Source organism: Anarrhichthys ocellatus, unplaced genomic scaffold (assembly GCF_004355925.1).
Source record: "Anarrhichthys ocellatus isolate YVR2014 unplaced genomic scaffold, GSC_Weel_1.0 scaffold1, whole genome shotgun sequence".
In the NCBI taxonomy this organism is placed as follows: Eukaryota; Metazoa; Chordata; class Actinopteri; order Perciformes; family Anarhichadidae; genus Anarrhichthys; species Anarrhichthys ocellatus.
The window spans coordinates 8,463,947-8,520,784 of NW_022280031.1; the positions used below are offsets into that span (position 1 = coordinate 8,463,947).

At 40.3% G+C, this 56,838-nt stretch overlaps 5 protein-coding genes across 9 annotated transcripts in view; 2 read left to right on the forward strand and 3 right to left on the reverse strand.

Annotated features, from left to right (window-relative positions):
* Window positions 1-7,025: 7,025 nt before the first annotated feature.
* On the reverse strand, window positions 7,026-20,639 carry LOC116386710 (SPRY domain-containing protein 3-like). 4 transcript variants are annotated; one of them, XM_031853185.1, is made up of 11 exons: window positions 20,551-20,639; window positions 18,896-19,042; window positions 18,654-18,729; window positions 15,290-15,414; window positions 14,794-14,926; window positions 14,447-14,623; window positions 11,725-11,874; window positions 9,642-9,699; window positions 9,324-9,443; window positions 9,112-9,233; window positions 7,026-9,017 (listed from the first exon to the last, which is right to left on the reverse strand). In XM_031853185.1, exons 2-11 carry the CDS (start codon window positions 19,021-19,023, stop codon window positions 8,883-8,885), a joined length of 1,224 nt encoding a protein of 407 aa, XP_031709045.1. In that variant the 5' UTR covers window positions 19,024-19,042; window positions 20,551-20,639; the 3' UTR covers window positions 7,026-8,882. The 4 variants fall into 4 exon arrangements, with proteins under 4 accessions (XP_031709045.1, XP_031709036.1, XP_031709020.1 ...); XM_031853176.1 differs by having other exon boundaries at window positions 9,118-9,233; window positions 14,435-14,623; XM_031853160.1 differs by having other exon boundaries at window positions 14,435-14,623.
* A 1,498-nt stretch (window positions 20,640-22,137) lies between these two features.
* On the forward strand, window positions 22,138-24,571 carry LOC116385651 (insulin-like growth factor-binding protein 3). The gene is made up of 4 exons (XM_031851308.1): window positions 22,138-22,717; window positions 23,242-23,270; window positions 23,371-23,490; window positions 23,595-24,571. The coding sequence occupies exons 1-4, from the start codon at window positions 22,402-22,404 to the stop codon at window positions 23,697-23,699; spliced, it is 570 nt and encodes a 189-aa protein (XP_031707168.1). The 5' UTR covers window positions 22,138-22,401; the 3' UTR covers window positions 23,700-24,571.
* A 1,135-nt stretch (window positions 24,572-25,706) lies between these two features.
* On the forward strand, window positions 25,707-33,962 carry LOC116383437 (phosphatidylinositol 5-phosphate 4-kinase type-2 gamma-like). The gene is made up of 10 exons (XM_031847281.1): window positions 25,707-25,865; window positions 25,960-26,057; window positions 27,164-27,260; window positions 28,565-28,714; window positions 30,169-30,315; window positions 30,587-30,625; window positions 32,623-32,736; window positions 32,808-33,057; window positions 33,210-33,313; window positions 33,480-33,962. Exons 1-10 carry the CDS (start codon window positions 25,716-25,718, stop codon window positions 33,558-33,560), a joined length of 1,230 nt encoding a protein of 409 aa, XP_031703141.1. The 5' UTR covers window positions 25,707-25,715; the 3' UTR covers window positions 33,561-33,962.
* A 1,754-nt stretch (window positions 33,963-35,716) lies between these two features.
* LOC116383428 (arf-GAP with GTPase, ANK repeat and PH domain-containing protein 1-like) lies at window positions 35,717-52,533 on the reverse strand. 2 transcript variants are annotated; one of them, XM_031847266.1, is made up of 20 exons: window positions 51,659-52,533; window positions 49,895-51,125; window positions 45,122-45,180; window positions 44,944-45,031; window positions 44,645-44,730; window positions 44,386-44,527; window positions 44,180-44,314; window positions 43,957-44,078; window positions 43,584-43,745; window positions 42,919-43,002; window positions 42,551-42,655; window positions 42,302-42,461; window positions 41,585-41,665; window positions 41,294-41,431; window positions 40,997-41,056; window positions 40,584-40,735; window positions 39,523-39,613; window positions 38,400-38,622; window positions 37,871-38,174; window positions 35,717-37,419 (listed from the first exon to the last, which is right to left on the reverse strand). In XM_031847266.1, the coding sequence occupies exons 2-20, from the start codon at window positions 51,039-51,041 to the stop codon at window positions 37,129-37,131; spliced, it is 3,630 nt and encodes a 1,209-aa protein (XP_031703126.1). In that variant the 5' UTR covers window positions 51,042-51,125; window positions 51,659-52,533; the 3' UTR covers window positions 35,717-37,128. The 2 variants fall into 2 exon arrangements, with proteins under 2 accessions (XP_031703126.1, XP_031703117.1); XM_031847257.1 differs by having other exon boundaries at window positions 41,537-41,665; window positions 51,659-52,532.
* Window positions 52,534-54,332: 1,799 nt separating this feature from the next.
* Window positions 54,333-56,838, reverse strand: part of cdk4 (cyclin dependent kinase 4) — an 11,458-nt gene continuing 8,952 nt past the window's right edge. The window contains exons 6-8 of the mRNA XM_031852493.1: window positions 56,428-56,478; window positions 56,209-56,344; window positions 54,333-55,125 (exon numbers count right to left, since the gene is read on the reverse strand). Coding sequence (XP_031708353.1) covers window positions 55,036-55,125; window positions 56,209-56,344; window positions 56,428-56,478 — 277 coding nt within the window. The 3' untranslated portion in view covers window positions 54,333-55,035. The remainder of the gene's footprint in view (window positions 55,126-56,208; window positions 56,345-56,427; window positions 56,479-56,838) is intronic.

Below are 56,838 nucleotides of genomic sequence, written 5' to 3' on the forward strand. Positions count from 1 at the left end.
GTGTGTGTGTGTGTGTGTGTGTGTGTGTGTGTGTGTGTGTATGTGTGCGTAAGGGGGAGGAGCGAGGGAACAGCTCAGCGACGTATGACGTAGATGGGACGTGGTGATGTCTCTCATGCGCGAGACTCAAAATGGCGGATAGCCAACAGGAGACCCGGCGTCTAGTGCCGGTAGCCGTTTAGCACGTAGCTAGATTAGCTCAAAGCTATATGTGTGTGTGTGTGTGTGTGTGTGTGTGTGTGTGTGTGTGTGTGTGTGTGTGTGTTAGTAAAAGAGAAGGGAAAGGAACAAAACAAAATGAAATAAAACAAAAGATTAAGATCCTCTGCGCCGCGCGGGAGTACGGAAGATTGCTCTCTCAGCCAGGGGAGCAAGAACCGCGACTCTTTGTCTCAGCCGGCGGTTTTGACCTCCTGAACTGATGAGAAGCAACTTCGACCTCACTGCGGCTGTCTCGACACGAATCACGGTAGCATAGAATACACGGTAACTTCTACACGACACTAGCAATTTCAGGGATCGTCAGTGTTGGTGATCATAAAGCATATACCACGTTATACAAATGAACAGTACTTTAAGCACACAAACAAGATAAAATAAACATAAATGAACTCTCTCCAACTCTGCCCAGACTCTATTTTGCCTTACGGTACGATGCGATCGTGTTGATTGAGGGGGGGTTCTTCTGAGGGGTTCTTCTGAGCTTCGATGGGCCGCGGCAGGTGTTCTCTCGGTAGGAGAGAATCGCTGTCGTCTGGATCAGGGATTTTCGCGTCCTTATGGCCGGAGCAGACGAGGCGCTTGGAGTCAACAGAGTGGAAGTTCTCTCTCTCTTTCTGAAGAAGTCTTGCTTCTTCACTTCTGCAGGAATAAACGGGTTCGCTTCGTGGATACGAACGAAGATAAAATAGACAGTTTGGTGAATTCGGCCAGCGAATATAAACTGTTAGACCTAGGATTTGATTAAAAAGAAGAACAACGTTGCATGTGTGCCTCCTGCTACCCCGGAGGGATCGATGGAAAAATCATTGAGGTGGGGGTTGCAGGTAGTTTTGTAGAACAGTGGCTGAACCACAGGGGTCCTGAGGTGTCTTGGCTCTCGGCCAATTAGATTGCAGCGCTGCTTTCAGGTACCTTCAGGAACGCATAGTTTTTGGGGGGAGGAAACTCACACCCCAATGTGAATTTCTTCAGAGCTGGGGGTTTGGTGCTCAAACTACAATCAGGATGAAACCTTTGCTTGCAAAAGGGAAGGCCTGACTCTCTTTGTTCCACACCACATGTCGAAGCCATATAGTCAGATCCCAACATCAGGCTGGGATCATCTGGGGCCAGACAACTATCTCCAGGCCAGACATCGGCAGTCCTACTGATTGGGGGTGGACACAGAAAGGAGAGAAATGGCAGGTATGTTGGTCGACGTTACCCCCCATCGCAGCCAGTTGTCAGGAACTGGCCAAGTGTTCCTGTAAGAAAAGTTGCCATGGGAGGTGCAAGTGCTTTCAGTTGGGACTTCCATGTACAGCACTCTGCAGCTGCATATGTGAGCAGTAGCAGTTGGAAGATGAATGTGCCCGATGACCGTACCTTTGTGCGGAGTTACTGCAGACATTCAGATCGAAATGATACCCCCTGAACAGTGACATTAACATTAATGCACCTAAATTTGGTGCTACATATTAGTTTGAGGCTAAGTCCTCAGCAATTGTAAGTAAAATTGCATTTAAAGAACTGAAAAACGATAAAAACTAAAAAAAATGTTCATGTTACAATTGGTTATAATCACTTTATGGCAACTGCAAAATTGTTGATTTTCATATCAGTTCAATATCTAGTGCTGTAAGATAATTTGTTTCCGTCCAGATTGACTAGTCCAGCAATGTTTCATATGTTATGTATATTTATAATCTCCATAAAGAATCTCAACTACTTTCCAACGGTGCTGATATATCCTAGCAACTAGTCTTATAATGTTGTACATGTGAATTTAGCTGCTTTGATTTTGTGTTTAGAATAATATTGTAGATCTTATATGAAAATGTAGCATCTTTTACAATGTTTAAAATGTGAAGTACAGTTGTTTCATTCATTGAAAGAGTTACAACTTTTTTACCGTCCATGCTGACTAGACTAGTCTGGGAATGTGCTATAAGTTAAACATTTATCTTTAATATCAAATGTATTACTGTTAGATGAATTAAGTGTCCACTGCCATACAGTTTGTTTTGTCCAGTTTGATATCATATTCTTGTAATGTTCAATTTGAACATAGTTGAAGGAAATGATTTTAATAAAAGAGTTGAATTATTAATTGACACTTATATTCGTTAATGTTTCCACTAAATGTCCAATTACATCAGCACATTCATTATTCTAGTGTTATAGTTGTGGGTAATTGTTAAAGCATCTTTTATTACCTACAAATAGACACCAAGATCATTCAAATTGGGGAAATACAAAGTTTTATTAAGAAAACAAATTATTGGGAGGCCCAATTAGCGGCCAGTTAGATGTCAGCAGTAAGTTCAAGGCTGCTCTTGAAAAGGCCAAGCAGGAGCTGAAAAATGGACGTCTACAATGGCAAGAGGAGAAGTCTTCCCTCAAAGCATGCCACCAAAAAAACTGTGACCACTTCCACTCCCGGGTGCAGGTCATCGCTTCCATTCGAGCACAACAGCAGGAAGTAGCAAAGCAGACTCTGGAAAAAGCCCAGTCTTTCTATCAAGCTCAGATGGACGAACAGAGAGTGGACACAAACAGGATCGCAGCAGCTCTGAAAGAAACACAGGACCTGCTGGAGACTGAGCGTCTCCGTTTCCAGGAACAGTCATCCCTCACGGCACACCTGGAAAAAACCTGCAGGGACCTCGATCATGCCCAGCTGAAGAACATAGCTACTCCTCAAACATTGGAGGAGGAAGCTACGCAGATGGTCAAAAGAAACCAGGCGGCCAAAGCCCTGCTGGTGGAGCAGACAATGGAGATAAACAGGATCAAAGCAGCCCAGAAAAAGACAGAAGATCTGTTAGGAGCTGAGTGTTATCTTCGGCATCACGAGAAGTACATCCTTCAGGAGACCAAAGAAGATCTTCAGAACCAAATCACCAACATGAAGAAGAAAAAATGGTTCAAACTCTTCTAATGCCTGGCTCCCTATTGTCAAAACATCAGATATAATAGTAAAACACTGACGGGGTACATTTTACTGCAAGGGTACTTCTACTTTTGGTACTCTTAAGTACATCTTGCTGATTATAACATACTTGACTAAGGTTTTGAATGCAGGACTTTTACTCGTCGTGGATTGTTTCATCAGTATGGTATTAGTACTTTTACTGTAGTGAAGGATCTGAATAATTTTTCCTCCACTAATTACTTGTAAGTGAGTTTGGCAAACAGTTAATATACAAACAGTGGTTCTTAACCCTGGGGCCAGGGTTAGGAACCACTGTTTGTATATTAACTGACTTACTTGGCAAACAGTAAGTCCTTACTTGGTAAACAGTTAATATACAAACAGTGGTTCCTAACCCTGGGTCCAGATCTTTGACCGGATTAAGGATCTGGAGCCAGGGTTAAGAACCACTGTTTGTATATTAACTGTTTGCCAAGTAAGTTCCCAAATTTAAATCACTTACAAGTAATTAGTGGATGAAAAATTATTCAGATCCTTCACTGCAGTAAAAGTATTAATACCATACTGATGAAACAATCCACGACGAGTAAAAGTCCTGCATTCAAAACTTTAGTCAAGTATGTTATAATCAGCAAGATGTACTTAAAGTACCAAAAGTAGAAGTACCAGTGCAGTAAATAACCCCATGCCCCTAACCCCATGCCCCTAACCCCACACCCCTAACCCCACACCCCTAACCCCACGCCCCTAACCCCACGCCCCTAAACCCATGCCCCTAACCCCACGCCCCTGTCACAGCACCTTTCAAACACAGCTGCAATTCAAGGTTTTATGGTAAGGAAATGCATTAGAAAGGTTAATATATCCAGCATCCAGCAGCAGAAGTGAGCAGAGGGCTGTAAAGACCCGCTGACGACATCAACTGTCTGAAGAGACCTAAACCCCGCCCACTCTGCTGCACAGAGCGCCAACGCTTGTATAGTATTAATTATCGTTAATATTATTTATTTATTCAGATGCATCGATACCGAAACATATTTATGATATCAGTCCAAAACTGACTCAAATAGCTGAATCAGCTATCGGTGACGACATGTAGATCCGGTATTGGATACCAATATTTAAATAAACAACAATTCAGTACATTTTTATCTATGTATTTATTTGTCTAATTTTGTTTTTCAAAGTTAGAAAAGCACTATTTAAGTCAAGCCTGATTTTGCCTTAGACATAAAATAATGATCATAGGAACTTGTATATTTCATGTATTTATTTATTACTGTTTATTTATACATTTATGTGTTTATATACGTACATTTATAAACTACTGTATATATATATACATACAATTGTGAATCAATTAGTATAGTGGTTGATCTGCTGTTCAGAGGCAGTTTATAGAATAACAGCGGCAATGAATTAAAATCACTGGCAGTCAGAAGTGAGATTTGAACCCACGCCTCCATACAAACAAACACATACTAACTTTACACAGGTTCAGGTGGTTGTATGTGCATGCCTACTAATCCTCAGATGAGGTGAGTGAAGGTAGGTGACTTTGGACCTATTTGACTTTACAAAGCGGGTCATCTCGTGGTCTTCAAACTGTGCTCCCTTTTAAAATCAGGTCCCACCATCATTTGTCTTCGGATCCACGATATAGGTAAAGCCAATTTACGTCAACGTTCTGAAAGAGTTTTTACAAACACTTTATCTTGCGTTGGTTTGGTGCACATGTTACACACTCAATGATGATGATGTCCATTCAGTTTTCCAGACTAATTTATTGTCCTGTGAATACAACAACACAGTCTCAGATGAATATCTGCTTCTGTGATCTCGTGTCCTTTCTGGTCTAGCTCGCTTATTTTAGACAAGAATTACAGCGCCAGTCAAACCAAACCCCGCTACTGCCCCCTATTGGCGAAAATGAGTATCGCCCTGCAGCTACTTCAGGTGAAAGTAGGTGAGTTTAAAAAAGTCACACAAAGCGTTTTAAATTCTAATAACCAGAAAATAATAGTGAGGGGGGAAAGGTAATGACACAATACAATAACAACTGTGCAAATAATTGTAGCCACTAAATTGTACAGGGTGCCACACATGCATGTGAATCACAGAGTAATTACACAGTTAAACCGTCATAATGTGAATTCAAGTTTCAATGACGAGCGTTATCGACCGTTACTCAGGCAAAATATGCGATCGAGATGTCGGCATTAATGCTTTCTATTTGCCAATCCCTGATATTGCTACAACATGTTGGAATAGGTAACGTAACGTTAGCAGCACCGGAGCTAACCGCTAATGTATGGAGGTTTCATTGAGTTACATTATATGAGGAGATCAAGTAATGCTTTCAGTAAAAATCAGTACTGACAAAAGGTAAGTTATAACGTTATCATGATGTGTTCAAATGCATCTTGTATATTATAGTTTTTGGCGAGAAAAGATGAAAGAGTTATCACATGTGTAATTTCCGAACACTACCTCTAAGCAGCTGATAATGCATAAATAATACTACTAATGCCAAGTTTTTTTTGTCACTAAAAATACAAATGCAAATAACCACTAAAGATTGGCTATACAAAAGAAGAAGGATACCATTAAGAATTTGTGGCCGTTTACTTTGACTTTGGGTTGACTGGTTGAAATGGTTTTTCATGATGGTGGTGAAAAAACAAATCTGGAGCCAATTGGGTATCACCTGCTATAACTAAACAACAACAAAGTCTGCATCGGCAGATACGGCTCAATTTCCGCCCAAATAGCCTATATTGCTACATGTGTAGTATTTAAGTTTTTATTTTATTTGATGTATGTTTTTCGACGTTTCCTCGTGGCCCCGTCGCAAATGCTTTGCAGCCACGGTTTTCGACTCCAGATATGCAAAGTGTATACCCACTTACACACAGATTTCTTGCTTTATGTAATTAGTTAGAGGCAGCGCATACTATTGAACTTCAAGAACCACTATTGTATGTCCTTAAATTTGAATAGTTGAATAGAATGTCTGTAACATCAAGCCCAAAACACGCTGTAAATTATATGCTTCTCTGAACAGCTTTTAAATATAATCACTTAAAAAAAAATACTAATAACTATAAAGCCTGCTATATGAAATTATCAAGGTTTAAACCTTAAAAAGTCATAATTTGAACCATGTTTAGGGGATTTGGGGATTGAAATATTCAGTCTGCTTTTTATAAAACATCTAAGATGATCATATTACCAATTAAATTCAAGAGACAGCACTGAATGTAATTCTTTATAATTAAATTTGACACGACAGGAAAGGTCGAAGCAGGGTGTAAATATTCTTTATTTTTTTTTAAATCAATTTTGGCATGTTTACCTGATTGATTCAAATGAAAAGAGACAGGGGGCACACACGAAAAGACAACATGAAAAAAACATAGGATCTACACAAGGGCTGGATTGAGAGGGACTTCCTTCATGATTAACTACACTAAAGATACAGGAGGGTTACATTGAAAAGTGTGTGGTAGACGGACAAAAGCAGAAGGAGACCATGGAAAGTGGAAAAAAACAAACGAGTACACCCTGTCTACAGTACAGGCTGATATGATGATGTGCAGAGTGTTTGCTCGGCACACAAATAGCAGCAGTTGAGCATCACATGAACATTAAGTCTTTACATCTTGTCTGCTGACCAGGGGGGGTGGGGGCACTTAATGGATGCAATAATTCCTTATTCAATTGAATTTCCAAGCAAGATTCAGAGGCCAGCATGGATCCAATGAGGTGTTTTCAGATCTTTTCAGTGACCTGCAGAGTTCATAGACATGTGGCGCCTTCAGGATGAGGTGTAGAAGGAGGTTTTCAGTGTGAATGTGGTTCCACAAACATGAGTCAACATGAACCAACGTCCATTTCCAAAACCTACATGGATCATTTATTAAGGGTCCAGACTGGACACGTTCACACAGGCACTTTGTTCATTAGGTCAAATGTTTAACAGCAGGCTAAGCCTGAAGAAGTCCTTACATCTGTTGATGTCAGATTTAATATGAAATGGAAACTATATGATAATGTAAAGTAAATAAATCCTCTAAAAGTTGCAGTAACAATTAACAACCTATTGTGGTATTTTTATGAGTAATTCAGAACTAGTATCACAGAAATCTGCAGAAGCACCTCCTTTATCGCTACAATCTTTGTAAAAGGAGGTGTTTTGAGTACAATTTGGTGTCACAATATGAAAACAATCATTTACTATTGACAGTGGAGTCAGTATTCTACTTTAACAGTATTCAATGTCAAAAACAGATTCATTCTGACCAAAAACAAAAAACGAATTACAGATTTTTAGCAATCGATGGTTGACTTTAACATACAGCGAAATCACAGCAATAACCATAGAAAAGACAAGGTACTTAATTTAGATTTTCAAATACACCTGAGAGCAGCAAATAATAGTTACAGTATGGCTTCATTTTCAAGATATTGAACTAGTGGAAAATGTACTTCTTTACCATGTTATGTCCTTAATTAGTCTTTTCCTGACAGGCTTTGAGTTGCTCTTCATAGTTTTTCCATTTTGAGACACTTTGGTGTCCACTTCATCCAAAACACCCTGTGATCTACAGACAATACACTCAACATCGTGACTTCTAATGTGTCTTTTTGTATCAAAAAGGCTCCACTAAGTTTGGCATTATTTGGGTTTGTTTGTGTGTCTATTAGGAAATCTGAAATATGTGCTCGGAGAACACGTTTATTGTATATGGATGTATATTTTACTTATATAAACTATATACACCAAATATCTCTATACTGGAAAAACAAAATCAAAGCGATGAAATCAAAGCGATGATCAAAGCGTATGACATGATTTGGGTTTACCTGTCGCATCTTTTAGACACAAATGTTTCTCTAAAAAGCTTTGGAGTGACTACGACCTACATGTTTGTCATGACAGTACATCGTCTACCATTCAGTCAAAATCATACCTGAATAAAAAAAAGACAACAGCTCATCATAAATGATTGACTTGGAAGCTTGCTTTTTAAAACATCTTACACCAACGTAACAGTTAAATGTTTTAGATTTAACCTCAACAAGTCGTTCTTACACTTAACTATCACATAACTCCTAATGCATGTGGCTTGCACAAACCAAGCACTCATACTCGTACAGAACGGCACTCGTAAAGCAGCTCATTTTACGGACATTGCTCCACAGAGTAAACTCACGGTTCATTCAGTGCGCCACTTCTTTTATTGGAGGATTTTCTGAGCATTCTTTTTCAGACTACCACTCTCACTCACCACTGAGTGTCAGTAGCACACCGCCGTTAGCAAGACGTGCAGCAGGCTGTGAGAGGACTGCTACATATTTACTGCTGATGAAAGGGTCCATGTGTAGGCTGGGGTCTGCTCTGATTGGATTTTTACATTCATTATTCTGGTGAGACGCTTTTCTTTTGGTATTTTATGTTAGTTTACACTCTGTGTGATGAAATTATCAAAAATAGTGTGTCACCAACACAAACCTCTGGTTTATTGCTTTTCTGTAAAACCATTTCATTATAAAGTACGTCTTTGAGGCACGCATGTTATATTAACATAAATTAATTTGATCATTCTTACAGCATGAGTCTCAGTCACCTTCTACACTGGAGTGACTTTTCAAGTAACATCTTGGAGCCTGTTGATGTGGAGGTAATATTTGTTATCTGATCTCCAAAGATATAGTAGAGCTCCACCATTCCTCCGTTCTCTGCTCAGCCGCTAAGGGGGTGCAGGTCCACTCTGACCTTCTCCCCAGTGCTCATCATGCCAATCGTGGGGTACCAGCCTCCTACAGGTAAGGCCACGTCCCTCCGGCCCACAACCTTTCCATTTCTGGTGAAGAACACCTGCTCAAACACAAAAGGGGACAGCAAGAAGACAATGTATGTAAGTGAGGAAGACTCCCTGGTATTATATTCCAAGAATTTGACAGCATCTCACCGTGACCTTCCTCCCTTCCAAATCTTCTCCCTCATCCTCCTCATCTTCATTGTTTGCATACAAGTCATTCTGAACCTCGCTGGGTTTGGGAATCACATCGAGGTCCCAGTCGTCCACATCATCTGAAAGAACCCGGACACAGAAATAGAAAGACTATTAGAGGTTGTACATGATGAGGCACAGTGCTTTGGAAACAATATGAAGATGATCACCTCCACCATCGAGGCTGTAGTCACGCGGGAACATGATCCCGCAGCCCATGATGTCCCCTTCAAAGCAGCGTGGTCCAAACGCGTCCCCGACCCCACTGCCCTGGAACAACTTTCCGTCATCTACACAGAACAACAGGGACGTTGATCAGAGCTGTATGTCACATGCACGAGAGAGTGCGATACAATTAAGACACGAGATGACGTCTGTTTCTAAAATGGCAAACAATAATAATAAAATACAAATCAGTACTTTCTTCCATGGCCAGAAACACGGGTGACAATTTGGTGCCATTACCATCATGATCAGCCAACTCTCACCTGCATGATATGCTATAGATCCTCTGCTCCAACCTGGATGTCTGTTTTTGGGGTAGTCCTGTGAGACAGAAGAGAAAGTGACATCTTGTGATTGGATATCAACTAGTCTCATTAATGTCTCCATCCATTTTATGACCAGCCGAATCAACGACGCTGGTATTGTTTTCACTTTGTGAGTCTGTGTGTGTCGTCACGGCAAAATGTGGTGGAGCAGGAACTTCAACAGAAGAGGTTTTGAGTACTTTGCCAAGTGTTTAATGTCTGTGGACGGATTTTGTCACCGTGATAGCGTCCGTCTAAGACACAGTTATAAAACATTTGCAGGTCTGTAGCTGAGGCCGGGTTTGAAGATGGTTTGTGGTCCGAGCAAGGACGCTGGAATTATGTGAATATTTATGATCAACAGTTAATTGAGAGTATTTACAGTGATTTGTAACTGGAATTTGTTCAGGGGCCAGGTCTATTTACAGTGCAACTCCATTCCAAATGTTCTCAGTGTTTCTGGATGATGGGGAGCATTAGTTAAGAAGTCTGCTCACTGTACTTGTTTATTCCCATATTTTCTATCTAGCTTTGGGCATCCTAAAGTGTTATTTCTACAAATATGGTGTGATGGACAAACATCTAAATTAACATCATCTTTCACCAAGCAATGCGACTCTGATGAGCTAAATCACCTCTAGACTACAGCGGCTTTCTACGAAGGGAGGGATTCCTGAAAGAAAAGAGATTCACTTTACAGTGAAGTTGTAAATTCTAAGTAGAAATCATTTAAGCCCCTGTAAGCAGAGGACTGATGTAGTGATGGGCACAGCAACAGATGGGAAAGGCAGATAAAGCAAAAGAAGATTGAAGAAAAAACACAGAATTAAAGAGACAATGAGACTTTCCCCCAAAGCAACACAAGAGAAAAGGAATGCACCGAAAACAATTGATTCTTCATCCAATATAAGCAACTAGAAACTGTAAAGCATGTGTTACCCAGAGACAGAGAGAGACACCTTTGTTTTGATTTCTGTAGCGAGAGGTAACGCTTCCCATCAGACGACTGGAGATGACGGGGCATGGTACAAAACCTCAGGAATGACCGTTTAATGGATTTATGATGCTTCGGAACCGCAGACACACATCGAGAAAAACAATTCCAGGAAAACAACCAGCAAAATGACAGAGCTCTATTCTCCACGCCATCCGACCCGAGGGCGCAACGTGCCCACACACAGCAACTAACAGCAGAGGTGTCAAGGGGAGCCTAATGCAACAGTTACCCACCACCTCCCAGGCAGTGAGCACCGGCGCAGCTGGCAAAACAGCAGTGTGATTAGCAAAAAATCAAGCTCAATCAATTAGCGTCCAATAACTGAGACTCCCTGCCGACTGCGGCAATAACAGAGCCACACTTCATCTCATATCTGTTGTTTGAATGCCACGATGATTGCTCCCTCAGCCAACACTACGCCGTTTCATATTTCTATTGGACGGGACGTGCACGAGTTCATGCGAGGGCAAAGGCAGCTGAATGCATCTCTGATGTGTCAACATTCAAGTCTTCTCTCAGACCCAACTTATTTTTTCCAAAATATGCATCATTGATGGCTGTCATCCTTTGTGATTTAATACCACCTGATTAATTAGGACATCAACCTTTAATTGTTTTGCCTGAGGAATTGTTTTCTTTTCACCCCTTCTTGTGCACGGTGACTAAGGAAGCAAAATAAAGCAGGAACCGACAGAATCTGAGACAAAACAATCAGATGCGCTCATCTCATAACTAACCTATCACATACTTGACTGCAAGTGTTCTAGTTGACATGCAAACGGAACAACCTGCTTTCTATGGAAAACCAGATGTGGGGGTAAAATGAGAGAATATTTATTCTGTCGTTAGCTTTTCCTCTTTCGGTCATCCATCACTCAGACTGGAAACAGTGAGAGCAGCGGTGCATATGAGCGAGAGCGATGACGGGGAGAGAGGTTTTCTTTACCGACAGATAACCGCAGAGTGTGCAGTAAGTAACGGAGTGTGTCAATGATAATGACATGTGCTCATTATGGTGAGGACTAAAAAGGAGGAGGCTCGTACCCTGCGTGCCAGCCCCAGGGCAATATAACACTTCTCTCCAGCATCTGTGATCTCCAGTTCATAGTAGTGGAAGCGTGTGTTGAGAGGCCGGCGGGCCTGAGCCAAGCCCACGTCCACGATGCTCTTCCCTTTACCCACGTACTCCAGCAGCTGTGGGAATAACACAGACACACTCAGTTACCTGCTCAGCAGACAGACAGAGTTAGCATCACACAGCAGAGCATCTCGCAGGTAATGAGACAGATATTTCTCTCATGGGTTTATCGCGACCAACAGAGCTAGAAGAAGAGTGAATACTGGTTATATATATATATATATATATATATATATATATATATATATCTATGGGGTAGCCGAAAACATGTTCCCCAAATAAACCCTTATGTTACTTCATATGCTGCTGGATGTGTTGTTACTGCAAACACTATGCGTTAGGCACAACAACTTTGTGAGACGATAACATGTCAGCATCATTTTAGTCTTATAGATAAAAAAATCAATAAAAACACGCACACGCTTGCTCAATTTAATATACCCAGAAGTTTTGGTTGTACAGTCTTATCTAGAAACATCTGGTGGCTGATGTTAGCTCACTTTGAGGTTCTCTATACACTATTAGAACTATAAGAGCATTAATAAAGCAGAAAAGAGGAGTAATGTCTATCTTAGCAGAGGATGACGTCACTCTCCCTCTGTTGTAACACAAGCTTCTCTGTGCTTTCTCTACACAGCCGGGCCGGCCGTGCGTTCCTTTTAGTGCATGTTAGTTCATGTTATCGTGCCCCGCTGGCTAGCTCACGGCCGGCGCTGTGAACTGCTCTCATATGGTGGTTACAGCTGATAATGCAGCGGTTTAATCTGGCCCATATAGAGAGACAAAGTCCTGCCCCAGTTCCACTCGCCTGCAGCACTTAAGTTTTTTTCTGAAACAGCTCAAACGACAATAATTACTTTATGTATTTGCTATTCCATGCAAATTCATCAAAACGCATGCTTTAAGAACCTAACATTGAGTTGAGTCTTGTTATTATTTAGATAAATCACAACAAAACTAGTGGAAGAGTTTATTCAAATTATTATAATGAAACAAAAGAGTGCGATAGCTTCAGATTCTGTCTCTGCTTCCCTCTCAGTTTTGAGAGAGCACGTTTTATTCACACGTTATCCTGTTAGGGATGTTAGATGATGAGGTAAAAAACTAGGTCTTGCAACATCATACGATTCTTTCTTTTCTGGAAAAGCGGGGGCAGGATTTTGGTTTGTCATCCCTGCACCGAACTGTTTGGGTCCACAATACAAAGAGTCTGAAGATAAAAGTCATGCGTGACTGTCTAGGCTCAACACGCCATTACTAACATGGAGAGGAGAGTTAACTTCTTTCATTAACAAAGAGTGAGATTAAAAAAATAGACCCATAATATTTGACATGTTTGAGCTCATCAAACCCAACCGCTGTCACTTCAGCACTAAGAATGATAATGTTTGCTTAAATCTTAAAATCATACACCCACTTAAAATAAATAAAATATATTCCAAGTCTCATCCATCAGCCTTCACAGACCGGTTTGTTTTCAGAGAACTTCGCCTTCTTCTCTTCCCTTTCTGGCAGCGTGACAGTACGACCTCAAGGAGTAAACAGTCGCTCCGGTGCAAATGCAAGTAGATGAAAAAAACAAAACAGAAACAGAGGGTGCCTGATAGTTGGAGAGCACAACCCTGTAATCCAAAACCTTACATATATGACAACAATAAAAAAAATATCAAAGCACACCATGCCATCCATTATCAGCCCTGAAATTCCAAAGTTATTACATGTTTTGTTTTTATGTCCTGACAGCTTTCATGTACTGCTAAGAGGTGCAGATGTGTAATTGATGAGTTGCAGTGAGATGATCAGACAGGACATTTGTAGCAATATAGCATAATTAAATGTGCGGGTGGCATACAGGTGCTGCCTAAGGGCTGCAGCGCTACGTTCCCCTCCCATCCTTTATCTATTCAGGTTTTATGTGTATAGTTTAACGTCTGAGTCAGACACAAACACTGCGTCACAGGGAGGGGTGGAGTCCCAAAAAGAGAAAGAGAAAGAGAGAGAGAGAGAGAGAGAGAGAGAGAGAGAGAGAGAGAGAGAGAGAGAGAGAGGGTCAAGTAGTACTTTAGAGAAAGTATTGGTCTGTTCCCATCAGGTATTTAGCAAAAGCTAATATTTACGTCTGAATTTCTGAATCGACCATCTGGGTTTTGGGGTTAGGACTTGCTATCTAAACGTTTGCACTTTGCCTTAATTAAACCCAAAATAAATATAATATTTTATCATACATATTGAAATGAAATTCTAAACATGTGTTGTTACAGACCAGGACTTAATGGCAACTAATGGATAAAACTGAATGAAATACAGGAGCGATGGAGTGACTCAAACAAGTGATGTACCTTGAGGAGTCAAGCTAACAACATCAGTTAGCAGACAACCTTAATTAAAGCTTTCTGATATATAACATACCAATTATCTTGTGTACACAGACTCTTCCTCTGCGTCATCCTCCTACTGATACAAGTGAATCACTACACATCGCGAACATTTAAATAGGGAGACAACCTGCTACATGTTTATGTTGTACTTTATGTCCCTGACTGTTTACAGTCGAATTGGTAAAAGACATGATGAACATCTTTTAGTATATACACATCTCTCAGCAACAGGACGTACCGTGCCGGTCACCTTGATGTCATGGAGACGGCCCCAGTCCTCCTCATGACTATCCACGATCATCTGTCCATCATCCTCTTCCGTCCCCCATTCAGCGTTCAGGTCCAGCAGCACTTCTTCTCCCAAAGAGTGCATTCCCACTGCGGGGAAGAGAGCGTCAGGAGACGCTGGGATGTCCACACTGCCGACCTAGGCACACAATCAGACACAGTATTGTTCAGGGAACGCTAGCTGGGAACTCTGATTACAATATATATAGATATAGATTAGATATAGATAGATAGATAGATATAATTGTTGAATGGCTGAATAAATTCTGTCTCAGGAAATAAAGATATGATGTTAACAGAGCACTTTACTTCTTTGCCATTTTTGGTAAAAAACACAGTTAGCTGTCCATCATCAGAGTCCAGAGAAACTCCACAGCCGATTCTGTCTCCTCTGCAGCATTTTGGACCAAACTGCTGTCCTACAGTGTTGCCATTATACAGCCTGTGGAGAGACACGTATGGGAGGTTGAATGGCTAATCATTAAGGCTCATCGTTATAAGATTGTCCAGAAAAACTCCAGAAGATATCTACAAAATGGGGCCAGTAACAGTAAGAAAAGATTCAGTAAGAAACAGTAAGAAAATGAAGGAAATAATGGCACAAAATCAACAGCTCATTTGTGTCATCTCCCTCTTTGTAAGTCGCTCTAAAAGAAGGGATCTCTTAACGACCAGTATGTATGGACAGGTGGAATGATGAACCTGTTTCAACATTCATATGGCTATTATTTTCTGGACCTCCATGTATCATTAACAACATGTTCAGTCTATAGTATATGTAAAGAAAAGCATCCTTGTCACATACTTGCCATCATCAGCATGAAAAGCCACAGAGTGTGGGAGCCATCCGGGCTGATGGTCCAGCTTGTAGAGCTGAGGCACCAAACCAACAGCAATCATTCCCCGCACTCCGGTATCGATGATGGTCACCTGAAAACACCACAGGTTGAATAACCACAAATGGATTATCTTGGTCTTAAAACAGTAGTCTCACCAAATTGACTTAATTTTAAATCGGAAGGGTGTCATTACATTCTGTGAACAACCTGAGATTCGGAGAAGTGAGAATCAAAGTGTAGTTTCTTCTAAATAATGTGAGGAGTTATTCAATTCTCGAAACATCTTTGAGACTCAACCTTGGGCTCCCTATTACACATCATGTGTGGGAGGCTTTTATAACAAACGTAGTTGAGGCAGAGGAAGTGTATGAAAGGAGGGGAGCGAGGGTGAAGGACACAGAATTATTGTCTTTTGGTGGTTGTTGTTGTCACACATGGGGTGAGTCACCCACTGAGATGAATCAAAGAACACGCACAGTGAATGTATGTTAGGGTTACAAATAAACAGGTTATGTAAGCAAAGTAATCCAGCTAACTACTTTATACTTCAACGAACAAGCCATGCTAGCTGCTCTGCGACGCTGTACTTATGCTTTGAGCTAAATGCTAATGCTAGATGTTGATTCGCCATCTTAGTTTAGCATGTTAGCAGGCTAATGTTTGCTAATTACCACTAAACACAAAGCACAGCTGAGGCTGATAGGAATGTCATTAGTTTTGCCGACATTTAGTCATAAAGTAAAGTACTGGACTAATACAGTTTTGACGCTGGTGCTGGTACCGGTGTCCAAAGTGAGAGGGGATCATTCTCTGCAGACCACAAATGTCTGTGTAGAATTTCATGGCAATCAATCCGATAGTTAACCTCCTAGTTATACAGGTTTTATGATAGGAACATCACACAAGGTGACATTTCAAAGGGCCCACTTGAGGGATACAGTTTCATTTGCCAGAAAAGCTTTCTCTCGGCTCCGTCGGGCTTTTTTTGCTTGCCTTTACATTTTGCTTTTGGGTTGGCACTGCTTCTCTTTTCACTTCATAGAGTTTCCAAACCAACCTGAAACTATATAGCATCTCTTTTGTACAGAGCTGCCTGTCGGTTCAAAGTGAAAACCCTGAGGTAAAGAGCTGGCCTTTACCGTTGTTATCATAACCAAATGCTGACCATATGACATCATCCCTAGGGAGCCGTACATGGAAGCACTGCAATCGGAGTACAGCTGGCAAATCTAGGACAAGGAGCGGAGGAAACTCTTAAGTTCTTTCCCATGACCTCAACGCTGGCCTCCTGAGAGTGAGAAGTAACCTTTTTCTTTTTCTGTGTCAGTGTAAAACATGCAGATCAACCCTAAAATCTACTGCCAGATCTACAATCAGCATCCCCTTTCCTAACAGTTATTAGCACATACGCTCATTGACGCAAATCGTCCCCATTCCTCCTCCTACGTGGCTCCCATGAAGTGAGTCACGGGGATGAAGCACACGCAAGTAAAAAGGTTGAGAGGGTTAGTTACTGTTTCACTACACGTGAGCAGGATGCGTGTGAGTGTGTTTCAGGCAAGTTTGAACACGGTTAATTCTGAGGAACAGTCAGTCCTGGGATGTTTGTGCACTACAGTGTCTAGACTACCGAGGACTGTGAAATAAACAAACCAGAACACCATTTGTAACGAGCTGCAACTTATTTGGCTTTGTGAAACCAGTTTGCCAGGGCTGAGATAAGAAAGCCCCTGTATCAGATCGAGTCAGCACATCCATCACGTCGAAAGCACGACCGAAACTCGAATACACTGCGTCTGTATGCAGCAGCTGTGCTACAGTATGTAGTACAGTATTGACCCTTCATACTGGCTGCTAGCTGGGGCTGTTTACAAATAAACAATCTGACTCAGCTGGTGTCAACAGCGTAGTGGTGTACACTTTGTTGCTGGCATTTTAGCACAATGTCATGCAAGTAGCCATCAAGTGCATATTTCACGTTTTGAAACGACGTTTCCAAACTACTCATGGAGCTAACATGATCTCAATGAGCTAGCTAGCTACAGCTGATTAAAATCTCCCCACAACATCTGTAATTCCAGGTGCCAAAATGGTTGCTTGCTTTGCTCGAGATGTGAATCCTGTTTTTTTTGTCTGTCGCCTCCTGAACTCAAGGACTCGTTGGTTTGAAACGTGCAGAAAATGTTAAGCTCAAAATCTTCCTTTGTTATCATTGCAAGCGATGCATGTTCCATGCTAGGGTGGAAGGCTTGACAGGCTTAGCAACAGTAACGACATGGGGCTGGACTCACAACACTGTTTGGGTGAAGTGAATCGATGCTAATAACACTTTCTGCAGACAAACTGCAGGGAATGTGTGCGACCCTAGCGAATACATTTACTGAGTTTCTGGAAGACTTCAGCTCTTTTTAATTGGTTTCTCCTCTGATCCAAAAATATGTTGTTGTCTCACTTTAATCACAGAGGTTTTACAATAACAAAAAGCATGTGATCAAAAGATATAGAGACACGTTGACTGAACAGTGCGTCAGGAGGAGATGTACAGCATGCAAAGGTGAATCTATCGCTATTTTCTGTGCTGGGACTTAATTGCTGACACATTGCTTCTGACTTTAGTATAAATTATTTTGGCATATGACTTGAAGAAACAACATTAGCTTCAGTACTCACTGTACTTTCAGTCCCAGCAAACAATATAGATCAGAATATAAGTCCAAGCTGAGAGATCGTTGTGTCTCATAAAAGAGCGGTTCTCAGGTAAGTGTCATGATTTCCTTTTCAGGATGGCTCAGCGCAATGAAGACAAGCACTGAGACACACTGACAAGCCACCTGTCATCAACACGCAACAAGGGCCGAGTCCTAAATCCATAATGAATACTAACAATATAAAAGTAAACACTATATACTAATTCACAGTACACTATTTTGACAGAAAACAAACGTACTTTATTACTTTCTACTCACAGGAAATGAAAAAAAGATGTGGGTCACTGTTGACAGTTTCAAATATACTGCAGAATGTTTTTATAAAATAGTCGTACTTTACTTTTTTATGTTGTTGTCTGAAATGTATCTGAGCCGATACTTCAGGTACTCGATAACCAATGAATTGTGGTGAATTTGTTATATTTCCAGCTCCAAGGAGCTCCTTCATTTCTGTGGTGTTCTGCATTATCGACCGATAACTTTTCAACCAAACCACAAAAAACTATTGATTTGTGTGCAGAAAACCTGTTGGACTGATGAAGCTTATTTATAAGTATTACATAGAGGTATGGTTTTCTTAATTGTCGTATCAATAGTGACGGATTGAAAGAAAAACTCTTACTTCAAAGTAGCGATTTCTTCTCGACAATGGCCTGGCTGCAACAAAACAGCCAACTTCATCTGAATTCCCATGATACCTACAAGGAGATGCAACAAGAAAAAAACACCAAATATGACCGTAATCATCACAAAGTGGGATGCTGATTCAGCGAGCGGAGGAACAGCTCTAGCATTAAATGAGGGACTAAATCACAGAAGGAATCCGTGTCTCCAGTTCAAACACTCATCGCTCATCACTGCTACCTGAGCACGTCTCCGTCTCTCAGCATCCTTTTGAGCCGCTCCCGGTATCGCACTGCTCGCACTTCACGAATTTCTCGAATTCGCCTCCTCCAGTTCAGAAAGCGGTAATGAAGGTTTATGTCGTCCATGTCTGAAAATCATTACAATCTGGGACACAAATCAAAACGATGTATTACACAACATTAAATATTCATCTTAGAATAATGTATGTATATAATTTCTGCCTGGTGTTTTTTTTTTTTTAAATGAAATATTCAAATGTAGATGTTCCTGTGTTTGTTCAGTCAATGGTTAAAGCCATAAGAGCTTGTTGGGGGAAAAAGGACACCTCCAAAAAAACAGCACAGGTCGTCCTTAAAACCACGGCAAACCTCTTAGACCACAACATGATTACATCTGTTGCCTGACTACCAGAGGGACCTGGCTTTGATCCTCAGGCCAAACCCTTCCTGCGAGGACTTGATGCAATTGTGTTTTTCCATTTATGTTTAATCCCACATTCCAGAGACAAGCAAAGGCCTGGACAGTGATTGTACACCATCAACAGGCACAAACGTGAGTCCATTAGTTGTGTTAGCCCCGTGGTGGTCAGGTGTCTCCCTCGGGTGTCTTCCACTCCAGGTGAACTCCAACTGACTCAGTGATGCGTTTCTGGTCTAACTGTAACACTGCAAACCTAAATGCCAACATTTGAACTCAATTTCTCACTGTTGTAGGATTGTAAACCATGATAGTTTACATTATTTATCAATCTGAAGTTTCTTTCCTCAATTATTAAATCAATTGTCTTGTCTATAAAACGTCAGAACTTAATGAGTTAATGAATGCCTATCAAAACAGTTATTCATATATTAATATTTGCAGCTTATTGTTCTGTCCATCAACTAATTTATCAGATATCAGCCAAACGTTGGTGCATTTAACTGGTATACTAGTATTGCAAATATGCCCACAAGAGACTTCATTGATGCGTTGAACATTTTTTGCATTTAAAGAACCTATTGATATTTATTATTTTAAAGAAAAATGTCTTTGATCAAGAGGTAAATCCATTATGTCTTTGACGAAGAAGAAGCAGCAGGCACAGCTCAACATGTGTTTACTGTGGATCAATACAAGGTTGAACATGTTTTGTTGGTCCTTTCACATTTATAACTCAGTATATTAATAACAAAAGTATTTTATTATGTGACTTCTTTCATGTCCACTGGCTCAGTGGTGGATCACTACAGCACGGCGCCACAGCGTAGCGTGACACAGACTGACGTCACGTGAGGGGGGAAATAGTTTCGTTGCCGAAACAAAAGTTCTGTTCCTTGAAAACTATGAGCTCTTCTTTCCAAAGTGATAATGAAACCGAGTGACCAGCCCGAATACGACTTAATAATACAGTTGAGGATCTAGTTGGTGATGTGTTTTGATAAGGTAAAGAAATTATGCGAACCATTATCTCAGATTAACTTCTTCGGTTTACCGTTTTACGAGCCTACCGTAAACGCAGCATCCTATTTCCCAAACTACAGGCACGACTCGGTTGGCCGGCTGGCTGCTTTCAGCGTAACAGCATTAAGGCTAATTATGTACTGTAAACATGATTATATCTCAGGTTACACACAGACTATTCACAGCCTATTTGTCTCATGTGGGTTCCTTACTGTTTTAAAACTTGAAACGCGTCGTCCTTCGGTTTTTCTTCCAATTTTAAGGAGGTGAAGTCTGTCACTTTATGTCCAACCTGCCAAGCCGGAAGTCCCGCCCACTCAACCAATCACATCAGAGGATACATGTGTGTAGTCTTTAACCGGTGCACTGCCGTGTGTTAATGTAGTCTTTTAACAGGTTTTACGGTTGGTGTTTGCATAATGTTTTACATGAGGAGTGCTCAGCTATTCAAATACGGGGGTGAAAGACTTTAGGGCTTTGTAAGAACAGAAGCATCGTAACCTTAAGATTTCATCAAAGACAAGTAGTTTTTATGAAAACTTATTTTATACAAAAGTGGGCTATTAATAAAAACGTAACTTTGGGTGAATTCTTTTTATACCTTTTCGTCTATATTCTACAGTCATATTTAATGAAGTTTTGTTTTACTTTTGTAAAGGCAAGAATCACAGAGTAGTTAAAGTCAAGTCTTAGTCTCATAAAGAGGACATCCCATTGAAGTCCGCTTTGGACATCTTTTCTCTGGGGTAATAATATGTGAGAAGCAGCTAAAAAAAGATATCACCAAAAATCCTTAAGTGATGAGTTGTGGCCTTTTCATTAAATTTGTCTTGTATCACAGGGTAATCTAATGTTGTGATATTGATATATGTCATTGTGTAGGTTTAGTACATTTTGCATCGAAATTTAATTAAGAAACTGTTGCATACAGAACAGATGAAAACTGTTCTTGTGTAAAAAAAAAAAAATAAAATCAAGATACCTTATTACATTAATGAAAACATCCTATGAATTCAGAATCACCACAGAGGCCAGATTAAGTAGTCTAAGTGATATTCAAGTCACGTAACTGTATTTCTGTATTGGCCTATATTTATAACAATATTGTATTTGTATCTATAAAGTTGTCACAAGCTGGGGATTAAGACATGTTTGAGATCACGTCTTCTAATTCAATCTGTTTGTGACTCACAGTCAGTGGAATTTGTAGGGTGGGACTTTTTGCTTGTAGCTATTAATGTCTTAGTCATCCAACCTTGATCGGCACTCCTTCAGCCTCTCAGTGTGGCCATTTCCTATGAATCTTTAGCCCTGCAGTTACAGACTTTGTAAACACGCTCTAGGAACGAAGTGTTTGTTTATGGTTGCCATTTAAACAAGCGTCCTAACAATGTCAAAAACAGGAACGGAAAGGGAGGAAATAACTACTTCTACTCTTTTTTTATTGTGACTGGGTGTTCTTTTCACAGCTCTTGTTTTATTTTGAGTATTTTATAAGGAAAGTGGGTTTGTTTATATGTAAACACATTTCTCACTGAATTTATGTGCATTTCAAATTATGCTCAAAGTAGTGTGTTGTCGGCTCACAATAATCTCCTTAAACTGCACATAACTGTTTGGATTATGAGGCCGTTTACTATATATAACATCTCAACGTTAAACTTGGTTGAGGTGGAGCTAGGTTTGCATTATATTTGATAATCTCCTTATAGGTTTGTATGTTAAATCTGCAAAGTAACTTGTGACAAAGTGACTGATAAATGATGAAAACAACCAATGGTATGTGTGTGTGCGTGTCAGAGACAAGGGAAAACGGGGTGTGCTCAGCTGTGTGAAAACATTCTCCATCATGTACCCTCCCATACCTTTCCCCACTTCGACTCTTTAAAAGCTGCTGCCAGTCGTGTCTGGCAGCCTCATTATCATTTTGTCTTGGCTTGAGGGAATTACTATCCACCTTTTGACACACTGCAGTCAGTGGATCTAAACTAAGATTAAGTCCTCAGTCAACAAGTCAGTCAGTTGACTGTTAGCATTTATTAGTGGACGACTTTCAGAGTGAGATGCTTCTGTATTTAGACATCCTGGTGCTGCTCCTCCTGCAGCCGGCTTTGTCGAGCTCAATGGTGCCGACCACACCGTCCAGAGGATGTCCCACTTGTAAATCAAAGTCCACACAGAGTCAGCCGGCTGTAGATTCAAATTCCACCGCTCCGGCCGTTGGAGAACCATGTGGGGTCTACACTCTGAGCTGCGCCCACGGTCTACGTTGTGCACCTTCAGAGGATGAGCCGAGGCCCCTCCGTGCCCTTCTGGAAGGCAGGGGAGTCTGCAGTAACGCCAGCGGCGTCAGCCCGACTGAAAATGTCCAGACTGTAGGTAAGATGAAATTCAGGCTTAGGTGAGGTTCATGATTTATGGATTTTCAAAACTCACCATTTCCTGATTAATTTGCCAGTTTTTGAGAGGGTGACGTCATTACATTTCACATCTAATCAGCAAATGAGCGTTCAATCAATCCTGCTGTAATTTGATCCTTAGTTTGTGATAGTTACGAGGACATTTGAATAGAGAAACACAGCTGTTTTTACACAATGAGTTCATTTTTCCACAAATCAGTCCCAGGCGAGCTGTTACTTAAGAACAATAGATGTAGTGAAACAGCAGTTGGCTGCATGAGAAATGTTTTTATGGCTCAGTGGCCGCAGTACAACCATTGATTTTATTTTCAAGGTTGGTTTTTATCACATCTATTAGTGCTTTTAGTATTATTAGTTCTATAGTTCATACAAATGAATAATTGGAGCTGACCTCACAATAAAATGAAATGAATGTTGTTTGATTTACGTAGGTAGTCACGCAGTAACAAGTTGCTCAATGTTTTTCTCTGCGTCTGATCCTAGACCCAGCAACTACTGAGGATCCAGACGAGGTAACTAAACTTCATCTAATGACCTTAGTAATTCAGAGAAACAGTACATGAGTTGAACTCAATCAGACCTTCACATGTATCTGTTGAACTCTGCCTACAGGCTCCATGTCGTAAACTGCTGACTTCACTTATCAAAGGTCTTGATGCCCATTTAATTAAGTCCCATCATGATATCTACATGCCCAACTGTGACAAGCGTGGTTTCTTCCGAAAGAAGCAGGTATGTTTGCAAATAAGACGAAAGCATGTCAACAAGACTTTCCTACAGATGTGTGGTTGTATTTCCAGCTGCAAAACCAATCTTTGTTTGCTCTGTTTGGGCAGTGTTGGTCGTCTCGAGGTAAGCGACGTGGCAAGTGCTGGTGTGTGGATCAGAAGGGCATGCCAGTCTCCTCAAACACTAAGCAGAGGGGAGGCCTGAGTTGTTAAAATGCATGATGCCCGGACTGAAGCAGAGGAGGCTGAAGCTTCATCACCGATACGAGATAAAGATGAAGGAACACCAATACAGAGTCTAACGGAGCTCAACACAGTCTCTCATTTCATGTTCCACCAGCCAGAAACAGCTTTCCACCAATGAAAAGCTGTTTCCAAATCAGGTGTAACTTTGTATCCTTGCGCCCTCTACTGAACATATTGGGAGTGTATTGATTAGACATTACTGTCATATCAACTGATATGAGATGTCAATGTACACTTTATCAAATGTGTATTAACAGATGACTTTTTCCAGACAAGTGTCACATTGCAGCATTAGTTGCAGAAACAGTTTGAGCTACACATATTCAAGTTGTTCATCTTTATGCTTCAACATTTTAATTCCATTAATATTTCTAGCCATCGACCAAGATCTTAAACAATATCATTTGGATCATTGTATCATATTTATACATACATTTTCAGTATTTTTTTTTTATGATTGTATTTCTGTAATTGCTGTACATACATCTCTAGATGTAATCCTATTTATGTTACTTTGAATATGATATTTATATTAATAGTAATCTGAATAAGTCATTTATCAGTGGTTGCCCATTAGAGCGGACACCTGAGGAATTATTTTAAAAACCTAATGCAGAATTACATGGGGGCATTATTGTAATTGATTACCTTTTTTGGCATTCATGAAGAAAATGTACCTGGTTAAAACTGAGAAGGTTAAAACTGACACTGACGGGCAATATTGCAAACATGCCCGCCAGAGGTAATCCATCAAGTCTTTAAAACCAGCGAATCATGAATGAAGAAGAAGGAGAAGAAGAAGGAGAAGAAGAAGAAGAAGAAGAAGAAGAAGAAGAAGAAGGCACTGCCCAACATGTGTTTACTGTGCATCAATGCAAGGTTGAACAGTAACACTCACATGTAACGCAACTACAGAATTATGATTACAGCATAGAGGGCCTAAATTATTGACTAACCAGACATAAGTCATATTTATTATTCAACAGAAAGAAGATTAAATGCATTTTGAGATCAAACTCTATTAGAATCGGGGCTGCAATAAAACCATTATGACAGTTTATCATCTGCGTACATATAGTTGCAGAAAGAATGATGTTTGTAATAACTTGTGCAACATTTAGCATGTGTGAGAAATGAATAGATATAAATGCATTTTGCAACAGTCAATTAAAGCCTTGTAATAAAAACTACTTTCCTTAAAATGTTCAGTTTTTGTTGGGACTGTTGTATTTGACTTTATTATACATAGAGGTGTTTGTAAAATGTTGCCCTCATCATTTAGATGAAGTTATAAAATATGAAATACACTTTATGACAGTGGCTCCAATCCAAACCACGTGAGTCCCAAAATAAATCTAAGGAGTGATTTAGAATTTTTAACTTATAAGGGGGAAAAAAATGTCATGTCTTTATGCCTCATGAATCCTTCAAATTAAGAAATGACACAAAGCAAAACTGCTCATAACAGCAAGGTCATAAACCGGATACACTTTAACACAAAGTCACCACTAACTGCAGTTACACAAAGGTATCTACCTTTACAAAACTATTGCATTGTTATATTTGTGTAGGCTTATAGGAAAAACGTTTTTCTTTATGAGTTGCAAATAACATGCAAAGGCATTGTGTATTCTAGATAAAGGCCAGCGGTGGAAGATGTGTTCTGATCTTTTACTTAAGTAGCCCGAAAGTAGCAGCATACTCAAGCATATTTCAAAGTGTAATTAGCCTACTTGAGTAAATCTACTTAGTTACTGTACCTCTCACACTCACGAGCCGAGTACAGTATTTGCCTGCACATTGATTTCATTGTTGCTGCACAGACTCGACCACCAGTGTCCGGACCCGGAGGTGTTAAGTCGGTTCACAGCGCCAGCAGGTTCTCCTACACAAGGCGGACTTCAGGCTACTTTACATAGACAGGACACCACGGATGACAAGTCAAACCCTGCTCACAGACTGCGTATACGGTTGAAAAGTGCGATGTCTTCTCCCGGTGCCACCTCCAACCCTTTAAACACTCTGGCGCCCAAAAGGAAAACCAAGAAGAAGCACTTTGTGCAGCAGAAAGTGGAGGTTTTCCGAGGCAGTGACCCCGTGTTGAGCGTGCTGATGTGGGGAGTCAATCACTCGGTAGGTACGTGCAGCTGCTTACTGGGAGTGTTATATAGATGCATACCTGTGCGTGAATATGTTCATTAACTGTGCATCCATTGATCATGCGCAGATTAATGACCTGAGCCATGTGCCTGTACCTGTCATGCTGCTTCCAGACGACTTCAAAGCCAGCACCAAGATCAAAGTCAGCAACCACCTCTTCAACAAGTACTGTGCTCCACTCAACTCTGTCGGTCTCATTGTAGGAACCTTCATCCTTCTCCCTGTGATTTGCACACATTTTTGTGCCTCCTGTGATTTATATGCCTGCCTGTGCTTATCAGAAATTACACCCCGATACTGTTTTTTTTACACTAACAATACCTTTAATACTACCACGGCTACAGCCATTATAAGTAATAATAAATAGCCACAAAGATGAAAGAACTATTAATTTAGCTTGTCTGGACCGTGGTGTGCAGTGTGGATAATTGTCTATACGTAAAATAAGGAAACTGTATGAGTTTGAAATGCATTTGTTTCAGTGGTTGTGTAACAGCAAATTCATAAATTGCATACAAACAACACATAAAACCGCTAAATTGAGAAATGAAACAGAAAACGTTGTGGAGCTCACAGAGCATAAGAGTCAGTTAAACAAAATATAAGACAAAGCCTGTTTTAAAATCACAACTATTTATAAAAGCTGTGCTACACCGTCTGCCCCGAGGTTCAGCTTCTATACGGATGGAGTCTAGAAAACTTGAGTGGCTTTCAATAATCCTTTAATCCACAGAGGAATCCAGGTTGTGTGAGGATTTATAAACAGAGGAACAATGAAATATGTTTTCTCAAGTTCAAAAAGCTGTCACCTGGTGAGATTAACTTGTCATGTTGCTTGATGTGGAAAAAAACTTAAGACGTAACTAGTTTTAACATAATGATGCAATTGTCAATTTGGACAGTTAAAAAAACAGCGGGTTTGACACCACCGAGCCATTAAACACACAAGTAATTCATGTTTTAGTGTCATAGAAAACACATATACTGTGTTTGTTAATTAATAAACACGATTTGTTATTGGTTACTATCTCGGCTGCATTTAATCATGTGAACTGTTTGATGAAGTGATTTGAACATGCTATTTTTGTGCACTGTATACTTGTGCTGCAAGAAAGAAAAGAGAAAGAGAGATACATTTCTTAGATTTTTATGTAATGAAGCACCGGCAGCTCTTGTGTGGCTCCCAGTCAACTACATTTGCTGATCAGATGCTGTGTGAGGAATGTTGCAGTATGAGAACGTTGTTCTTATTTCGTGTATTTGCTCCTCAGAGAGAATCTTCCGGGACAGTTCAAATTCAAAGACTACTGTCCACAGGTGTTCAGAAACCTGCGAGAACGCTTTGGAATCGAGGACCAAGATTACCAGGTACAACTATAACCTCATCGCAAATCAACATTTGATTGTGCCACAAAAAAAAACATGGACAAAAACAAGAGACTTCCTGTAAAGAGATGATGATGAAAAACAGACCTTCACAAACACAAAGCATCCAAGGTTTTTCAGTGTTTCGTATTTTCTGCTTGTACTGAGCCGCTCCCTTCTAAATTTGCATTTCTTTGTGTCATATTTGCATGTGCCAGGTGGCAGACAGAGTGTCGTCATCTGTTCAGCTCACTGCACATTTGCTTAGCACACAATTACTACGTGAGGCATATGTGCTGATAAAAGTTTTATTTCCGCACATCTACAAGAGCGATACAGCAAATGTCTTGAAACTAAGCATGTATCAGAGAAAAATGCTTTTTGTTTTTGTTTTGGCACGATAATACAAACCCAACTGTGCCGTACATACATTTAAACTTAGAAGAAGAGTAATGGCTGAAAATGACACAATGGGAAATACATAAGGGAAGCTAAGGGGGAATTCACACAATGTAAAATAATACACAGAAATGATTGGACAATATTAATACTGCACAGGATAGGCTTAATAAATAACAATTTGTGTTGGAAATATCAGAAGTAAATGACCACTTTTATACTCTGCATGTCTCTTCTGGAGAACAACTTTGGAGTATCTCAGCAGCTGGTGGGGAAGGAAATTGCCGTTATCTCCAAGATTATATTTATTAGGCGACTGAACCCAAATACACTGCATACCAATTTCAGTTTTCATCTATGTATCACTATGGCTGCTATCGGACAATACTGAAATACTGGAAAACACCCAAATCTGCAGAAATAAAAGAATAGACAAGCTCCATTATAAAAACAGTTTTCTATGAGTGTAAGCTTCACAGATGAATAGCAATTAATCTTCATGCAATTATCAGCATGTCTCTTATAGTATTGAATTATTATTACATTTTTCATCAATACTATGTTGTTGTTTTTTTTACTTTGTACCTTTCATTGTGGTTTTTGACACCACTGGCAATAAGAAATGTCTCACCAAAATGAAACACTGTACTGTCATATACCAAAGATAAAAAAAGAATTACAAAAGAAAGTGTTATACAGGTACAGGATGAAATTTGACCCTTTGCATTTAACCTATTCTAACTATTTCAGTAGCATATTTCAAGATGTCCCATCTGTTTGCATTAGAGAGAGTGTTTCAGAGGACACCGGTGTCATGGATTTAAAAGGTTTCACTGGGCAGATGTATTGTACAGCTGATGTCACATGTTGCCACTGCTCAGAGATGACATCCTCTCTCTCACCAACAGGTGTCTCTGGCCCGCAGTCCTCCACTAAAAGACGAAGAGGGGCAAGGCGTAAAGCTGCTGCTGACATCATACGATGGCACTTTGGTAGTAAAAAAAATCTCCAGTGAGGAGGTGGAGGGAATGCACAACATCCTCTCTGAGTATCACCAGGTAGGACTGACTCAGGGTGCAAAGCTTACCTGTGGGAGGAGGTTTAAATGTCCTTTCACCGTGAACCAAACATTATCTTTGGTAATCCTTTTTCTAGTCTGTCGTTTACTCCAGGCAGTAAATTCTGAGGATACACTTCATTAGTCACATGTGATTAACTCGTTTTGTGTCTTTTGTATACAAGGAGAAAATGTACTATTTCTGTGATAACCCTGGTTGCCATGGCAAATGTTTTACAACATCAAAGCTAAAGGATGAGTGTTTGAATTTCAAACAGAGAGGGTTTTCTTTCTACAAGTAATGATACACGATCAGAGCTCGCGTTTTAACATTTCAATTTGAGTTTATAAAGATGTGTTGAATAAAGCAAAGACACACACTGTGAGGGCTGTTTCTGTTTGACGTCTATAAACGAGCAAACTGATGGAAAAGATGCACTCTCTCTAAAGATAATGATATTTGGACCAGGACCCTGAATCTGAGGCTAAATAAAATGTAGCCATTGTTTTTATTATTTTCCTTTCCTACTCTTAACATGTTAAAATGTCCTCTGTAAAAAAGTAAAAATATTTGAAGACAAAGCCTATCCCATAAAAGTCCGCTGGTGAGCTTTTTCTAGAGCCTTGAGCTGCATCTCATGATCTTCATTAGTGGTTGCAACTTGCTCAGTTAGTGAGTAGATCATCCCCCTTGAAGACCATGAAAGGTGATTGAAACCTCCAGAAAAATATAGTAAGCAGACTTTTAATGGTGCCCTGTGGAGCTCTCTTTAAGGCTGAAACGATTCTTTGAGGAACTCGAGGAACTTGATTGCTCAAAATCATCAATGCAAATTATATACATCCAGACTTTGTTTAACCACCACAAAGCAAATATTTTGGGACGGTTATTTTTTGGGCAGGTGGTGACAAAAATTAGTCTGGAGCCTTGAAACCCAGAATGTAATATGGCACTTAAATGCACTGAATGGGTTTAGTTTTGACAGATAACAGTATAGTATAACAATAAGAATGTTGATTTTACGTGATTACATGATTAATCTATAAAATAATGCTAGAATACTCGATAAATAAAGAAACAAATGTTATGTTTACATTCAGTGTTACCCACCAAAACATGTTGTTTGTATCCTTGAGTCTCACAAATGTCTTTCATGCATTTTCTTTCACATAAAAAATAAAGCAGATTAAATCCAGCAGTGCTTACATCCCTGTTCACTTGCTCCCAGTCTTCTTCTCTGCCTTTTTCTGGCGCATTGTAGCTTTGCTTAGCACGTTACTGCCACCAGTAGATCTGTTTGGTGTGAAACCATTGGCAGGACTGTGCATCGCATCACTTGCATGTTCGCACAAGAGCAAACATAATGTGGGCACATTCACTGCCTCATACCGATGGGTTGATGTGTCCTTTATTTCCCATCATTCATTGTCTATTCACTGCTGTTCCCTTCTTAGCATATCGTGACCTGCCACGGCAGTACGCTGCTCCCTCAGTTCCTGGCCATGTACAGAGTCACTGTGGAGAGCGAGGACACATACCTGTTGGTTATGAGGAACATGTTCAGCCACAGACTGCACGTACACAGGAAGTATGACCTCAAGGTAAACCCTGCAGGGGGCGTGTAGCAAGATGAACATTCAGAGACTGTAATCAGCATGGACAACTTATTGTTAATGTCACATCGGCAGTCTGGTGCGTCGGAGCATCTGCTGCGCTTTGTCTTGCCTCAGCTCATTTTGCCACCAGGTGGTTGGAATCATGGCAATTCATGTATCATGTGTGAAGACATTCACCGACTCTTGTGATTGTAGCATTTGTTTTGTGAAGTACCGTCTGAATATGGTTTCTGTGGTATTTCTTTTCTCTCCTCAGGGGTCCCTGGTGTCTCGTGAAGCAAGTTTTAAAGAGAAGGTAATATCGAATTATTGTAAAGGTTGTATGACAAGCTCTGCTCAAACTGTACTTTCTGCTGCCCTACAACTGTGTTGATTATTGACAATTTGCTAAAGGGATGCAGAGACATTTGTTTTCTCTAACAAGCAAGCATGAGTGTTTTAATTTAGTGTATTTGGCAACATCTAAATACAATACAGTACAATTACAGGGATACATTGTCGGGGATAACACGACAAATCAACTTATTTCCATCCATTTATTGGCATAAACGTTTAATTTGTAATCCCGATTTTAAACCATGTCCTTATTTGAAGAAGCAGACTCTGTTTGACCTTTTTCTTAAAGGCTTGTGGGTTCAACACCTCCTTAACAGAGAATGCAGTTTATTCCACGATACGTAGCACCAGCATAGATAAAGAAATCTTACCCGTCATGGTTTTGAATCTATAAAGGTTCAGGTTAGCTATCCTAGCTCTGGTATTATGATTATGAACTTCTTCTAACTACTTCATTGTCGAGTTAACTGGCTGCTCTGCCATTTAAGATATGTGTCCTCAACTGGGAGACAGTGGAGCTGAGACTTGCCCATATGACTCCTACAATCCAGCCCTAGTACTACTCACCAGTTTTTGTTTCAAGGCTTTATTAAGGCCCCAGTACCATGCACTAAGGGCATAGTCCAAATGACACTTTATCACCATGCAATGGTTTGTATGATATCTGATATCTGATAGAAACAGTTTTTTTTGTGCGTTTTCCTACAAATGTCCAGCAACACAGATCAGTTCACCTGCACCCCTGCAGTGCAGAACTTGTTTAGGCAACAAAACTACTATATACTGCCACAGCTACTACAGTATATATGGCTTTACTCGTTAAAGTAAAAAATGTTGCCAGGTTCAGTATTTCTTAAAAAACGATTTTCTGGTCAACAATTTTAAAGGCGGTGATTTAGTACTGCACTCCCATAAAAATGCTGGATCCTACATTTCCTGTAATGTGACTCCCACTCAGACATTGTCAACTCAACTGTTTTCACAGGCCAATTGGTATTTCTTCTGAAGAGTAAACTGGCTTTTACTGAGGTGTACGCCACTTTAGCACCCTCTTGAACCAGTGCCATGGTCATTTTCTAACAAAAAATTTGAAACATTAAAACCCTGGTAAGAGTTATCTTTGTTGCAAGCTTAACAAGGATAACTTAACATATAAGATATATATACAGTATATTATATATATAAACATATTCATGCTGTTTTCCTCAATTTCAAATGCTGTATCTCTAACAACAAAGTGCTAACAACAAACCAGATACATTTACTTATTGCAATATGTGACTGAGGGCACAGTGTGAAATCACATTTTCTATATTGTATGTGATTGTTATTGTTTGTGACAAATGTGTGTTTTCAGAAATGTCTTCACAGAAAACTCACTGAGCAATAGACTTTAAATAATATCAGAACCCCTCTGTTTGGCTTGACCCCGATAAGAAAAGACTAGAAAATAACTGCAGCGCTGTGGAAACCTTTCATCTTTTCAACTGTGTTGATTCTGAAAACAACATTTGGAGTAATGCTATTTGACTTTTATGTCACTGGAAATAGGATGGCAATTATTTTAATGGAGTATTTGCACCCGGGAGATAGTACACAAAAAGTCACATGGCAGCTATTCAGCTATTTACACCCGGCCAAGTTGAATATGCTACTTAATTTAGCAATAGTTAGCTAGCCAAAAGGTTTTCTGCCAGAAAGCCCTTTCTGGCAGCACGATTTAGTAGTAGTGGTAATAATAATAATAATAATAGTAGTATAAAGCGTAACAAAGTATGTGTAGGGAGTAGGTGGTGGTGAATGAATGGGTCAAATTGAATGCAGAGAGCGAATAGCATTGTTGGCTTCTGACACCTGAGTTATAATAGCATCTGCCTTATTTATTGAAAAGAATACTAATGAATATTGTGATCACTCGGCTAAATGTAAATTTCAACCTTCACTCTACATTTCCAGGTGAAGGAGCTGCCCACGTATAAAGATGTAGACTTCAGGAATAACATGCAAAAAGTTTATGTAAGCGACGAGGAGAAGGAAAAGATCATGGATAAGCTAAACAGAGATATCGAGGTAAGAAAACACTGTTGAAGAAGCATGCGAGCGTTGTTTATTATTTGACATAATTTGTCCTCTTACTGTAGTTTCTGGTGCGTATGAGGATGATGGACTACAGCCTGCTGCTGGGCATCCATGATGTTGAGCGGGCTGAGAGGGAGGAGGAGGAGATGGAGTCGTCCTATGAAGAGGATGAGGAGGATGAAAACAGCTTGGCTCCCCCTCCAGGATCCACCTCTCCTGAGGGTATCGGTGGCTACATGAACTCCTTCAAACCAATGGGTCCCGGAGAATTTGACCCTTACGTGGATGTGTACGCTATTCAGAGCGCTGTAGGTGAGTCCTGACAACTGAGAGACGTCTGGTGAATTTAAGTAGGTTATAAGAGCCCTGTGCTGTATTCCACCTAAACCTCATATCATGCTGGGATGCAGCAGATAATATATGTTCATAACACTCACCAAATGCTGTGAATCACTCCCATGTAGGTGCACACCAGAGGGAGGTGTATTTTATGGGTCTGATTGACGTGCTGACACAGTACGACACCAAGAAGAAAGCTGCTCACGCTGCTAAGGCTGTCAAACACGGGGTGAGAAACCAGCGGCCTTTAAAGGGATCGGTTGGCATATGTGGTCTTTACATCTCTATCCTTCAAAGTGTAAAGGGTTGCATTCATTTTATATTCAGTTATCTCTGATCAACTGTGTGCGTGTGTGTGTGTGTGTGTGTGTGTGTGTGGGTTTGTGTGTTTGCAGGCAGGAGCAGAAATCTCAACAGTTCATCCAGAGCAGTACGCTAAACGTTTCCGGGAGTTCATCACAAAGATCTTTGCCTAGTTCAATGATTCAGTCTCATCATCATTTAATACAAGAGGGGTCTCACGATGCAATACTTATGTAATCTCAAACCAACAGAAGCACTTAACATGTACTGTTAATCTCTGAAAGTGCATTCACTGTGCATTTACTTGGAATGAATAACTGGAATTTGCAGAGAGGAGAAAAAGTCTTGTTAATGGGTTTTCTTTTGTTTTCAGTTTTGGCAATACTCCACCCCCGAACTCAGTGGGAGGCAGAGATGATGAGAGAAACACATTTTCTCAACACATTAAATGTGTTGCAAGTCTCAATTGCTGGAGGTTGGGAGATATATTTATGATTTGCTCCTAAATATTAATGTATTACTCCTTCTTTTCCCACCAGTGACAACACTTGACAACACTAGAATAATGAGGGCAAATCTACAGGGTCTAAATTATGAACAATACAAAGTGCATCTCCTATTAATCAGAAATGTGTAAATTAGGCTGTTAAGACTGATGTTGCCAAATGCGGATTTGAAATAAATAGCACCAACATATCAAAGTGAATGAGATAGCAGCTGGTAAATACAGACAGATTCCATTAATAGGAAAATATGTTACATTGAAAATTGAATATTTAACAATCTAGCAGGTAAGTAATACATGAATATATCTAAATCAAGAAGAAATGTTGTTTATCAGCGAATGTATCATCAGTTATGATATGATTATGTGCTATTAAAACCCGTTATCACAAAGAGTACATTTTTTTTGTTTCCCTAAAAGAAATCACTAAAGAAATACACATTTGCCATTATTTGTAAATGAATTAGTTAAAATTGAATGAGGTACAAATACCATGTTTGTGTTTTGAAAGACTAAAACTGAAAAGATTTACTTGCACATTTCCAGTCGTGCTGAAGGGCTCCACTCAGCTCAGTGTTCAGTATTTATTGTGCTACATAGTGCAATGCTTCAGTTAAAGCTACACATGCTTGCATCATCTAAACGGCACCATGGCACACAAATTATTAAACTGTAAGTTCATCAAAGAGCCTTTATGTCAAAGGATCCAGCATCATGTTGTAGCCCTTATTTGACCTTTTAACAACATAATGTACCCACCTGAGTGAAGTACCAAAGGAATCACAGAGTTGTGATTGGTGTATCGCTAACAAGTGAATGTGAGTTTAACAAATTGTGATTCATGGCAGTGCATGTGTTTTTCTTAAATGTATTCTCAGTGGTAAAGCATTCATTGTTGTCCTTATTAGTACCTCTCCCCTGTCCCAGTCCTCCTGGCACAGATTCCTGAATCTTCCTCTGGGATTATCATGAGGATTTCACTCTTAATAATTGAGAGGACAAACAGGCAGAGGAGGGACAAGCATGTAGAATAACTCTAACATAAGTCCAAAATGCCTTTTATTAGTTTATATTGTTCATACTGTAGTGAATATTGTGGTTAGCAACACTAGACTGGGATTCGGATCCACTCCAAAATGTAATAGGTTCTTCCTTAGCTCATGCTTCACCCTTACACCAAGTTTCATGAAAATTAGCCAGTTCAATTCTGTTGAGAAACATAGACAGTAGTTTAGGTAAAAATAAATAACAGGTTTATTGTGTATTTGAGTAAACTGTTCCTTTATGATGTATGCAAACCTTATATTTGTTGATATTTCAATGTAGTTCATGAACATCAACATCTAAACATCTTCACAATCTATAAGCATTCCCATATTATATCACTTTTGTCTCTAGAAGTGTGTTTGCCCACAAAAATCACGTTATTACTGTAATAGATGAAACTGACATGGTATTATGGTACCAAAATGAGTCTGAGACACCGACCTAGAAAAAAAGTGGGTCACAGCCAGTAGGCGCCGGTTTGATCCAGAAGATCTCATGCTCAAATGCTAGTCGAGTGTTAAAGTGATGGCCGCTGGCTTCACCTGTCCAGAAAACACCTCTCGACATGAGCTGTTTGAAACATGAACCCTCTGCGCACCAGCATATACTGTATGTGATGCAACTATACTGCATGATGTTGCTGCCTGCTGAAGCTTCCCCCACCCTCATTACCGGCTGTTGTTAATTATGAACAAATAATGAAAAAAATCAACTCAGCTCGCCTCTTTGAAGGAAGTCTGCTATGAAACCAGACACAGAAAAACTCACACAAGTCTGTACAGAACACCACAGCTTGGGCAGTAGCCTTAGTGTATTGATAATGAATGCTCTATGAATCATTGCATGAGTAAAAAAATACAAATGGAAAGAGATGCTTACATCAAAGACATGTACACTCAGCTGAGTCTTCAGATTAACACAAAAATACATACAGTACTGCAGGAGGGTTGCTTTTTTTATGCCTTTTTAACATATTAGATCAGGCAACATTCCTCTATTACATTTTCATCCACTCACAAATATAATCATAGTCATTCAAAGGCCCAGTTTTATAGATCAGAACCTTTGCAGAGTTTTAATCTATTAAACCATACTTTCTATTAGTCACAGCAGGAATAATATTGGTTAAATAAAATCTAAAACACCCTGACAGTCCACCAAAACTGCATCATCCTGGAAAACATCTTGAAATAATGAACTCGAACCATCTGTTTTTGTATACATTCAATCAAAATCAAGGCATTTACACATCTAGTATTACACTCGCCTTGATGATGAGCTGCTGCTGGAGTCATAATGCACACGTAATGTACAGTGTGCATGTCACACACAGTGATACAAACAACATAACATAGAAATCTCAGTCTTGGATGTCAAAGAGTTAATCCGCTGCTTGTTAAAGGAAAACCAAACCGAGACGCTGTACAGCAAATATCTGAACAGCTACGAGTAACCCTTTGAGTTTTATACACAGAACCAACTGTACAAATCGTACAATAACAATCTCAAAAGTTAAGCACTTTTAGACTTTCAGAATTATAATATCTTTATCAATGCATTTCTATACAGTTATTTTGATTATCTTTAAAGCGGCCTCTGTTTTTCAGCCACTGTAAAGTCTGTTTTATTACATTATTTATGCAGTGAACGACCGGCTGTGTTGAACAGAATATGCACTCTGAATTTAAAAATGACATTTGTTGTCAATAAAGTTAAGAAGTGAGGATGTGATTAGTGTCGACGTTGTTGGCCTGTGATGCTCAGATAAGTGGTTTGAGGCCGAAGGCAAACTCCCAATCTTAATTTAACTGAGTGGAGAATTAAGTTGATTATTGACAGCATGATGAAATATGAATCGTACCAGCTGGTATACAGTGCAATACATTCCTATTGGATTCAAACGCAGATGTAATGTCATGTTCTTTTCTCTTACGTAGAAAGTGTCAGGAAAATTTCTCTTTTTGTTTTGGTTAAATCGTTCTAGCAGACTTAATGTGTTGTTACTTGCGTTGTTACCAGTGTGTGTTTTTATCCCTGATATACACACACACACGCACCCTTTAAAACCTCAGGGAGTGCAACATCTGGCCACATGTTCAACCGTCCTGCGGAAGGTACAGGACAGTATGAGGGCAAAGCGACACGCTCTCTCTTTCACCCAAACACACACACTTTACCACACATTTCGATTATGACACTGCTCTTCTGGAGGTGCTGTAACTCAAGCTGGCGCCGCCGCCGCTCTTGTGCGAAATCTTGAGTGTTGTGGAAACCGTCAGGCTTGGCGTCATGGCAACAGGGAAGCTGGGTGCGGCAGCTGCTGCAAAACCAACTGTCGTGGCGCCGGAGAAGGAGGAGGCCGGTTCATTTGGGCACCCGTACTGGAGCAAGATGTCGACACACTCCTGGCTGCCGGCACTGCGAGCCAGAACCAGAGCGGTCTGCCCCTGAGCATCCCGGTGCCGAACATCACAGCCATACTGAAGTGAAATATATAAAAGGAGATAAATCAGCAGATTAGATTATGTAATATTCTACATTATGAAGACGTTTTATCATGTGGGATTAATTGCAACTTGACCGGCCTGTCTTAAATTATCCAACAAAGTGTGACTCAGTGAGCTTTAGTGCCTTTCACACTTATAGATCACCTTGAGTGGTCTGCTGAGTCATCTGTTTTAAAGCTTTTTGTTTTTTGCTGAGTGAAATTACTCAAGAGGTTCTTCAAGGGTAACAGTGATTATCTTGCCAGTTTTGCATAGCTCTACATTAGATTTTACACTCAGAAGAATTTTAAAATCATTTCACACCGTGTCGATATTAACTCACATTATCTCTCTTCCTAAGCGTTGCACTTCTTTGGTGATATAAATCAAACAATCAACACAAAGGGTATATTGCTTCCTATGACAGAGAGGGAGGGAAACGCACCCAAACAAGAAGCTGCGTCATCACCACATCAGCCTGCTGACAGGCAGCGTGCAGGGCGGAGCCGGGCAGGCGCAGCGCTAAGAGTGACCTGCAGGAGAGCGCCAGGCTGAGAGGGGCATTAATGTCCTCCTTAGTGCAGTGGGCCAAAAGGAGCAGCAGCTTGGGGAGGTTGTGCTCCATCACTGCCAAAAGAAGACGGCCAGATAGTGTGATGTCTGGGCCCTTGCCAGGAGTGGGAGGGGGCAACGGCGCCACAAACAGTTTCTGCTCATATTTGGCTCTTATCCACGACTCCCGTTCCTCACTGAACAAGCAAAGAAAGAAAATAGATGTTATGAATATTCAGGTTTAGCTTCTTGTCTTTCTCCTGTTCAAGAACGACCATTTAATTCTACTGACATAACATAACACATACATAACACATCATTTCTAAGTATGCAGCTCATACCTAAATACTGTAAAACGTTTAACTAAAGCAGAGCTTATGTCACATCACTCATGTTACATCTCATAACATCGTGGTCTTTACCGTGTAGCATCAGGTGCTGGTTTACGGCTGCCCAGCGTGCGAGCCTCCCATATGCTGTTGACCATGTGGTTGCCGATGGCACTGAGAACCAGCGTGAGCTCTCGAGGCAGATCATCGAGGTCTAGAGAGCGAACACGCGACAGGTGGGTCCCCAAGTTCCTATGGATCCCTGAACACTCGATGCATATGAGAGCGCCCAGGTTCAGACTGGCCCAGGTTGGATCTTGGAGAAGAAGGGTACACACACTCATTTGAAACTGAACTATGTGCATATGGTTGACAGATTGCTACCATTTCAATTAGCTGTGTGGCATTCAAATGTGCCAGTTTGGCCAAGTCATGCCACAAAAGTGATTGAAGTTGTGTGAAATAGTTTTTGGACAGGTATTAAAGCAGGACAGTGTAATCTGTGGCCAACGTGCCAAACATTACAATCCCCGGAAACTTCGTCCCTTTAAACTCTTCCAACATTAGAAGAAATGTTTATCATTTGATCTATTTTTGTTTGGTTTACTTATATCTAAGACAATGATTTTAATAATAGAGTATATTGCTAACATTTCTAAAAGATAAGGTTCATCATTAATATGCTTTGCAGTCCATTTGTCAAAATGTTTGAAGGTCCTTTTTGTAAATGGTTCATCTACCTTGAAATGAACCATGTTGCAATTTTTTGCAGATGTGTTTCTTCACGGAAGTAGAAGAGTTCAAGGTGTGGAGCACACTATGATTCAGATTCAGTAAAGCATTTAGGTCATGAGTCAGCAAGTTTAAACAATTACGCAATATGAATGAACAATAATACAGAATGCATATAAGAAATATGATCAAATTCAGAAAACCCACACAGAAACTAATATTGTGTATAAGAGCAATGGTACATGGTCACTTGGTTGATCCTTGATTCTCTCACAGTTGTGTTTCTTGCATGTAAATCAGATAGTACTTCTACTTCCATTTTGTCAATTGTCTTTTAGTGATATTTTGTGTGGTGTTGATAACAATATGTTAAATGATAATATATACATGTAGTCCAACGGTAGTCTTCTTTGGACAGTCCAAAACCAGACACGGATACGATCGTGTACAAAGAGGAGAAAGGCTATGAATGTGTGTTACTAACTTGGAGCATCACAGTCAACACAGAAGTTGTTGCCCTTCGCGTTGCGGATCGCCTGCAGAACCACTGCTTCGCTCTGGCTGTTCCTGCGGGCCTGTGGAAAACAGACAGTATATGTTTCAAATGAGAGAAACACCAGCAAACTAACCTACTGTGATGATATGAGCTCTGATAACTGCTCTCATTACTTATAACAATTGCAAGTTCTAGATCTCCAACTGAGAAAGCAGCAGTAGAATGCTGTAATCATAATTATGACCACTTAAAGCTGTACAATTATTGGTTTTGGCCTCTGAGGGCATACAATTCTCATAACACATAAAGAAATGCATCACAGGATTTAAGTAATTATTCAGAATCATAGCAGCAATTATTATTTTTGGAGATGATTTGACAATTTTCACACCAGGAATTACTCCCAACTCAAGAACAGAAACCAGAGCAGCCCGCTAGTGGACATGATAGTTTGTCACACACATATTGGTAATAGCCAATCAAATTAGCTTCCCTCATCCCTTTAAAACAGCAGTCACAGTATCGTAGGCCAGCTTCTCCCGAGAGAAAACCTTTCTTATCCAGCGGTCCCAGGGTGCAAATAAACATCACACAACATGATTATACGGCCCTCCAAATGTACTTCCAAGTGCAGATAATGTCACTTTTCATGTAGTATAATAGATGTTTGGAACAGCAGAGACCTTCTATTCTGTGTGTGTGCCTCTGCCAACAAAAGCCTGAAGAATTGTTTGGTAGACTTGCAATAACAGCTGATCTGAGCAGATGGAAAGACACAATTTCATGCTGAATGGGTACCAGTACCCTACAGCACCTGCTCTGCATATATATAACCTCAAGTGTTTGACTCTGCCCTCCTTAATGCAAGCAGGAACATTTGAGGCCACATAACACTAATACAAATTTACCAAAATGGCATTGCTGCTGCATTTGCACCTCTCGATGAAACATGATACTGCTCATAATATATCGAATATATACTGTATATATATCGAATATTTATATGTCATTTGTCAAATGAATTATTGCTGCCTTTTGTTCATTCTTGCCTTATTTTTGCTGCTCTCACACAGCTGCAGGCTGGCCAGGATCTGGCTCTCAATGGCTTGGACCCAGGAGTCCCTCTCCTCCACACTCTGGGCTTCAAAGTGCCACGTCTGGCCGGTGCTCGACACGATGAGGAAGTCAAAGTTATCCTCATCTGACACACAAATGTTGATATTTCATTAATACTCTGTTAACATTATGAGCTACAAAGACAGTTTTAGTTTGCATGCACCAGTGCAGTTAAGCATCCATGTCTAACCACTATTAAGCAAGTTCGTGAACTGTTGAAATACTCAAATGTACATAATAAATAATTTAGCTTGATAGGATATAATGACCCTCCCTAATGTGACAAGAGAGCACAAGCAGACAGACCGACATGCGGTCAGTTAGAAAGATGACAGATTAACATTACCTGTCTTGCTTACGTTTCTTAAGCTACCAAAGCTTTTAAGTTTCCACATTTTGCGCTTGGCTGCACAAGAAGACAGAATAAGACACAGAAAAGTCAATGAGAGAAAGAGAGGAAATAATACATGTTACATGTTGAAACTATTTATCAAATATAATGTAAGGTGATCAATTATTACTGTCACTTTTGGCATGTGGATTCTTAAATAATCAACATTATATCGAAATGATCAGCGGATGATCGTTTTTCTTGTTGGGGACATGCAGAAAGCTGAGTACAAAAAAAGTTTATGGGCTTTACCATCTGCTTGGCCAATGGTTGCATCTCCTTTCTGGTTCATGCTCTTCTTTCTGCGATGCTTCTTCCTGTCTGTCACCGGGGAGGAGGAGCCTACGTCTTTGGTGGAGGATGAGCTGGACACACCCTCGACTGTAGAGTCTGGCAACCAGATCACACAGAAACATGCCAAATTACATTTATCTGGTACAAAACATGCATGTTTTTCAAGCCGAATATATGCACAGACGAAGGTCCTCAACTGACCAACACTTTGAGCGTGGTTAGAGAGTGTAGAAGGACATCGCTGCACACCTCTGTTGCTCCTTAGGAACAGTGCACCACCCAGCCCTTCCATTTCCTCCACTTGCAAGAGGCTGCTGGCGCTTACAGGGACTACAGAGATGACAGCAAGCATGCACTCAATTATAAAAATTTTTACACAAACATCAAATGTAAAGCAGAGATACTGAAATAAAAAGAAAAAGCATTACTGATTCTGTGTGAGCTCCAGAGAAAATAAAAGACAGAGAGTACGACTGAAGATGTTCTGACGTCTTTCACACACTCAACAGAATTTGTAAAGTCCCTGGGGATGCTCTTTCGTCCTTTTGCGAAGATTTTGCACTCCTTTGCATTTTTCCCCTCTCTGGTACAGAAGCTTGACCCCTCTTCACAAAGAAAGTCTTAAAATCCAAGGAACAAGGGATTTGTTTTTTACTGTAGCTGCTCATTACTCTTCAGGGTCATTAGGCTCTACATTTCACCTAACTCACATGCACCCAAACTCCACAAAGAAAAGGAGCAGGGTGGAGAGTCATGCCAGGGCATTGCCATTTGTATAAGCAAGGCCTATTGCTATAATTCTTCTGATAGTTAAGAAACAGCAATCAGATTGTATTTTTTTGTTATTATTTTATGCTTATGCACATATTTACTGTGGATATGTAATTCATTTGGATTTGGATTATTTTTATGAGGTATCTAAAGTATATATATATATATATATATCGTATTTGTTAACTCTTTGACCTGGGCTGACACCGTCAGGTCCCGCCATGTCTTTGATGCGCCCGTTGAGCCCGACTGGAAGGCCGCAGGCGGGTACAGCACGAGGTGGTCGTTTTCCTGGTACCTTCACCGTCACTCGCAGCAAGTCCATCTCCTTCCCGGGTGCATTCAGCATGTAGTCCTGCCACGCCAAACATCAGTTGTTACACATCAACCACTAGCCGTCAGTGGTGCTTTTCAGCAGCATAACGCTTCAACACACTGACTCACATTGACACTGGAGTGATAGGACAGTATGCCGTCGTTGGACAGTGTGACATACTTCTTCTTCCACTCTTTGTTGAGCGAGTGCCCGCTGCGCTTTTGCAAGATGCCCTGATGGAGGTGACAAAATGAAAGATTGACAATTTATTGCAAAATGTCTTCATCTCGCACATTCCGGTTGACAAAAAGACACACTATCCTATTGATGAAGCCAATTTGGGAGATGAGAAGACTTCATCACTCCACATGAGGAAACTGCTTTCACACATTTGATTTGAAGTGACTATGAATTTGAAGCTGGTATGATGTCCTCTGCAGAGGGTCATTAGATACATCATATTTGTTTCTGCATCAAGTGCATATCAATGTCCTACCTGTTTGATGGGAATGGCGCGTCCACTGCCCAGATCTCCCTTACAGTCTGCACTCCTTCTGTTTGAGTCACTGCCTCTCCGACCCTGGACAAAGTACAAGACAACCAATAACGGCATCAGAAACCAGAATGGGCCCATTGTATGAAGAATATAATTTAGACCTCATGAATTATGGAGGTCTTCCTTATAAATTGCTCTGCATGTCATTTCAGAACCAGAAAAGGTTGAAATGTCAGTTTCTACTGACTTCAAAAGCTGGATTTTAAATGTAAGCGACATCTATAGAAATATGTTGAGTATCAGCCATTCAGCCGTTTCAAAGCTGCACTAATAACTATTTTTATATCAACAATGGATCAAATAATCACTCATGTGAAAGGGGCAATAGTAATCTTCTAAATATAATGTCAGATAATCCCACCAAGCTTTAAAGCAATAGACTGATCAAAGACTGAGCAACTATTAAAACAAAACAAACACTTTATCTTCAGCCACCTTTGCTCAGCTGAAAATATGTATTGTTGTTTTAACACAAAAAAACGCTCTATCACAGTACAGACACATATATATCACGATGTAAAAAAGAAAAAGAAAATGGAAATTGTATAAAAAGGAACAGGGTGCATAAGCATGTCCGCTCGGCCCTTAAAAATGAGTTAGTTTACCGCAAATCTGGAGGTGCGTCTCCGGGTGGCACTGCGGACTGACCCAGGCGTGGCACTATCATGCTTTTCCCCTCTCACTGTTTTGCCGATTTCTTTATGACTGATCACCGGAGTGGAGGGAAGTGATGAAGAGTAATCACTGCTCTGACCACCGTTACTGGCCTACAGAGAGGAAAGAGCCCGAGCAGGAGGGGTTGGGGGCGAAGAAATGATAATTGAGCAGAAAAGGGAGATAATTGAGTTTGTTACAAAAGAATGCTGACAGCGAGACTAAAATATGCTACATACTCAATTAGAAAAGGCACATATAAATGTTACACCTTTGTACAATTTTTTCAGACAGTTCGTAACAGATGGTCTGTAATAGTGTTACCTGTCCTGGAAAGACACCAGACACTGGGGTGGAGCCTCCAGAGTGACTGGGAGAGTTTGGGAGAGATTTACAGGAAGCCAGAAGAGCAGCTTGCTTCTTGGCTGCCATGATCTTCTGAGCAGCTGTGGAACAAAAACTCTTAGTATTTGCAAGAAAAAAAGACACATAACCATTATATATGTGCATCTTCTGCAGCACCACCCTCTCTGGTCTGTACACACACCGTCAGTGAAGACTCGGTTCACATTGAGGCCGTACGTTGCACAGGTTTCATAATACGTGCAGCGCCGCACATCTGAGCAGAGCTGTCTGGCCCTGGTATCATCTATTACTCTGGGATTGGTGCTGCTTATCTTATCTGAAAACGAAAATCACAAATCAGCTCTGCAGACATTTGAATAAAAGCAGATGTTGCGTTGAGCGTCTTACCCTGAGTACCGACTACTACGAAAGGTATCTCAGAAACGGGCCGGTGGGTGGCCAGCTGGTGGTAGATTCTGTAAACTTCCTGGAAGCTGGCCTCATTTTCCAAACTGAAGACCAAGATAACTGCATCCAACCAAGTTGCAAGCTGAAGAGAGGGGAGGAGCAAATTAAAGCACTGAAAATACACAGGAGCAGGCTGATAGTAAGGACTAGATTACCTCAAGTTGAATTAGTTGTCCACATTAACCAAGTTCAAACCCACCTGAGCACCCGGGAGTTCTGTCTCCTCTCTGATTATCAACAGGTGGCTCTGTCCATCAACGAGGACTTCCTTAATGTGTTGGCGCCCTGCAGATATACAGAAGGAAAAAACCCCTTTGACTTGGCTATAGTTTGTCATCTTATGGCAAGATAAGCACATACATAACTAATAACATTATTAGCATGCCCTGGATCTAAATCAAATGTGTAAATGGTATTAAGCTCTATTGTCATTTGTGTACTGACAGAGTCCTAGAAAAACACAGATGAAGGTTGTAGATGAGGACATGTGAAACCAACCCTCAACATTCTCCAGTTGCAGGTAACTTCCTGTCAAGTGTCTGTGGACCAGAGCGGACTTCCCACTGCACAGACCTCCCAAAACCCCCTGGAGAGCACAAACACAAAGAGAGAGAGAGAATATATTCATTTAGAATTAAAACTCACCAGTTTGTAAAAGCTATGCCCTGATGCTTACCAGGTGAAGCTCTTGTACAGTTTGGTTCATGGTCCATTCTTGACTGCTGGTGCATGCAGCTGGAGAAAGAAAATCACAACAAAAAAGGGGGAGAGGGGATCCATTAATAAAAAGTAAAAGTATTGGTTGCTTGCTATAAAACAAGACACAGGGTATCTTTACAGAGCTCACATCTAGGCTAACAGACATTTGTTCCAGTCTTTGTGTTAAGCTAGGCTGAAAATCTCACCACATCCATCTCTGTACTGAACCATCCGCCTTCCCATCTGACTGTAAGTGAGACAAATAACTATTTTAAAATTGTCAGACTGCTTTAAGAAGTATATCAGGGGTCTGCCATTGTGCAAACAGGAAATTAGCACGGTTAGCCTCTATTAAGAGCGAAATATACTCCCACACTTTCTTATTGACATGTTGTATGTTGTTAGCGTCCAAACTCGTCACCAACACATCCAAAACCTGAGTTTTGTTCAGCGTCATGAAAATGTGTAAAGCTTCACAAAGAGGAGCATATCTCTGGTCGATGGTTTAAAAAGTCTAACAAGGCTAACCATGGCCCCTGCTTCTCGTCTTTGTGCTAAGCTGAGCTAAACAAGAAGTATATTTCCCAAAATGTTGGAGTGTTCCTTTTAAAAAGAGTCATTGCTGACTGTTGGCCAGGTTTGGTCTGACTGTCTGTGGACACAGCACACTGAGGGGAGTCAGAGCGTCCAAGTCCCCCCACTGGGCGCAGAGAGGCTGTAGCTCCCACACTATCACAGTATGAGCACCAAGAAAATCCAATCAAGTGTACAAATGTGCAAGTCTAAATGAGTTAGTGAGCATGCAGGATATTTACCCAAGCATTGTTAAACGCAGCCACTCCTCATGTCTTCTTTTATTCAGCTTTGACAATGTATTAATCCTTTAAAAAAATAATTGAGCCAGCTGTGGAGAGATAATTCATCTTCTTCCCAGTGCAGTTTGCCACATTTCATGAATTTTATAGAAGTTAGTGTCAACTGAAACAAGACGGAGTATACTTTGTCCTCTGTGAGCTGATTTGCAGCAGAGAGAAGTCAAACAAGCTGAAATAAAAATGTAGTGTTAATACAGGCGTTTTTACTTGAGTGTTCATTATTATTGTCAATTATTGAGTCAGCCAGAGTCTTAATGCTAGTTCCACAATCTGCCTCATCCAGTATTGATACGTTACATTGATCAGAATGTATAAAGTAGTCCATAAAAAAGAGGCAACTGCATTGAGAAAAGTGAAGTTATTGCACTGGTGATTTTTACTTTTACTTGATGTGCAACTTTATTTAGAATCAGATAAAAATGAAATGTCTCTTTTAGAAATGATGATCTAGTTACAGAGCACAATTTTAGATAAGCAATCTCATTCCTCTGTTGGTTCATGACAGTCTTTGGTTTGCATCAGAAGATGACTTCACATAATCCTTATTAACTAAGATACAAAACAACACTATGAAGACAAAATCTATCAGTTAAACTGCGTAAAGTGTTACATGTTACATGTTAACTCCCTGTGAAAACCCAATGCACCTCATTTCATGATATTTGAACTGTTACATTATTAAGATGATCTATTATCAAACATAGACCATTCAAATAGTGTTTGTTTACTGAGTGTTAATATCAAAAACCTATGTTTCACATGATGATAAATAGTCTATGAGATTACGGCCTAATATATCCACTTCATCTCTTAACTGTGATCATAATGATCCACCCGCTGTGCAGGTTTGTTGTGTAGCAGTGGTTTTAGTAAGAAGTCAGATTTGGCGCTGATATACTAAAATAAGACTTTGTAAAAATGCCAAATGAGGGTGTATGGACAGCGAGTTAGTTGCGTTTGTTGAGTATATACTGGCCGTCATAGTGCGGGGGTCACGGTGCTAAAACAACTGTTCAAATGTTTTCTTATTCTTTGTATTTTTACTCTAATTTGACTCTCAGGTCACGTATATCTTTCTGTTCCACACTCTCATATTCAGCCGAAAAGGTTTTCTTCAACAAATTTGAGCGATTTAGTCATTAAGATGGAATAACTCCGCTAGTGATCTTGAAACAAGTTGGAATAAGACAGATGAATCCACTGGTGTCAAGAAAAAGTTCATTGAAACAATTCAAAAAAAAAAAAAAGGTATCTTTCATGAATTTATGTAAAACACTTCCCACTATAATAACAAACATGTTTTACATTTCAAAGGTTTAAGTTCATTCAGTGAATTGCTCAGGATACCGTTTTTAGTGAGGCGCCACTAAACATCTTAGTTTGAGTAAACACGCACGCACGCACGCACGCACGCACGCACGCACACGCACACACGCACACGCACACGCACACACACACACACACCTGCTAATATGTGGCTGAACAGTGAAAGACAAATGACTGCCAGTGTTGACACATCCAAACACACATCCTGTACACACACTCTCTGGATAACACTGTGAAAGTGCTTACAGATGTAAATCAATGCAGAAACCATCATCACCTGACACACCGATACTGTTTGAACACACACACACACACACACACACACACACACACACACACACACACACTCTGAAGCCGTTGGGTCATGCTGAGCTCGGGCGGAGCCACATCGTTGGCCGTTGGTCCTCTTTGGGGAGCCAGATTCTAACTTTAAACCACATAGACTCTGCCTCATCCCCATCTTTGGGCAACCCCCCCCTCCATCAACAGCGTCACGCCACAGACCGAATAGCATCTCTCGCGGCTTGCTGTTGCCATGGCAACTCCATTTTCCAGAAGCCTCCAGCCCGGGTCTCCATACAATAAATGGTCTCTCATGGATACAGCGACGTGTGTGAGAGGCATGAAGACACGATGTCCCCCTGTACACGCACGATGCTAAAAATATGTAACGTGCCTCGACAATGACGACCAATATTTTCTAAATTGAAGTCGATCAATTATGTTTTATCTGTCGTTGGAACACTGACGTAACGGGCCGAAATTACAGGTTCAACAAGACACGGTGTTGACTGTGCCGCTCACAAACACAACGTCGACGAATGAATAGGCTCCATTTGAAGGCTGATTAACTCCACGCACAGAGCAGGAAGTAGCAGGTTCCCGCTCCCCTCACTCCTCCGATGAACACAGCTCTGTGTATCCCCAACCTTAATTATTCATGTCCCACTTACTCCTGACAAATTATTCAGAGCTTACTTCGATACCATACTCTCTGTCAAAGATCATTTTCTTTAGAATATATCAATAAAGATTAAAGATTGATGAAGTTGCATCATTTCCTTTATTTCAAATGGAGAGGTCTGAATATTTCATGAAATGTTTTCGTAGTTTTTGACAAGATCGAACTAATTTGAGTTTCAGGGTTTGGGGAATTCCCCAATACAGAGATTGGAAACATTGAGTACATTGGTTGAAGTGCAGAAAACATTTTAACTTCTGTAGTTACAGCGTTTTAACCATTTTCACTACAAAAATACACAGTGAAGCTGATGAAGAACAATCTCTTCTGATTTATGAAAAACTTTGTCCGTAGCATTAATAAAGTTAAAATCTAATTTGTAGCTACACCTCTCGGAGGCCGATAGGACCTTTAGAAATGGATTGAGCTTTATTCAAGGAAGATGGTGAGCTTGACATTTAGACCGATTTCTTTTTGTGAATCTCGTGATCACAATAGGGCTGCAACAATTATTCTCACTATTACTTAATCTGGCCATTTCAGTAATTGATTGATCTATTAAATGTCAGAAAATAGTGGAAAATGTCTAAAATGTCCTAAAATCCAATGTGACGTCTTCAAGTAGCTCAACCCAATAGTGCAAACCCCCATAACATTGAGAACTATCACATAAGACAGAAAAATCAGCAAATACTCACATTTGAGAAGAGAGAAACAGAGAAAGTGGTTTTGCTTGTAACATTACTTAAAGAATGAATTGATTATCAAAAGAATTGTCAATTAATTTGCAGCCAATCGCCTAAACAAAAAATCAGCACATTTTCTTAGCACTAGATCAATAATAAATCTGAGTTATGGTTTACCCATCTGTGCCAGTGAAATATGAATATCAACAGGATAATGCTGCATCACTGTTCGTTAAACAACAGCTCACCTTTAATACTTAATACTTGCCTTACTGATCTGATCTAAAATGTCATTTTGTTTTGAAAGTTTGCAGCATGGAAGATCCTGATATAGTTCTTCTATGGGCCTATATCAAAAAGGAGCACCTCATTATTATTATTATCATTATTATTATAACTGAACATAAACAGACATTGAATGTATTTTAGTGCTACATCCAATTCAAACCCACTTTGCATGACAATAAGCATGATAAATGTATCCTCAACTGATGATTGAATATCGCAACTGTGTGTAATTTACAGCAACTATACACAAATAAATTAAATGTTGAAGTAAATGAATGAAGATCATTACTGAAACTGAGTGGGAACACATTTGTTTGGTTTAGGTTCACACAACTGCACAGTCAATGTAAATGACAATAAATAGGTAATAAATTGATCTTGGTAGTGGGTTCATTTCAGTCCAAACGAGCACTGATGGGGGAAGTAAAACAACAGATGTGACAGCGTTTTTTTGCCACCTGTTGTTCTGTTGGTTTATGTGACCAACTGCCCTTTGTTATGGTTTACCATTGTACTTTGATTGGTATGTGCTGCACTGTGGGGCACACAATCAATAAGAAGAAACGTATGATATTATGTGAACAGAAATGTTGGTATTAAATATCAAGCCTTACCTTCCTCCTCACTCGAGCCCCTTTCCACTGCTGGGTAGAGGGGAGGTGTGGTGCTGACGCTGGCTGGCACCGCTGTACTTTTGGTGAAAATGCCACTGATGAACTTGAGCATCTTTCTGTCACGGGGAGGAGCGCGCTGGATTGTTCCTCCCTGGCCTTCCTTCCCTTTCTTCAGGTCATCAGAGAGGGAATGTAGGTCGCTGTTGTCCAGGGTACGACTTGTACCTTTTCTTTGAGGCCTTGACATGTCGGTGGCAGGATGTGCAGGCAAGGAAACAGAGACCGTCTTAAATCTCTCCCCTTGAGGGCTGTCCCTGGTCATTATGCCTGAAAATCCTCCACTGATGGGAGCTCCGGGGCGAATGAGCGTGCCCCTGCCGTCACTGTCGGCCCAGGACGCCCTGTAAGGCCCCAGAGCTGTAGCTGCCATTGAGGGGGACTGGTCCCCGAAGCGGTTATCCCTTCGATCCAAAGTCCTAGCAGAGTGGTACAGGCTTGTATTGGCCTCTCTGAGTTCCCTCCAGCATGCAGGGTTGCCTCCTGCATGTGACCTCATCAGGACTTCAGGACGCTGGCTGACCTGCGGCGGGATGGACAAAGGGAGGCTGCAACGTGAGCGAATGTTCAGGTCTGCTCCATTTTCGCCCTTTAGGAACAGCAAGGGAGGCTCTCTGTAGAGCTCCGTCTTAGGGCGCATGGCGTCCGAGCGAGGCCCCTCTCTGCGCAAAGCTCCCTCAGAGGAAGTTCCTCCATACACTTTGACCATTTGCCTAACAGGTGGATGCACAAAAGAAGTGTCTTTGCTTTTACCAACTGATAAAATGTCTTTTTGGTGTCCATGAGTTTCTCTCCTCTTCCCCCAGTTCTCAATGGGGCTGCCATACTTGCCATACTGCACCTGTTCCACTTCTTCCCCAACCGGTGTGTTTTCTATTTCCCCCACTGGTATACATACAGGTCCTTCATCCTTTTCAGGGACATTGCTCACCTCCTCCTCCTCCTCCTCCTCCTTCTTAGGGCTCCCTTCCCCCTCTGGAAGAGCCTCCCTTTGGTTCCCTGCTACATCCTCTGGCACAGCCTCAACCTTCACCAGAGTGAGGGAAATGAGGTAGGTGGTGCGTCTCTGTGGGTTGCCTGCCTTGCTCATTGGGATAGCAGACTTCAGCAAAGGGACACTTGCTCTCTGACCAAGCCAGACCTGCACACCTCAGTCATGGCAACCGGGAAAGGACTGGAGCAGAGGAAAAAGAAAATCTGAGATCAAAGACAGACTTCAAACCTTGTGTGATATGATTATGTCTAATATCAGGCCTGTGCACTTGAAAGGAATCCAAGTTTCCTTTTAAAAACCTTCAATAAAGGACAAAGAGTCAGTGAAAAAAAAAGAGGAATGCTTCGAATTGCAAATTTCCAGAATATATTTAAAAAACTGACCCAGTGGTGAAACAAGTCTAGACTGTTTTTTTTTTTTTTTTTAATGCCTCCATTAATCCTCTCCAATGCACACCGATACTACTGGTCTCTACCACTGATTCATTCATATTCCTTACCTCTCTTTGCTTCGCTTTCCTTCTTAAACTCATTTATTCTGTGCAAATCTGACATGTAGACACACGGTTAGCTAGAAGGAGATATTTCTGTTCACTGTGTTGATGTCTCAGCCTCAGATTTCAAGACTGGAATTATGCAACAACCGATACATTTGGTTGATCCGTTTCTTGACTAGGGACTAAAATGAATACTGGCTGAATAATGCCACCTTACCAGAGTGTGTGTGTCTTGGCTCTTGCTCATATCATACCCTCATTTTTCCGAAGAATATCCATTGCACAGTTTCTTGTACCTTTGATTTGATGAAGAATTTATCTCGCCATCAGATTACCATTCATATCAAACGGCACATCAAATGACGCTGACAAAAAAAAAGCGAGCCCCAACTGATCAGTCCAAGGAAAAAAAAAAAAAAAAAACAGGTGAAAGGGAACTGGGAGCAAAAACATCAAAATGGAAATCATTCACTTGTCACGAAGCGTCTGGCAGCTGGAGCCTCCATTCGACAATGTCATGCATAAAATTATGTATGCACGATGTGTGAGGGTCACTGGGAGATGCTCAAAAACATCTGTTGTTATGTCTCCAGAATTTTTTTTAAAAGAAATGAAGCAGCCAGATTAACGCATCCCAAGCAATGCTTTCTTGTGCCTGTATTCCTCCTCTGGAGAGCAGCTACTCTCGGTCACCGCATCCTCTCCTCCGAGTGCCTCATCCAATTAGCAAGTCAATAAAATGTGTCTGTGAGGCAGAGGAAGCCCACCACAGCCCCTCCTCCTTTTTTTTCCTCCTCCTCTTCTCGCTGCCACAGAGCCTTGCAGCCCCCCCAGCTAGCCCGCTGTTAGCCTGCCGCACAACCAGCTCCACACAGGATCAAGCTCCAGCAAACAGGCTGGAGATGAGAGACTCGCAGTGAGCTGGTGGTGGTGGTGGTCTTTGCCAACATGCATCAGATTTTTATCTGTACCGACACAACAAAAGAGACACAGGAGGGAGAGAGAAAAACCCTCAACTCTGCTCCTGCCAATGCATCTGCTCCGTCTCTAGCTCCGTCTCTCCTTTTCCAAAGCAATTTATGGGCAGCTCCTGCGTTCTCTCCCTGCCTCACGGTCTGTCCCCTCTGAGTGAGGAAGTGGTGATGCACAGGATGAATCTGGATGTCTATGGATCATTGCAATAGGGAATAAAATAGAAAAAGAGAATGAAAATGTTTAGGAAGCAAAAATGATTTAAGCAGTATGAGATTCAGTTACATGGACAGGAGACTGAAGATGCTCATTTGGGGTTTGCAGGTGAGGATGCAGGATAGTAAAGAATGTAAAAAATATGTTCCTATGAAATAAAACAAACAAAATATTTCTCTTTTCAGTACACAATCAGGGGAGCTGCCACTGCTCTTCCCCCTCTGTTCGTCTTCTCACTAACCCGTCAACATCTAGAAAATGATAACCAAAACCAAGTTCATGAGCATTTTTAAACTTGAGTTCCCTGACCCTTTATGAATTAATCTAATATTTGGATAATTCAAAACACCACAATTACAACAAATATTAAACTGTTAACATTACAGGGAGTAAGGGAGTAAATAAAAATGTGTGTAGAATAGTTTACATGAGACACTATTAGATTTAAGTAAATACTGTAGGTCTATTTAGGTAGGAAAGGTAACCAATTACATTTTAGATGTGTAGATGTGTAACTCAGCAGGGGGGGAATTGTTTTTGTACCATAGAATGCTCTTTGGTTTACACAGTATATCAATTTATTACATTTTCTTTCTTATTTTGTTAAAATAATGTCAGCAAATTATGTATTTTGGAGGAAGTGCCGAGAAAATTAGAGGACAAGATTGATACTATTTGCATAAAAATGGGAAATAGCTAGCCTCTGTTCAAACGGTGGAAACAAGATCCACCTATAAGCACCTCTAAAGCAAACTGACACATTCTATCTCATACATTTCTATCTTGTCCGGCTTGTTTTACATTGTGGATTTGGCAAGTGTTCCGGTCTTTATGCTAAGCTAACCAGCTGCTGCTGGTAGCTTCATAGTTATTGTACAAACATTAGTGGTAGTGATCTACTCATCCAACTGTCAGCAAGAAAGCGAAAAAACTAATTGATCCCAATGTTAAACTATTCCTTCTACTCACTAGTAGCCTTTAAGACATTAAAGGCCTCCAGTTATACTGGGTAAGAAGAGCTGGCAATAACTGGGCAATACAGGTTTGCATTATTTTGTTTGTGTGTGTGTATATATATATATATATATGTGTATGTGTGTGAATATTGCTGTTCTTTTGTAGTTAATTCATCAGAGTATTCTTTTTCTGTGTTATCACAGTGACTTTGGAGCATGGTAAGTATTACTCAATATGTTCTGCGGCTATGAGGTTAGTTTTCAGTTCAAGAAAAGAACCTGTAATGAAGTCATCAGAGTTTGGACTTGGAAACTAAATAATATTTACCTGAATTAACATAAATCCCCAGGTACAAACTGTGTGGATCTTGAAAAATGTGGGCGTCTTACCAAAACATTGGCTGCCATGTTGCATTATGGGAAGTGTAAGATCCACTGTTTTTGAAAATTGACCTACAAACAAATTTGGGACTAAGATTCAGGATATCTCAGCTTCTGTTTTGAAGAGTCTTTGTTTGACATAAGTCCCCTAACTTTATGCAAGTGCAGCACAACATCGTTTGGTCGCCACTATGTGAAACACAAAAACAGTTTATTCCCAAAACCACAAACGAAAACACCTTTTAGACAGTATACGTATTTCATATAGTCCCATGAATTTTTCACTTTTGATAGAATAACATTTATTCAATGTATATGGACTGCCATCTGTAAAATAATAATAATAATAATAATACACAAGTTTGAGTGTGATTTAAACTGTTTTATTCATTCGTAGTTTCAGTGCTGGTTGATTTCAAAAAATGTTAAATATGAAATGAAGTTCAACCCTTCAGTCCTCCGTTAACAGATACAATTTATGACAGTATTTAAGGACAATACCAGTACTTTTGTCATGTGTGTTTTTCTTTCCTTTCCTCATGATTTCCAATAAAACGTATTGTTCCTTTAGTATGATAAATATAAAAACAAATACAATACGATCACTAACGACTGATCTAACCCTGAGGCGTCACTTCTGTCACTTTGTTCAGACTGTAACGAGAAAAGACGACATCTCCACTTCCTTCTGTCGAAACACGGTACAAAAGTAACAAGAGCAACACTGACAAGACGTTTCTGTGCATCAGTCCCCGCGGACGAGACCGATGCACAATCAAACATCAAAAACACTGGTACTGTCCTTGAAGACACGACATGTTAACATCATTTAATTGTGACGCTGGAAAGCATGCCAGTGATCCTTAAATTCACTCCTCTTCTTTATTTAAATTCCATTTCTCAGGCTTTAATCCTTTTTTTGATGTAGGAGCAACAACAAAAAATATCCCAAAGCATAACTCAGACGTCTTGAAAGGTAATGCGCTGAATGAAACTGAAATCCTTTATGGTTAGGCCAGGTCTAAGCTTAGACACCGTTACCTCTCGCCGCACGTTTCACTGCCCCATTTCAAGTCAATGTCTCCTCGTCCTGGAAATATGGATGTTCTAGGGCATTCAGGGCAGATATTCGTTTCAAGGGGTCGAAGGTCAGCATTTTCTACGGAAGAAAGAATAGCAGGGTGTTATAGCGCCGTCAGGTCTTAAAGAAACAGTTCGACATTTTGAGAAATACTCCAGTCTCATGCAGAGAGTTAGACGAGGAGGTTGATGCTCTCGTCTGTGTCTGAGCTCAGCAAACCGACTGATACAGCTCGTCAGGCTCTGTCCAGAGGTCATAAAATTCTCCTAGGAGCACCTCTAAAATGACTAATTAACATGTCATATCTCATCTGTTTCATGTATTCAGAATCAAAATAAGATAAAAGACAATACGGCGTTTATGTGAGGTTATGTGTCAGACTGTCATTTGGCCAGGACCAGTTGCCAGGCAACCAGCAGAAAGTGCAGGAAGTTACCGTCCTGTTCGCTTTCTTTAGTCATCAGCATTTAGTTATTTCAATCTGGTTAACACAACACAGTCTAGTCTAAAATTGTGTTTCTTATTTTGAACTTAAACCTATATTTTCTACATCATATAGAGTGGCATTATTAAATATATGTCACTTTCACGGTTCAATCGCAGAAAATAAACTTTCTGTTGGTAAACTAAATACTCATCCATTCGCAGAGGTAGTGATTTTAGTTTAACCAGCCCTGTAAATTATAATTATATAATGTTAATATAATATTTTACATGAGACACTACTACATTTAAGTAAATACTGTAGGCCTATTTAAAAATTAGAAGAAAAGATTGATACTATTTTCACATCTGGAAGCTGGATTCTAAACTAAATACTAATCCATTAGAAACGTAGTGATTTTAGCTCCTTTTTTTCAGTTTTACCAGCACTGCAAGTTAATTATAAAATTATAACAATTTTAATCGAATATTTTGCTTTAAACAGGACTGTTGTAAATCCTCTCTCCTCTAGTTTAACCAACAGGATGAGTAAGATTAATCAAAAGAACTTCATCTTTCCTGTGTTGAAGATCTCTATGAGCAAATATCATTTTTCAGGAGTCTGAGTTTACTGATCCGTAACTGCCATGATTTCAACTCTCTACACAGCTGAAAATCAATCAAATACCAGTCAGGATGGACTGACATTAAAACGTTGAATTCATGGCAAAGTCTTACCAGCAATAGTTGCGCCCCCTGCTCATTTATCTCTGGAACAAAGTCAGTGATTGGGCGAGGTAAGAGAGTGGGGAAGTGTTTTCTTGAGAGTGTAACATCAGTCGGCCACTCGTCCTCTGGTGGCAAGCCAATAACTCTGAAATGACACATAGTTTCCAATGCAATCAGTATAACATGAATCATCCAGTCAGGTAAATGTGTAAACTATTCGTTACTCACTCAAAAAGTTTCCCAAGTTGGTCCACTTCTGACTCTCCGCAGAACAAAGGTCTAACAGACGGAAAGATTGCACCAAAGTTAAAAAGATTGAAGCAGTTATTTGTTATTCACAGGTCTTTGAAACTCTTGTTTGTGCAGGAGGGCAAACAGTAACATGACGTCCTTCAGTTTGCCATGAAGTTGAATGATTCTACTGTTTGCATAAGTTTAGTTTAACATTTCACCCAAATCAACATGTTCATGATCCTATGAATGTTTCATCACATCATCCCCATCAATAAACTTCAAATATTTTGAAGCATGAATCTCTTTACCAAAGTCGACTTGTGTCATTTGTACCACTAGATGGAGCTACTGTGAGTGAGTGTGTGTGTGTGTGTGTGTGTGTGTGTGTGTGTGTGTGTGTGTGTG

Bases quoted from the DNA above. Each gene is read 5' to 3' on its own strand.
- LOC116385651 (XM_031851308.1), top strand. From the start codon at position 22,402: ATGCTTCTGTATTTAGACATCCTGGTGCTGCTCCTCCTGCAGCCGGCT. The intron at 22,718-23,241 runs GTAAGATGAAAT...GTCTGATCCTAG, and splicing joins TGAAAATGTCCAGACTGTAG to ACCCAGCAACTACTGAGGAT. The intron at 23,491-23,594 runs GTATGTTTGCAA...CTGTTTGGGCAG, and splicing joins GTTTCTTCCGAAAGAAGCAG to TGTTGGTCGTCTCGAGGTAA.
- LOC116383428 (XM_031847257.1), bottom strand. From the start codon at position 51,041: ATGAGCAAGGCAGGCAACCCACAGAGACGCACCACCTACCTCATTTCC. The intron at 45,032-45,121 runs GTAAGCATCAGG...TGTGCTCTCCAG, and splicing joins CTGTACAAGAGCTTCACCTG to GGGGTTTTGGGAGGTCTGTG. The intron at 44,315-44,385 runs GTAAGACGCTCA...TTTCGTTTTCAG, and splicing joins CGTAGTAGTCGGTACTCAGG to ATAAGATAAGCAGCACCAAT.
- LOC116383437 (XM_031847281.1), top strand. From the start codon at position 25,716: ATGTCTTCTCCCGGTGCCACCTCCAACCCTTTAAACACTCTGGCGCCC. The intron at 25,866-25,959 runs GTAGGTACGTGC...GATCATGCGCAG, and splicing joins TGTGGGGAGTCAATCACTCG to ATTAATGACCTGAGCCATGT. The intron at 27,261-28,564 runs GTACAACTATAA...TCTCACCAACAG, and splicing joins TCGAGGACCAAGATTACCAG to GTGTCTCTGGCCCGCAGTCC.
- LOC116386710 (XM_031853160.1), bottom strand. From the start codon at position 19,023: ATGGACGACATAAACCTTCATTACCGCTTTCTGAACTGGAGGAGGCGA. The intron at 9,444-9,641 runs GTGAGAGTTGGC...TGTTCTGTGTAG, and splicing joins ATCTATAGCATATCATGCAG to ATGACGGAAAGTTGTTCCAG. The intron at 9,234-9,323 runs GTGATCATCTTC...GGGTTCTTTCAG, and splicing joins CTACAGCCTCGATGGTGGAG to ATGATGTGGACGACTGGGAC.